Source organism: Haliotis rubra, unplaced genomic scaffold (genome assembly GCF_003918875.1).
Source record: "Haliotis rubra isolate DU_JTF1 unplaced genomic scaffold, ASM391887v1 Scf373, whole genome shotgun sequence".
NCBI lineage: Eukaryota > Metazoa > Mollusca > Gastropoda > Lepetellida > Haliotidae > Haliotis > Haliotis rubra.
The window spans coordinates 685,935-744,246 of NW_025767050.1; the positions used below are offsets into that span (position 1 = coordinate 685,935).

Below are 58,312 nucleotides of genomic sequence, written 5' to 3' on the forward strand. Positions count from 1 at the left end.
GTATTGTATGCGTTGGGTTTAGGGATGGTGATAAAGAGAAATGGTGGTGCGTTCATAAGATATATGTCTTTGAAAAGCTTGTTATGCTTATACTTCCTATCCAAATGGAATGTTCCGGATCCAGTACTTCTTTTTAATGAGTATATCTACAAATATATACACCATACCACCGATATTCCACCAGAACAGAGACAATATGTTCCAGCAGTCCCATTGAGGATCTTCCCAACATTGGTGTGAAGAGTTGAACCAATTTCTGGTGTCCCCCACATTGATATTGCAAGAATACTGCTAAAACCGCTGGAAAAACCTTATGCCCACATCAACCCGTACATCCGATCTGTTTCAGTTGTAAACATAATAAGATTATGAATATATTTAGATCCCGTTTAGTCTTTTTTTTACATAGTGCTGAGCTTGAGTGAGTTCAGTTTTACGCTGCACTCAGTAATATTCTAATTATGTGGCGGCGCTAAGCTTGAAAAAATTAGGATATGAACATATGTGAACACCTTGTGGTTTCAGTGTGTGAGTGTCAATTTAATGTGAAATGTTTGTTTTGTCCAACTCGAAATTTGTTTGAAGAACTATTTGTAAAAACTGCATGTGAACGACATCATAAATGGGCTTCACATATTATCCCTTTGTGTGAAGAATCAAACTAGGGCCTGCGATGTGACGATCGAATGCATTTATTACCTCTACACTAACCTATTGTACTTGAATCAGTACAAGCAAAATCTAATAACGGAACATGAACCCGCCGATGATGGTCATCGCTGACTTGTGTCAACAGGGAGTACACAAGGCTTGTTACTGCCAACAGTTTTATTGACGTTTGTACATGACTGGTGGATGTGGTTTCGACTCATGGACACTTGATGTCCTCGGGTTTCAGCGCATCTACCTCGGCACACTGGACGCGGTCAACGGGGTTCTCCCTGTTCTTCGGGTCAGAGCAGTACTGGTCTTTGAAACGCTGCAGACAGGAGGAGAGTGTGTGAGTGAAAAGAGGTACATTGACAATGGGTGTCCTGTAAATCATTTGAATCATCACGTGGAGTAAACACTTCAGCTGGGGGTATTGGTGAGTGAGTATTTGTTTACGCCGTTCTTAGCAATATTCCAGCAACTTCACGGTGGGGAATACCAGAAATGGACTTCACACATTGTACCATGTGGTCAATCGAACCCGGGTCTTCGGCGTGACGACCGAACGTGCTTTACCCAATAGCTACTACAGCCTCCTTTATGAGAAAGTATTCACAGTGACCATTTGTAGCATTCGCAACTGTTAAAGTGATGTATGTAGAACGTAATGAAGGGCGTAATGTGTGTAGGGACCCGTGAAGATCCGGGTTAGGAGTGATCTTCAGCAACCTTGTGACAGGCGACTAACGGGATCAGGTGGTCAGGCTCGCTGGCTTGGTTGACACATGTCATCGTATCCCAACTGCGTAGATCGATGCTCATGCTGCTGATCACTGGATTCTCTGGTTCAAACTCGATTATTTACAGACCGCCACCATATAGCTACAATATTGCTGAATGCGGCAAAGAAAACAAATTGTATGTAGGACTTCCAGTTGCAATATCGGTTTGTCACAACTGTCGCTATATTATATAGAAAGTGTTAAAATGAAAACGTAGACTTACATATATGGAAAGTGTCTGAAACGTACAGGTTTAAATTTCAAAGTATTAGATATAATTAAGTAGATTGAAAAAGGCCCCACTGACCCGGTTTCACTCTTAAATGTTTCATTAATTTTTTAAGTGAAATTGGCTCTGTGTATTTTTTTATCTATATTTGACAACATACAGACATCATAGACCCTTATACAAATAGGGGCGGTGGGGTAGCCAAGTGGTTAAAGCGTTCGCACGTCACGCCGGAGACCCAGGTTCGATTCCCCACTTGGATACACTGTGTGAAGCCCATCTCAGGTGTTCCCCGCCGTGATATTCAATGATATATATCATTACTTACAGTGTATTGCAGTGATAGGAAGCCGGCACCTGGGAAAGCTGAAAAACAGAAGATAAAATCGGCTCAATGTTGTTTCCAGTTATTCCATGGCGGTCCAAGAAAATAAACACTTATGTCATACACGGGATTTACATCTTTACATCTTATAAGCAAATGGATCTGTGAACAATGACTGCGACACACATCAATATAAAGTCTTTTGTTGACTTCCAGAAACATGCTTTTCAGTGTAATATGGCAGGTTGGACATCAGGCAGAAAATCATATTTTCAATAGATTATTTCGATCACGAAATCATTAGGTGAATGTGACCTTTTCAGTCAGCCTATCAGTTTAGTTTGTCATTCCGAGGCTGCCAAAGAGGGTATTGTGAACAGATCTACTCCCCTTATTCTCACAGATACATTATTTCGTGATAAATATTAAATTACAACATGTCAATATATGCTGGGCACACATCTTACCAATTGGAAAATTAAAGTCTGCATTGCTCATCACGCCATCTTTGTTGATGTCAAATTGGCCGAACAGGAAGCGGGCGTACTGCTCAGAGTAGCCATACCTGCACGTCAGTCTTCTCACGACCTCCCATTCCTGGCTGTTGCAGAGGTCATCTGTAAGAAACAAATACTGATTTACCATTGTGTGCGTACATTTTTATCTGCGCTTACCTCCTTGTAATACAAACCAATAATAGCAATTTGAATCTATGATCGTTTGCTAAACAACTTTTATCCTAAGTTGAATAAAATTCTGAGATTTAAATGTTCATTTGGCAAGGTAAAATTATGAGGATTCACAATCTTAATTTCACTGAATTTGATTTACTTTTTTGTTTAAAGTGAAATTCATCGGTACGTTTTCACTGCAAACAGACTATAAGATATCGTTCTTAAATCCAAGTGTTACAATAAGGGTTTGTTCAAGTGGCGTAGGGCAAATATATGTCGATTGTTAAGTTGCATGTAGAGGCCTAAGAACGGTTGTTACTAAGATTGTTCAGTGCAAGGACTACAACGAACTTCGTAATTTAAGATTGTTCCGGACCAGCTGGAAGTTGTTACCGCAGCTGACAGTGATCTTAATCTAAATCACATTTTGCAAGGAAATGGCGATTGTATCAATGTTATGATAACTGTAGCGCTGACAATGTGTTATGCAAGTGGACCGCTATTACACACTTGCCCTCAAGGTCAGCATAACTTAAGATAAAATAGAGCTATTTTGGTACCAAACACAGTACATAGAAATAAGGCTGAATGTGTCAAACACTGACTTTAGATGTTCCCAGGAAACGTCATTTTTCTTTCTTTACGCACACGCATGGCTTTGAGTCCAAAGGATGTTTTCAGGAGAGTAAGGAAAGACGGTACAGCGAAATGATATAACATCATCAATGAAACATTTCAGCCTCAGAACATGGAATTTCGCGTGCATGTTTTGTCATTATTTTCTGTATTTCATCACGTCCAGTAGCCAGGGACAGAAAGCATCAGAACGTATCCCTTCATTCCAAATTGCCGCTCACCAGAGGCTCAGATATGCTCTCATCTATCCTAAGCTATTATGTTCGTGATTGTCACAATCATGTTTCTGAACAAAAAATATTCTAAAACCAGATCTAGTCCTTGCCTCTCTCGCCAACGAAGGTTGTCGAATGGTCGGCCCCTAATCAGAACTTACTGTCGTAATTGTAAAACATAATGTCGAAGCCGATGTCTTTGTTGGTGACGTTCCCGCTACCATCGAAATCGTTGTCCAGCGCAGCAGCACAGAATTTCCCAACCATCTTCTGAGGAGGGTTGCAGTGGTTATTCGGGTTAAACGAGTGCCTGAAAACACAGGAACGAAATAATTTGGTCACTTATTTCTAGATTTTTAGTGATGTATTCTAATAAAGTGTGTTTTATTATCATGTCAAACTACATCACGAAAAGTATTATACGAGGCAACTAGCGTATTTGACAAAGTGGGGTATTACCTGGAGAAACCACAGGTGCCACAGAAGAAGAGGGCAAACACGGTGAGTTGTAGAGCGAGCATCCTGAAAATACACCAGATGGAATGAGGTGATGACTTTCAACTTGACATCAGTTTTTCCATGTATTGATTTGGATTTGCGAAGTTTTTCAGCCAATGTGCTAGCATCGAAATAACACGAGCCTCAATCTAAGCGTTGTGCACATGTTACTTCAAACTAATTTTACTGTGTGTAAAAACAATAGTTCAAATAGAAGTTGCTATTTACCTTTGTAGATAATAAACATATAAAGAAACGGTATCAGCTATTACGGCATAAAGCGATTACATAAATAATTACGGTGAGTGAGTGAGTTAAAGTTTATAGTGACTATAGATAAATGATACACAAATTAAAAAAACCTGTCGACGAAGGACAGTAAAACCAGCTAGTATATCACAACGTCAGGAATAAAAACTAGCATCTATCTCTAAAATAGGCTTTCAAGTTAGGAAATACAATATAAAAACTAGCATCTATCTCTAAAATAGGATTTCAAGTTAGGAAATACAATATAAAAACTAGCATCTATCTCTAAAATAGGATTTCAAGTTAGGAAATACAATATAAAAACTAGCATCTATCGCTAAAATAGGATTTCAAGTTAGGAAATACAATATAAAAACTAGCATCTATCTCTAAAATAGGATTTCAAGTTAGGAAATACAATATAAAAACTAGCTGAGTGTCGCCAGCAACTAAAGGTAGATCACCACACAAGGGATATGGGGACTTATGGTGAAGACAAACCGTATTTCTAGATAAAGGTAGATCACCACACAAGGGATGTGGGGACTTATGGTGAAGACAAACCGTATTTCTAGATAAAGGTAGATCACCACACAAGGGATGTGGAAGACAAACCGTATTTCTAGATAAAGGTAGATCACCACACAAGGGATGTGGAAGACAAACCGTATTTCTAGATAAAGGTAGATCACCACACAAGGGATGTGGAAGACAAACCGTATTTCTAGATAAAGGTAGATCACCACACACAAGGGATGTGGAAGACAAACCGTATTTCTAGATAAAGGTAGATCACCACACAAGGGATGTGAAAGACAACCCGTATTTCTAGATAAAGGTAGATCACCACACAAGGGATGTGGAAGACAAACCGTATTTCTAGATAAAGGTAAATCACCACACAAGGGATGTGGAAGACAAACCGTATTTCTAGATAAAGGTAGATCACCACACAAGGGATGTGGAAGACAAACCGTATTTCTAGATAAAGGTAGATCACCACACAAGGGATGTGGAAGACAAACCGTATTTCTAGATAAAGGTAGATCACCACACAAGGGATGTGGGGACTTATGGTGAAGACAAACCGTATTTCTAGATAAAGGTAGATCACCACACAAGGGATGTGGAAGACAAACCGTATTTCTAGATAAAGGTAGATCACCACACAAGGGATGTGGAAGACAAACCGTATTTCTAGATAAAGGTAGATCACCACACAAGGGATGTGGAAGACAAACCGTATTTCTAGATAAAGGTAGATCACCACACAAGGGATGTGGAAGACAAACCGTATTTCTAGATAAAGGTAGATCACCACACAAGGGATGTGGAAGACAAACCGTATTTCTGGATGAAGTATAAACTGACTACGTCAATAGTTACAGTATACCGTAACTGAATCCACAGAAGCAGTATAAAGTAACTTTATCAATAGATACAGTATAAACCAACTGTATGAATATAACTGTATAGTATAAACTGACCGTTTTAAAGCAACATTGAACTAAATGTATCCACAATCACAGTAAATTAACTGTATTCCTCATTTGAATAAACAAAACAGCAAAGTACAAAAAGCTACTGGTCTGATACGTCTTGAATTATATCTATTGATGTAGTTTGATCAGACTGCTGTTGACATGATAACAGTTAATGGGTAGTAAAACAGACAGTATTACAGTGAGTTGAGAAACAGACACTCAGCAGACAGCGTAGTACTAATGAAGAGAAATAGAATAATTTAGTAAAAATGGAAAATGTACAGACCTGTCTGAACGCAGTTGATAACGACTCTGACTTTGGCAATATTCAGTTCATGTCTTTTTAGCCTGTGTTATAGCTCCGCCCTTGGTCGAAACAGGTTTCTTGGATTGGTTGGTGAGGGTGCAGAGGAGGGATATTCCCACCCTGCAAACTGCTATTTAGAATCGTTTCTGTTTTGTCGGACTTGATATTGCTTGTTGGATGTCTGGACAAAGGTGGGGTAAATCTAATGAGAACTTTCTGTAATATGCTGGACTTCCAACACCAAGAAAACGCGCAGTAAAAGATAACTGACAAGATATTGATGTTATATAAGAAATACCTGTGTTTGCGTGCGCGTTCGTGTGTGTTTGTGTCTGTGTGTGTGTGTCCTGTATCAAATAGATGTCATTGCATCGCATTGCTTAGATCGATGCTCATGCTGTTGATCACTGGATTGACAGGTCCCAACTCGATTATTTACAGACCACCGCCAAAAGCTGGACCATTGCTGAGTTTGTCGTTAAAACAACATACAAAGAACCTGAACCAGTTATAACAAATAACTACATCCTTCTGCTAATAACGCTTAACGACCCGTTGCCTCGACATCCACACCTTTAAAATGCCTAGGATACATTATTAAAAATACTTTCAAGACATTTACTTGGCCCACTTCAGTTTGCTTACAGAGCCAGGAGAGTGAGTGAGTGAATGAATATGGTTTTGCGCCTTTTTGTTTAGCAATTAGCAATATTCTATCAATATCACGATGGGGCATACCAAAAATGGGCTTCACACATTGCACCTATGCATGGGGAATCGAAACTGGGTCTTCGATGTGACGAGCCAACGCTTTAACCACTAGGCTACCCCACCGCCTCCAGAGCCGGGAGGGGAGTAGAGGGCACTTTTGAACAATATCTACAGACATTTTGCGAATGTTGTTTGTTGACTTCTCCTCTACTTTTACCATAATACTCTCCCATCTTCTTATGTAGAGGGGCGGTGGGGTAGCCTAGTGGTTAAAGCGTTGGCTCGTCACGCCGAAGACCCGGGTTCGAATCCCCACATGGGTACAATGTGTGAAGCCCATTTCTGGTGTCCCCCGCCGTGATGTTGCTGGAATATTGCTAAAAGCGGCGTAAAACCAAACTCAGTCAGTCAGTCTTATGTAGCTGATATATAAAATATCAGTTAATTCAACTCTTAATACAGATTCTCTTCTTGTAAACAAATCAATTCAAATCAAATCATTTCTTTCTTTAACAGCTGTGTTTAATTCCCCAAGGCAACGAGTTTTCTCCTGTTCTATTCATATATTATATAAATGATAGTATCAGACTGAATAGTTTTAACACGTGTTCGGCTAGCTGTTTGATAGGCAATCTAGAAGCTGGTGAGTAGATAATGAAACATTCGATTTGATGGCTAAGAGCTTAATGCAAGGTTTGGTAGATAGATCCTGACATCATCATGGAGCTAACAGTGAAGGACACACTGTGGTATAGGTATGATATATACATTACTTTTAAACACTATTCATGTCGTCACAATGATGGAGTATTATTTTCCAATATTTTATCTGCGTGTTTTTAAACAGTATCTTATGTTGCTGTGTTTAGTGCTAAGCAACTGTGCAATATGATTTTTTCTTGAGACAATGACATCTACAGTGATGTAGAAGTATTCGATCCCGACAGCATCCAGCAATGCTAACAATTTCTATGCACAACTGAGCATCTTTGGCGACAATGCCAGGCCGGTGCAGTTGGTGATGATTTTTTACGTCATGAATCTGTAGCAACTTACTTTGGTCCACCAAACGCCCAGATCTCAGTCTCATGGAGCATGTTTGGGACATTATGGGTCGCTATATACGCCAGGGAGATCCCCCAGGACAAACTCATGATGTACTGGAATAAGTCCTTCATTAAGAATGGTACGCAATACCTCAACGTCAAATTCATGTGATACAGTCAGTGAGGAGAAGGGTAAAGGATGTTATTTCAGCTGGCGGATTACATCAGATATTGACACTGCGTTCGGTTAATAGTGATTGTTTGAGGATCGTATGCCAGAAACTTGACTGCACTTGTTAAAGTCATACGACCATCATTTTCAGCACTACAAAATGAATCACCAGTTTTCTTGAACGGTTGCTTCTCTAAATAAACTACAGAATTTTGTTCCTGTTGCGCTAGAATTTGCAATTTAACTATTCCCTGTGGCTAAGTGGATCAAAGAAACGTTCTTATGCTATGGGTTATCGCATGCTTGTCTTTTGTTACATGGGTGTTCTGAACTATTTTACTACATGTTGTTCTGTTACAAGGGTGTTTTGTACTATATATAAATATTACTGCATGGTTGCCTGTTACAAGGGTGTTTTGTACTATATATAAATATTACTGCATGGTTGCCTGTTACAAGGGTGTTTTGTACTATATATTACTGCATGGTTGCCTGTTACAAGGGTGTTTTGTACTACATTGCTGCATGGTTGCCTGTTAAAGGGTGTTTTGTACTATATATTACTGCATGGTTGCCTGTTACAAGGGTGTTTTGTACTATATTACTGCATGGTTGCCTGTTAAAGGGTGTTTTGTACTATATATTACTGCATGGTTGCCTGTTACAAGGGTGTTTTGTACTATATTACTGCATGGTTGCCTGTTAAAGGGTGTTTTGTACTATATATTACTGCATGGTTGCCTGTTACAAGTGTGTTTTGTACTATATATTACTGTATGGTTGCCTGTTAAAGGGTGTTTTGTACTATATATTACTGCATGGTTGTCTGTTACAAGGGTCTTTTGTACTATATATTACTGCATGGTTGCCTGTTACAAGGGTGTTTTTTTCTATATATTACTGTATGGTTGCCTGTTAAAGGGTGTTTTGTACTATATATTACTGCATGGTTGTCTGTTACAAGGGTCTTTTGTACTATATATTACTGCATGGTTGCCTGTTACAAGGGTATTACTGCATGGTTGTCTGTTACAAGGGTCTTTTGTACTATATTTTTCTTTATATATATTACTGTATGGTTGCCTGTTACAAGGGTGTTTTGTACTATATATTACTGCATGGTTGCCTGTTACAAGGGTGTTTTGTACTACATATTACTGTATGGTTGCCTGTTACAAGGGTGTTTTGTACTATATTACTGCATGGTTGCCTGTTACAAGGGTCTTTTGTACTATATATTACTGTATGGTTGTCTAGGGTTCTGCATGCTTTTCTGTATTTGAATTGAAGGGGCTTTTCTCTCTCGGATGGTATTGGTGAGGGTGATATAGAGTAGATATGGTTGCTGAGGTGTGTATCGTCATGGTGTGTATCGTCATTCTCCAGACACCCAAAACGTTAATAAGGTAAAAAGCGTTGTATAGTTGGGTACAATGTGTACCCTCACACCAAACATCACCATCTTACAACCTTTTCTACATTTTGGATCCATTTGTGTCTATTCTTCATGTATGTTCAAATGTAGCATTTACCCGTTCAGTCCCTTAATGTATTCGTGAAGAAATAGGAAAGATATACACACAGGGTATCACACTCATACATTTGCACGTTTTAAGGGTTAAAGTGACAAGGCAATATTTTGGAAAAGTTTCTTCACGCATCGTTCCTAAGAATAGGATGTACTGTCACGCAGGGTGGAACTTTCTTTGTTAAGCAGGTCGTTAGGATCACGATGATGTGCCCAGATCAACACTGGAGCACGTATTCAGTCAATTTCTTTCACACAAATGTCTTGTTTGATGGTGTAAAGAAGCACAACATTTCATGGTTTCCATCATGGTAGTTATCTGGTATGTATCATATATCTGAAGTAGTTTTAACAGAAATACCTCTCTCATTGACTGTCTCACGAACTCACTTGGATTCTAAACGAATGTCAACTGAGTGTAACTGTACAAGATATTCCTTGATTCAGGTTTCAAATTCATCAAATGCTCCATATTGCAAACAAATCGGGAACTGTGTCCGGTGTAGAGCCTCACTTTGATTGACAGTTTGAGCTCGCTGACGAACGTTTAAGTGAACGGGTTTGCTGCAAGAAACTTCATCAACAACTGACCTAGCTTTGCAGTTGCACGGTTGAAGAACGAAGGTAAGCTGGCAAGCTTCGATGTGAAGCTGTACTAAATGATAATTAGCATACAGACAGTCCAATGTTACTGATGTTTGTTGTGTGGTAAATGTTATTCGATAAGTGCATAAGATGGAGTTAATACATGGTTTAACATGTTCCTGTTTGGGAGAAGTGTGTGCTAATGTACGTATATGTAGTACTCATTGTCATTCGTTACACAGGGGCTTGTAACGCTGAAAACTGCCATCAAGGTATATACTGTCACTGACGGGGTCTTAGTACTACATAAACGTCAGTGACAGTATATAACTTGATTTGCAGTTTTATTATGGTCTTCTCTGTACACAGATGATGTACAGAACATTGTTGTGTCTCGCCCTGTTCGTGGGCTCTGTGTCGGCCTGGGGAAGCTGGTTCGGCAAGAACAGGGAGACAGAATGCGGTTCCTTCCGAAACAAAAGGAAGGGCAGGTGGGTATAACACTGTTTCAATCTTTAAAATCTCGACCTCATTTTAAGTAGGTAAACATTCATATTTCCGATAGATATTGAGCACTACACATTTGTAATTTTGCGTGAAGTTAAAGGTCACATGCAACGTAAAACACAACTTTGCAGATTCTGATACCTTTCGGCATGGACTTACCGAAACAAATCGTCAAAAATGCAAATTCAACATATAAAGTTAAAAAATAACGCGATGAAAAAAAACGCGCGAAATCGGAGTTCAAGCGTTTCACTAATTTTCCCCCGACTTTTCTGGGGAAAACGGGTTTCAACAGCTGGGCTGCGCTCATAGCACGTGCGCAGTGAAATAGGTTCGCGCAACTTGGAAGCGGGTTGTCGGGTGAATACTCGGTGAAGGCTTTGGTGTGAGCTATTTTTCTAATGTTTTGTTGATATCTGACAGGCGCGAGCTTTTTATATGTTATGACAGTAAATTAACTGTTTATATAATTTCATTTGTCTATTTCACCACACGTTCTTCTTACCGAGTCACTTTCTCAGTTAGATACTTAAAAGCAATGTCATTATTTAGCGTTGTACAGAATTTCTAACTGTGATATAGATATGTCGTTGTCACAGACAAAACTCAATGTCTTGTTTTATTGACACCTGTGTGTCTGCCTGCCTGTCTGACAATATTCAATACACAGCTGCTATCACTGACCACATGCAATTTGAACTTAACACCAATCAGGCTATACACCATAAACAAAATGCATTGATTTATGGCCCGAGTTCGGTCTCTGTCATATTATGTAATTACACAGACAGGCAGGTGTGATACTTGAACACATGACATGTTACGATGTCTGTTGATTGCAAAATGTTATACACAAAAAATGAGCCTGTATTTACAAAACCCAACATCTCTATATATACACACACAATGAACCGTGAAGGCATCTGCAAATGAACCAGCCGTTACACTTGAGTGCACACCCACCCGCTCTGACTGGGTTCGGTATCCCGGCTGCTTCGTTTCTTGGGAAGTAAACCGAAGTACACTATTTTGCACTTTTGATTTGCGATTGTACGCTTATAATTTTGTTTATATGTTTTTTTTCATTACCAGCAATGTATATTATATGTCATGAATAAGTGATAATTGTGTTTTAATTATGTTTGATTTTTGGGTTGCATGTGACCTTTAACATTATTTGATGTGACCCTGATTCCCTGTTTCTGTATTTTCGCAGGTACTACACTGATGTTGACAGGCATCAAGTTCTGGATGACCTCAAAGCTTTCGACACCAACAAAGATGGCTACCTCACTTTCGCCGAAAAGAACAACCTAGAAGTTGCATCCACCTTCGACAGTTCCCTGAATCGTAAGTAATTGTCTTCATTTTTGATAAATAATGTTCCTTCCCAAACAAAATACACCCGTGTTCAACAACGATTCCCTGCTACGTTGGCTTGAGATAGGACTGAGAACATAGTGGAAATACATTATAGTGTTTGGTTTTACTCAAGAAGCATTGTAGGAAATCCTTCCAATCCCTGAATAATATAAAGTCTTGTGGTGCCAACTGCCAATTTCCGACGTGCAGAATTGCCCCCCTTTGCTTTTCAAGGATATGCGATCATATGTTTACATTCGACAATCAATTTGACGAGGATCCATGACATAATCTACAATTGAATACGAGTGGCAAATGTGTAACTTATCCATCACATAAATGCTAAACGCAGTAACATACACAAGTGGTGACGTCAGTTTCCCCCTTTTTTTATGAACAATATATCCCAATTCCTGTACACGTTAACAGATGGACGCGCGTTAAATAATTAAATATCAGTGAGGACTTGATATGCTGTTAGAAGATAACAACATATGCTTCCAATTCACTGTACATGTTTTCCCATGTTGCTCCTATTTACTGTACATGCTTTGATTTGTCTTCCTGTCACTGAGTGGCTTCCAATCAATGTATATCCAATCACGTATATCCTTTTCGTTGTATAAACGCTCTACACACACCAATCTATAGTATCTCTATACCAATCTATTGCATAAACATATCACTTAATCTCTTTGAACTCTGTACATCTCAGTCAAAACATATCACTTAATCTCCTTGATCTCTATACATCTCAGCCATTAATTCCATCATCACTGGCCTCCTGTACGTACTATATATGTTGCTTGTGGTCATATTCTGCCATTCACCTGATGAAGGAGTAAGAAGTAGCCCAGAAACGTTGTGTTGTAAGAAGAACTCAGAAGTTGTAAATCCATACCATACGTTGTTATGTTACCTTCCAACTTCTAAATGTCCATCAAGCATCTGAACTGTTAATAGATGTCAGTGAATCATGAATAATATAAACTTTCTACAAGTTGATCTATGTTGCAACTAGAAAAAATTAAAACTATCGAAAATTTACATGATACCATTACATGCGATTATATGCACCTTCATAGCGGTCTTTCCGTGTGCAGCTAATGTTAGAGTCATTCGTTGCCCCTTAGTTCTTATCTTGGGCAATTAACGAGGGAGTCGGTCGTTGCAGCTTCATATCGTAATTATTATCTCGTATGGTTAACACTGTGGTCGGTCGTGTGCTGTGCCTTATGTCTTTGTGTGTGTTCATATGCATATATCTTTTGCAGTGAATACTGGAATCGATCGTTGCACCTTCGTGATGTTTGAGATGAAGCGGTATGGCATCAGCATGGGGGTCGCAGGACGCCTCTTCGACTTAGAAGACGTCAACAATGACCTCATCATCAGCACTGCGGACCAGGATGTGGCTACCTTCAACCTGCTTGATAAGGATGGTAGGTAGTGAATCAAGGACATATGATAGTTTACCATAGATTTGGTTGTAGGACTCCGTACTTTTCGTTGTATTGTTCGAGGACAACAACGATGCCTAATATAAGTGTCATAGTTCTCTACGTAGACGTGAATGCTAAAGGCGTGTAATAAATCAATGATTATGTGTTTTAACCCCAGCACCATATCCCTGCTCTTTTAATTCGTGAAACAGATAAGTGACAGATACCCTCATCACTTCAGTATTTTCTCTTATATCAAGATGAAGCTCTGTTGTAGAACTGGAAAACTGATAAATGTGTTTACCAAACGCATCCACGTGATGTTTTTGTTGGTAATTTTCAAGTCCCCGTTTTGCAAATATTTAGAAGTGTTTTCATAAAAAAACCTTTTCTGGCAGTAATTGTTTCTAATTATAACAAGCCTCATCAGTGGAAATTGTAATGAAACACAAAAAATCACGAGTTTGTTCCAAACTCACCCAAACAAATATTATTCGTTTGTTAAACATTTCATTTGTTTGCGTCCTTGTTTTTTTTTGCTTGCTGAATAAAAAACCCAGAACGCCTTCAGTTCCACCAGTTAGACCTAGTCCCCAAGCAAATAAAATGATGTTTTGAAAACAAGATTAGTGGCATCACCAGGTAAGGAATAATCATTAGTTATTGTCTTCAGGTGATGGTCGAGTTCCTGTGTGTGACGTTTTCAAGGCCTTCATGGCCAGGCTGGCAGATTTGGAACACAAGGTCAAAGCTGAAGAGGTAATTCATGATGGAAATATATAACTCAGATGGGGAGTTGTAACTATGAACTGACTGCTTGACGATAACACATTCACTGGTTGCGAACACACAGCTAGGATTCGCGTCTTTATGCGGGTCTACTACAGTCCAATCTCCATCAAAGTGAGACTTCAGGAATGTCATATTTATAAACGTTAATGATGGCTTGTTCAGACTGGAATACTGAAGTTATGAATCCGTAACAATGAAGATTTAATCTGTTCCGCCCCGGCCGTTCCGTATGAATATAGTAAACTTAAACTCGACTTAACCGTGTTCATTACCCCATTTTGTAACAGTGACTTTCTGTTTTCGCAGGAGAAGTACAGGGATCTCGTCTTCAAGTTCAGGAAACCCTCTAGCTGGTGGTCCGGCTGGTGGTCCTCCTAAGCGATGGCAACGGTGGTTTCCTGACCACAAGATCGACGAACGTGAAGCTTTCTGAATAAAATGCTACTTGCTCATCTGGTGTGTTGTTTGGCCAAGTCATAAAGTTAAATAATGGCGACAGCGTTATTAAACAACAACAACAACTGAACAAAACAGACAACATGAATAGCCAACAAGCTGCGTGTTATCTTGAGTCGAATTCTGCCTACGCGTGGTCCTATATGATACAAACAGATACATTGTTAGTGAGCACTGACACGGTTAAACATGCATTAGGAGTATTTTAGATACTCAGCATTTATACAGTTAGCGTGCACGTGAAGAGTGTTCCATCTTTTGGGGAAGGTATTCGGTCCGATCCAGATAATATATACCTAGAGAGCATGATTTGACTGTGTGTATTTATCAACACCAAGTTAAAGCCCATGCACAACATATAAAACATACAATCCCTTATGTGCTTTTTGATGTGAAAGGGAGTTAACTCGTGTGAGTTTCGTCACACAGAGACTGTTCATGCGCGTAGATGGATTGGAACACTGATCCGTTGTGATAAGAGAGGTTTATTATTTACGGGTAAATGGGAAATGACAAAAAAACATGAGTGTAATCTGTCTCACAGAACCTAAATCATGGTGTTTGCCGTTTTGACTAGCCCCATCTGTAATTCTAAATCCCTAAATGAAGCAGGGTAAAATTGTCCTCCCATCTCCAATCTCACTTTCAATTCAAACAGAGTTCATTGTATGTTTCAAAATTGAAGTGTTTGGTGTAATAGTGGACTAACCATCAAACTCATGTTTTGGAGAAAATCGACATACTGAGTTTGCATTTGATTCAACATCAGAAGCGACTGATGTTAACATGTAAAGACGTTATTCTACTGATCTTATTAAACGGTTTCATTCCGTTCCAGACAAGACTGATTCTGATTCTGTATGGCGCTAGCAATGGCGTTCCTACTGGATACTCCACTGTAGCAGACGGGTTATCTATCATCTCTGTCGTCGCTGGAAGAAATCATACGAGTTATGATTATATAATGATTATGTTCTTTCAGACAAATATTACTTCAAGTCAACAATAACTTTCTGGATATGTTACAATATATTTATGACCTTTGGCAACACACACATAAAAAGGTCATTCTGAAATACTGTTACCAATACGTATCTTTGACATATGGTATTCCCAGAAATTATTGAGAAAGTTGTTTCGGCAAATAATTATATTATAATCCATGTATATAAACTATAGAAGTTTTGCATATGAGTATGTTGAGATATGATTCTCTGACAGTCCAAGTGTCTTTCAGTACTTTGTGAGACCTCCTTGCCCTACACTACACGACTGATTTCCTACAAGCGTTAGATCAAACCAATGTGTCATTAGGTGCCAACAGTAAAGAAACACGACCTTTAGATGAAGGAGATGTTTAGGTTGATCTCCAATCAAAATAAGAAGAATAATCTTAAAGATCAGGAGACCTTTCCAGGATGTACAGGTTTAGGTTGTGTGGAACGATTCCTCTGATTTCGGGTCAAACTGTATCCTCGAATACCTACTGGGCAGACTCACCCAGGGTTCATCTGGCATAGTAAACGCTTGGTAAAATGCAACATGCCTTGTTTCTTTATAAACTCCACATCCTCGTCATTGATTATGTTTGGCCTGTTGTGATGTCTGTCCCAACTATCTATGCCAGGTACCCTGTCAGAGTTGCATTTACTCAATGCTCTTCCTACTCTACCTTTACCGACAGCATGAATTGAAAGAAAAGCCTTTTCGCATGTTTGAATGGTTTGTCCTCCAAGAATAACGTGATATATTTCTGTCGCCTGCTTTTACTGGCATCCTCTACATATCTGCGTTTGGGTTTATGTGTCGGAACCTGTCAGGTATGATTTCTGCATATAAAAGTCTTTCGATCCATAAAATGCATTGAAAAATTGCTCTCGACTGACCCCTGTCACTCGCTCAAAACACTTGAGCGGCCATTTACAGTCTCCTCCAACAGTTTTGGCTAGTATGTTTCTTCCCCGAGCTATAGTGTAAGGTTAACCAGAGTTCCGGCGAGATTTTCTTTCATTCCAACCCGTCTTACCAGAGTTTACAGCTCTCCCTGTAAATAAAATTATTTACTTCCTGTGACATGCTGGCTATGACTCAAATACCATGCAGGGATTAACCTAAACATTACCTGAGGATATGTCGTATACCATGTAGGGATTAACCCAAACATCACCTGAGGATAAGTCGAATACCATGTAGGGATGAGCGAAACATCACTTGAGGATATGTCGAATACCATGTAGGGATGAGCCAAACATCACCTGAGGATGAGTCCGATACCATGTAGGGATGAGCCAAACATCACATAAGGATAAGTCGAATACCATGTAGGGATGAGACAAACATCGCCTGAAGATATGTCGAATATCCAGTAGAGAAGAACCAATCGTCACCGGAGGATAAGTCGAACACCATGTTGGTATGGTCCAAACATCACTTGAGGATAAGTCGAATACCATATAGGGGTTAACCAAGCATCACCTGAGGATGAGTCGAATACCATGCTTGGATAAAACAGCAATCACTTGGGATGTTGAACCATGTCTGTAATTCAGCATGAATGTACCTTAATCTAGTCTAAAAGTTCAAATTAGCACACGTACCTTGTCCAGTGATAAGGAAACATTTAGTTATCTGGGCATATTCCATTTTTGTGTCTAACATTTGTACCATTTTACATTGTACATTCTTAACGATCGAGATAGCCTTAATTCACCCTTGTTACATAATACGTAATTTAGAGGTGGTTACTAGTTAGACGTCAATATCCTCAACATGGTTAGAAGTGTGTAGAAATAATCAGCATATCTCGATATTTATCAAAACAACAACAACTCACATCATCTTCAACAGCGACGGCTTCCAAAGTAAACCGATTTACATAAGTCTACAAGCCATTGCTAAAAGATCCAGCTGCGTTTTTGAAATCAAAATGTAATTCAGCTGATCATCTGACGTGCTATCGCATAACGGTCCACAATTGTGTGATTGCATTGTTCTGTGATTTCCTGAAGGCTCTTTGAGTTACTGGTCACAACCGCGTTAATTCCAGTAAACTCCTGTCTTTGAAAGGTGAAAACCTAATCACTTTACACAATTGTAAATGCATAGTTATACGTCATACACATTAGGTATTCCTCCAGCTTTTAATATGATAACATGTGTCAAGAGACAATCTGTTCCAACATTCCAACTGAGGGGCTTTCCAGCGTTGATGTGAAGAGTTGAACCCATTTCTGGTGTCCACTACCTTGATATTGCAAGAAAACTGCACATCAGCGCACATCAACTCGTACATTCCATCTTTTTCGTGGACATGTTTCTGTTGTGAACACAGTAAGATTATGAATATATTTAGATCCCGTTTAGTGTTAAGCATGGACAAAATAGGATAAATATGTGAACACCTTGTGGTTTCAGTGTATGGATGTCAATTTAATGTGAAATGTTTGTTTTGTCCAACTCGAAATTTGTTTGAAAAACTATTTGTAAAAACTGCATGTGAACGACATCATAAATGATACGTGTTGGGAAATCTGACATTCAGTTTTCAGACAAAGTCAAGAACCTCGGTGTCCTATTTGACCAGGCACTCTCCTGGGAAGCTAATATCAGTCAGACGATTAGGTCCTGTCACTATCAGCTACGAAGCATCGGGGCTATCAGACACCTTCTTCCCACAAATGCTGCCCATGCTCTGGTGCGCTCTTTGGTGTTATCACGGCTGGATTACCGCAACAGTCTCTTGGCCAACGTATCAAACGAGCAACTCCAAAGGTTGCAACGTGTTGACAACACAGCAGCCAGGATTGTGATGAGGTGCAAGAAATCGTCCCACATAACTGAACTCTGATCCAGCTTCACTGGCTTCCTGTTCATGCAAGAATTGAGTACAAGATACTGTCCTAAGCTTATCAATGCTATCACCATTCTGCTCCTGCCATTCTGTCAGAACTCACAAAACACTATGAACCATCACGACAACTACGATCTTCAGACCTTTGTCTCCTCTGTGTGCCAAAGCCAAAGCTTACATGGTTTGGGAAGAGATCCTTTTCCTTCAACGCAGCAACATTGTGGAATAAACTGCCTTGTGACTTGAAAAATATTGAAAATCTCTGCACATTCAAAAGGGCTTTAAAGACCTACCTGGTTAAACAGTTTTACAACACAGCCTAATCTAACCCCAAATTACAAACTTTGTAAAATACCAGTGGACTTTGTTAGCGCTATAAGCATTCACCTAGTGAATGGAGGTTAGCGCATTTTAAATGCACTTATTATTACAAGCAAAATCTAATAACGGAACATGAATCCGCCGATGATGGCCATCACTGACTGTGTCAGCAGGGAGTACACAAGGCTTGTTACTGACAACAGTTTTATTGACGTTTGTACATGACTGGTGGATGTGGTTTCGACTCATGGACACTTGATGTCCTCGGGTTTCAGCGCATCTACCTCGGCACACTGGACGCGGTCAACGGGGTTCTCCCTGTTCTTCGGGTCAGAGCAGTACTGGTCTTTGAAACGCTGCAGACAGGAGGAGAGTGTGTGAGTGAAAAGAGGTACATTGACAATGGGTGTCCTGTAAATCATTTGAATCATCATGAGGAGTATACACTTAAGCTGGGGGGTATTGGTGAGTGAGTATTTGTTTACACCGTTCTTAGCAATATTCCAGCAACATCACGGTGGGGAACACCAGAAATGGACTTAAAACATTGTACTCATGTGGACAATCAAACCCGGGCCTTCGGCGTGACGACCGAACGCTTTACCCAATTACTACTACAGCCTCCTTTATGAGAAAGTATTCACAGTGACCATTTGTAGTATTCGAAACTGTGAAGGTGGTGCATGTAGAACGTAACGATGGGTGTAATGTGTGTAGGGACCCGTGAATATCCGGGTTCGAACTGGTCTTCAGCAACCCTGTGAGAGGAGACTAACGGGACCGGGTGGTCAGGCTAGCTGACGTTGTTGACAAAGGCTTGTCATAACTATCGCTGTATTATAGAGAAAGTGTTAAAATGACAACGTAGACGTATATACATGTATATGAAGAGTTTATGAAACGTACACATGTTTTAAAGTTTTAAAGTATAAGATATAATTAAGTAGATTGAAAAGAGCCCCACAGACCCAAATTCACACCTAAATGCTTCATTAATTTTTAAAGTGTAATCTGTGTTTGTTGTCAATCTATATTTGACAACATACAGACAACATAGACCCTTATACAAATAGGGGCGGTTGGGGAAGCCAAGTGGTTAAAGCGTTCGCATGTCACACCGGATACCCAGGTTCGATTCCCCACATAGGTACACTGTGTGAAGCCCATTTCAGGTGTCCCCCGCCGTGATATTCAATGATATATGTTATTACTTACAGTGTATTGCATTGATAGGAAGCCGGCTCCTGGGAAAGCTGAAACACAGAAGATAAAATCGGCTCAATGTTGTTTCCAGTTGTTCAGTTATTCCATGGCGGTCCAAGAAAATAAACACGTATGTCATACACGGGATTAACATCTTGACATTTTATAAGCAAATGGATCTGTGAACAATGACTGCGACACACATCAATATTAAGTCTTTTGTTGACTTCCAGAAACATGCTTTTCAGTGTAATGTTGAAGCTTAGACATCAGGCAGAAAATCATATTTTCAATAGATTATTTCGATCACGAAATCATTAGGTGAATATGACCCTTTCAGTCAGTCTGTCAGTTGAGTTTATCGTTCCGAGGCTGCCAAACACGGTATTGTGAACAGATCTACTCCCCCTATTTTCACAAATACATTAATCCGTAATAACTATTGCATTACAAAATGCCAGTGTACACTTTGAACTGTTCACCCAACTGGGCACACATCTTACCAATTGGAAAATTAAAGTCTGCATTGCTCATCACGCCATCTTTGTTGTTGTCAAATTGGCCGAACAGGAAGCGGGCGTACTGCTCAGAGTAGCCATACCTGCACGTCAGTCTTTGCACGACCTCCCATTCCTGGCTGTTGCAGAGGTCATCTGCAAGAAACAAAAACCGATTCACCATTTTGTGCATACATTTCTATTTACAAGTCCCGAAACGGTTTTCCAAAACGAAATCTGAGCAAGGCGCGGTGGAGAGGCACGTGTTGTGTGCCATGATCATTTTTACTTTCGTGCGCATTTGCAGACACCTGTGGACAGGAGTCGAGTTTAAGAGATCGAATTTCTACTACTGAAGATTTTGCTAAGATATTGTTCTTAAATCCAAGTCGTGTTACAATAACGGTTTGTTCAAGTGGGGTAGGGCAAATGTATGGCGATTGTTAAGTTGCATGTAGAGGCCTAAGAACGATTGTAAGTAAGATTGTTCAGTGAAAGGACTTCAACGAACTTAGTAATTTAAGATTGTTCCGGACCAATTGTAAGTTGTAACCGCAAGATGGCGATTGTGGCCATTTTATAACAACTGTAGCGCTAAGAATGTGTTATGCAAGTGGACCCCTATGACACGTTTGTCCTCAAGGTCAGCAAAACTTTAGATAGAAATAGAGCAATTTTGCTACCAAACACAGTATATAGAAATAAGGCTGAAATGTGTCAAAGACTGACTTTAAATGTTCCCAGGAAAACGTTATTTTTATTTTTACACACACGCTTGGCTTTGACTAGAGAGAGTAAGGAAAGACGGTACAGCGAAATGATAAAACATCATCAATGTAACAATTCAGCCTCAGAACATGGAATTTCGCGTCCATGTTTTGTCATTATTTTCTGTATTTCATCGAGTCCAATAGTCAGGGACAGAAAGCATCAGAACGTCTCTCTTCATTCCAAATTGCCACTGACCAGAGGCTCAGATATGCTCTCATCTATCCTAAGCTATTATGTTCGTGATTGTCACAAACATGTTTCTGAACAAAAGTTATTTTAAAACCAGATCTAATCCTACTTACTGTCGTAATTGTAATGCATAATGTCGAAGCCGATGTCTCTGTTGGTGACGTTCCCGCTACCATCGAAATCGTTGTCCAGCATGGCAACACAGAACTTGCCCACCATCTTCTGAGGAGGATTGCAGCGGTTGAACAGGTTAAACCAGTACCTGAAATATAAACGCTTAGTGAGCTGGGATTATATCTCCTTCTCGGCAACTTTCACATATGTCAACGCCTTTCGAACAAATGGCCTGCAATACAACCAACAATGCCTGTGTGCAATATAAGTTTCAAGGCTATTTGTTTGGTGTTTACGTCGCTATCAGCAGTATTCGAATTCAGTGTTTGACAAAATTATTGGGTGACATGGTAATTACATTTCGAGATCACAAAGATCATTCATAGCAACTGGGACCCCTGAAGATCCGTTTTAGAGTTGATCTTCAGTAAGCCATGCTTGTCGTAAGAGGCGACTGATGTTAGCGGGTGGTCAGGCTCGCTGACTGGGTTGACACATGTCATCGTATTCCAAATGCGTAGATCGATGCTCATGCTGTTGTTAAATGGATTGTCTGGTCCAGCTTCGATTATTTACAGACCGCCGCCATATAACTGGAATATTGCAGAGTGCGGCGTAAAACTAAACTTACTCACTCACTCAGCAATCGGGTGCAGATGACAATCAAATACCTCTTGACCTGCAGGTCTATGGTATAGGCATCAAGACCTTAAGACCCAACCCAGAGGATACATGTACTGGACCCCCTGCAGTCGAACAATACCTTGGTTACATGTCAGGTCGCTCACCATCAGACTCGAGGACATTAAATATATGTCAAGTAACTGAAACTCGCTATTTCCGAACACATCAGCAAGAACAATAATATCGCGTGTGTAACAACCTATGTTTAACCCAGTTATTGATATTGTCAGTGGAGATGAACGAATGTGAGGAATGGTGGCACTCAGTGGGATGGTGACTGATATTGCGAGCAACTCATTAAAGGGATGGTGACTGATATGCGAGCAACTCATATATTGGATGATGACATATATTGCGAGCAACTCATATAAGGGATGGCGACTGATATTGCGAGCAACTCATATAAGGGTGATGGATATTGACTGATATTGCGAGCAGCAACTCATATAAGGGATGGTGACTGATATTGCGAGCAACTCATATAAGGATGGTGACTGATATTGCGAGCAACTCATATAAGGGATGGTGACTGATATTGCGAGCAACTCATATAAGGGATGGTGACTGATATTGCGAGCAACTCATATAAGGGATGGTGACTGATATTGCGAGCAACTCATATAAGGGATGGTGACTGATATTGCGAGCAACTCATATAAGGGATGGTGACTGATATTGATATTGCGAGCAACTCATATAAGGGATGGTGACTGATATTGCGAGCAACTCATATAAGGGATGGTGGATGGTGACTGATATTGCGAGCAACTCATATAAGGGATGGTGACTGATATTGCGAGCAACTCATATAAAGGATGGTGACTGATATTGCGAGCAACTCATATAAGGGATGGTGACTGATATTGCGAGCAACTCATATAAGGGATGGTGACTGATATTGCGAGCAACTCATATAAGGGATGGTGACTGATATTGCAACTCATAAAGGGATGGTGACTGATATTGCGAGCAACTCATATAAGGGATGGTGACTGATATTGCGATACTCATTGCGAGCAACTCATATAAGGGATGGTGACTGATATTGCGAGCAACTCATATAAGGGTTGGTGAGCAAACATATAAGGGATGGTGACTGATATTGCGAGCAACTCATAAGGGATGGTGACTGATATTGCGAGCAACTCATATAAGGGATGGTGACTGATATTGCGAGCAACTCATATAAAGGATGGTGACTGATATTGCGAGCAACTCATATAAGGGATGGTGACTGATATTGCGAGCAACTCATATAAGGGATGGTGACTGATATTGCGAGCAACTCATATAAGGGATGGTGACTGATATTGCGAGCAACTCATATAAGGGATGGTGACTGATATTGCGAGCAACTCATATAAGGGATGGTGACTGATATTGCGAGCAACTCATATAAAGGATGGTGACTGATACTTGCGAGCAACTGATGACTGATATTGCAGCAACTCATATAAGGGATGGTGACTGATATTGCGAGCAACTCATATAAGGGATGGTGACTGATATTGCGAGCAACTCATATAAGGGATGGTGACTGATATTGCGAGCAACTCATATAAGGATGGTGACTGATATTGCGAGCAACTCATATAAGGGATGGTGACTGATATGGTGACTGATATTGCGAGCAACTCATATAAGGGATGGTGACTGATATTGCGAGCAACTCATATAAGGGATGGTGACTGATATTGCGAGCAACTCATATAAGGGATGGTGACTGATATGCCAGCAACTCATATAAGGGATGGTGACTGATATTGCGAGCAACTCATATAAGGGACGGTGACACCCAAGGAACCATGGTACTCGGGCAACTCGCTCAATCCAGTCATACGTTCCTGGGCATGTAATGCCATCACGGAATGTTTCTTTTCACCCAGGGGCGGATACAGCTTTTTGAGGAAGGGGGGTGCACACTATTGAGAAAAGGGAGGGTGCACACTTCATTTTCACCAGAGTTTCAATGGTCATTTAATAAACAGGACAAAAGGGATGGGGTGGGGTGCGCATCCCTGCAACACCCCCCCCCACCCCATGGATCCGCCTATGTAACCAGATTGAAAGTATCAATAGTGGAAGTAGGATAAGAGCTCATTAATATATTTTGCAAAATAAGATTTTTACTGTTTCGATGAAAATCGTGATATACCTGGAGAAACCACAGGTCCCACAGAAGAGGAGGGCGAACACGGTGAGACGGAGGGCGAGCATCCTGAAAACAAACCAGAAGGATCCAGGTAAATATACATGTATACTGCCAGAATACCCGGTCCTGACTAACCCAAGGAACAGATTCCATTTGACGTAAAGTTAAAAATAGATGTAAATAGAAGCGACAAAACTCTTTCCACTGACAGAGGCCCAGATAAGCTGCGCATCCGGGTAAAATACGCATAGAAAATTTCCAATTACGCATTGAAAAAATAATTGTTGCGTACCAATTACGCATTTAAAATGTTAGATACGCCATAAGTTTAAAACAAATGCGTACGGAATATATTTATAAAACTCGCTTACGTAATGAAAAGACATCGATTGCTATCAAGTTGTACTGTAAGTATAGGACAAGTGTTGTACTGTCAGTATAGGATGAGTGATTTTTTATGAAATCATTTCCATTATATTAAATTTGGTTTTGATTAGGTATGACAAAAGGCAGAACATACCTGCTTAGTAAACTTACTCAATGACATAATACTTAGGTAAGTAAAATGACTGAAATACGCACATATTTGAAAGCAGTGGGTAACGGAAAATGAAATACCCACTCAACATTCATAATACCCAGTCCAAAAAACTACAGTGGGTACAGTACCCACATGAACGAAAGCTTATCTGGAGCTCTGGACTTTCCACATTCATAAGTAATCTCTGCCAAAAGCAGAGTCGATTGTACAGCTGTGACTATATCATGAGCAGATATTTGTTTCAGCTGTATTACAGATGTATGATGTTGTTTGTAAACAAATCTGATCTGAACTAGACAATCCAGTGACTGTCAGCATGCGATACGATGACAGAGCATGTGTTTATGAATCACTATAAAAATCAGTCACGACATCAATTCAATCTATTTTATTTCAGTATAAAGGCAACAGGCCCACATAGAGCTGATACAGTTGAGGTATTTTGAAAAGGAGCACTACAGCAAAAAATTACAGTCATGACGATCGGCGATTCATGACACATTTAACGTAATTTACTAAGTGTTAAATCCCTTGGATTAGCAAAGGTAGGGTCAGTGAAAATGGGAAATATGTATACGAATATTTACATGTGCTTGGAATATTAATACAAAATGAATTTAGTTCTCAATTACTGTTAAGTTACATAATGGACAAAATCGCTGTATCTTATCCACATCCAATTTCCACCTCACCAATAATAATATGGCCATCGGACGTCTGTTTTCTTTTGATAGCGTACTTAACAAGAAGGGTTCTAGCGAACTATAAAACTATAGTTCTATAGTTCTAGGTTTGAGCACCTCGACACCTCAGTATGTCATGTTTGTGTATAACAAGCTTTATCTTCATAAAGCCTCAGTATGTCATGTTTGTGTATAACAAGCTTTATCTTAATAAAGCCTCAGTATGTCATGTTTGTGTATAACAAGCTTTATCTTAATAAAGCCTCAGTATGTCATGTTTGTGTATAACAAGCTTTATCTTAATAAAGAATCATAATCAGAGGAAAATGATAACAATTATATTCATGATGCTTTTCTTCCGACAACATCTGATTGAACTGATATAGCGTAACACTGTCTGGGATGTCTGTGGCATACTAAGGAATATAAGCCCTTATTTCCTACATCTAGTGAGATATCAATATGAATACCAAAGCGACAACATTCCCCTGACGCTGCAACGTTTGTAGCCTTGAGGTGGCAAGGGTAAACATACTTTGCCGCGCTAGTTGCGCCCAACATGCGCCCAATTTGCATAAACATGTCATTATTGACATTTGACGCGACAGTATTTTCATATAATGCAGGAGTACAGATCCTGCTAATGGCATCACGTATGCGTTGGGCAGTAAAGTAGCAGTCGAGAAACAGCACTATAAATGACATAATAATAACATAAATAATCATTGTGCACGCACGCACATACACATACATACATACATACAGTGTACATACATACATACATACATACATACATACATACAGTGTTTATACAGTGTTCATACATGTGCATACATACATACATACATACATACAGTGTACATACATACATACATACATACAGTGTACATACATACATACATACATACATACATACAGTGTATATACAGTGTACATACATACATAAATACATACATACATACATACATACATACAGTGTATATACAGTGTACATACATACATACATACAGTGTACATACATACATACATACATACATACATACATACATACACAGTGTACATACATACATACATACATACATACATACATACATACAGTGTACATACATACATACATACATACATACATACATACATACATACATACATACAGTGTACATACATACATACATACATACATACAGCGTACATACATAGAGTGTACATACATACATACCTACATACATGCATACATACATACAGAACGGCCACGTGTGACGTCCCATGCCGAGGACGTCATTTGTGTAATTGTTTTCCAAGCAGTAAAACACTGTTTTGAGGTGGTGTTACTGCCCAGACCACTAGAGACCGTTTGCGGGACCGTCCTTATGTTGGGCAGATTCTGACACAGGTAAACTGTAAAGAACGTCTAGTCTGGGCAGAAATGCACCTGCGCTGGAACCAGAGACAATGGAATAAGGTTGCATTTAGCGACGAATCACGTATAACGCTGCAATTTGCCGACGTCACGCCAACTGCTGCGTACAGGAAGTTTGGGGAGTTTTCTGCAGGAACGTGCGCTCACGTCTTGTCGTAAGTCGTCTTAACCTCAAACCAGTGGGATATCGTGACCAGGGCCTTGTTCCGGAGCTGGTGCCGTTCATGGCTGCTCATAGTCCAGGCCTCCAATTACAACATGACAATGTGACACAACACAGGTGTTTTAGCACGAAATGTCCTGCAGAACTGTATCCTGTATTGACGTCAAGGAGTGGCAATCGAGATCACGTGACCTCAATCCCATGAAACGTCATCCCAGAATGTTCAAGAGCTGGGCGCCATGTAGGTACATCAATGGCGGGGGTTGCCTGATGCTGTGTTCAATGATGTTAGGCAGCCAATGAGACAACGTTACCTTGCTCTTGTGACTGCGAGAAGGGGACATACTGAACAAGCTTCAAAACAGATGGCTTTTCCCTGTGAAGTCGAAAAGTGACCCTATCGTGCTGCTGTTGACGGCGGAATGTGCACCAAGCGAACCTTAATGCCTAATCATGTTGTCCTGTACGCTCCGTATGTTCATAAACCAGATTTATTCACTAATAAATTAATATGATCATGTTTTGGACATAAAGTAACACATATAAAGTTTCTTTTTTGGTTTATTATTATACATGCCGTGATTTCAAACAGTTTGCCCATTGGTGTTTCGATTCATACAGTCCTTGCAATAATTATGGTCTAATTGGACATTGAAACCACCAAAATACACGCACGCAGACACAGGCACGCACACAGGCACGCACGCACGCACGCACACACACACACACACACACACACACACAGAGAGAGAGAGAGAGAGAGAGAGAGAGAGAGAGAGAGAGAGACGACACACACACACGCACACGCACACGCACGCACACACACACGCATGCACGCACGCACACACACATTCACAAAATAATGTAACATCACTCATTTTCCGCCTTTGCGTTTCAGCGTTACTGTTACAGATCATATCATGTGTGAGTGAGTGAGTCAAGTTTTACGCCGCCTTTTGCAATATTACAGCAATATGCGGGGGACACCCAAAATGGGCTTCCCACACTTTACCCATGTTGGGAATCGAACCCGGGTCATCATTGCGACTAGAGGACGCTTGAACCATTAGGCTACCCCACCGCCTCTCATATTATGAAGCAACTTTACCATGTCGTCACAATGTAATACACAAATACTGTGACATGGCGAGCCATGACGTCACATTAGAGACTTAAAATGACAATGGTGACATTCACAATTGTAATACAACAATCAAGTACACTGCTTTAGAAAAACAGGAAATTTATCTTGAATTATATTTCGATCCCTGCTGTCGATGTAAAGATGCATGTCTTGTGGTCCTTTACCTGTTATTCATGGACGCGGATTCGAGTCCTTAAACGGTCCGTGTGTCCAGTGTATTACTCAAGAGAGCATATTATTAAATAAGTACTATTAAAGCATACTTATGTAGCAGGGCCCTTCTCTACTTGTAGTATGACTTGCATATTATAACAGGATCAGGCCAGGTTGGAACATAATGAAATAATTCTATAATTTTATACATGAATCTTCACAAGTTGGACAGATACTGTTATCATTACTAGTAAATGTACAGTTGAACGTTCAGTAATACATGACAGTGAAAGGGCATTTGTACATAGCATACCTTTGTAAATTACAGCTGTTAATCTGTACAAATGAAAACGAGAAAGGAAAATAGTTAGCAAAATACGAAAATATACGAACCTGTCTGAATGCAGTGGATAACGACTGAAACTTTGGCCTGATCACTGCCCAACTGTTCAGCCGGTACGATAGCTCCACCCACAGGTCAAGACAGGTACGGTGAGGGTGCAGAGGAGGGGTACCCATATGTCGTTAAGTTGTTTTTAGAATCTTGTCTGTTTATGAACAGCAGTGATATTGCTTGATTCTGGTTCGGGCATCTGATTGATTTGAACGTTTTATGTGAATGCGTGTTACGAGGTTTCAACTTGCTTATATTACTCACTTAGTTTCATGTCGCACACAACAATATATCAGCTATTTGGCAGCTGTCTGTAAATAGACTGTAAACCAGACAGTCCAGTGATCAACAGAATGAACATCGATCTACGCAATTGGGATACAATGACATGTGCTAACCAGGTCAGCGAACCTGACCATCTGCCTCTTACGACAAGCATGGGTTACTGAAGATCAATTCTAACCCGGATCTTCACGGGGCCACTCACTCATATCACTCAATAGTATTACTCTTTTCATGTCATTTCGGAACGGGTATGTGAGCAGTACTGGCACGGGTGTGTCACAAGTAAAATTAATGTTCGTTGAGTGAGATACTCCCCGTACTGGGTACTGGGTTATTCTAGTTATAAGTTATACACAGAAGAATTAGAAGACAATTGAGGACATATTCACCACAGAAAGAAATAATAATTTTGAAAGCTTGTAAACCAAATGGTTTCCTCGCATCCCTGTATTTAATCCTGAATAACTACGTAATCAAAACATATTACTGTTGATATTGATATTTAATGTATATATATCTGTTGATCCCACAAGCTGTTACGTACAGATATTTTTCTGCATGCTTGTATTCAGCTTATTGGGAACAATAAAACAAAATCCGAACTAACACATTTTAGTAAGACTTCGTAAGGCATGTAAGGCTGACAGTAGGGCTGACATATGTCAGTTGAGACCATACTCGTCATGTTTCTTTCCATGAGGGTGACAAGGAAGATCGTATCCTCAGATTCCTGAACCATTCCTGCTGAGCAGCGTATTTCCATGCTGAGCAGTTGCTCGCATCTTGCAGTCTTAACCATCGAAGGCCTTTCATAATACACCCAGACATATAGTTTTTGTATGATATTAAGCCGTCTGGGACAACTTAAGAATGGTCAGCAAGTTCTAACTTGACACACAGAAGGAGGCACGCAACAAGGACATTTATATCACTGAAAAGATCTCGAGGAAAAAATAATGTACCAGTGTGTTCACGTGCTCATAAGCTCACACATTGGCTCTGAAAAAACATTACTGCATAAATTTCCTACAGTATTTGTTTTCTGCAGAATTGTTTTTCAGATTCTTTTAACTGCAGATTTTTTTCTGCAACAGTCTGAACTGGGTGAAAAAACGAAATCCTTATAAGATTCGTTATGGTGTACAGCAAAAACAGTTCCAGATGAAGTAGGGCATCACTTGGAAACTTTGAAACAGAGTCAACCTCTGCGGCAAATTCATCTAGTAAATATTTAGAGAGGTGATATTTATTCGAATCTGGACAAGCAGGTTTAGTCAAAAGGGCATCCCAACCATTTTTGTTTGTTTTAGTGTTTGCAGTGATCATTTGTGTCATAGTGATTTATTCTCTCATTGTTTGGACACTAGAGATCCTTTGTGGAAACGTCATACCGGAAAAGCACAGTTTGCTGTATATTACTAATTTTATCGTAAAGGGGACTATTTTGACGCAATGATATATACATATTTTGTATTTACATTAACATGACGACATTGAATAGAATATTTTCAATTACAAATTTCGTTTCAAAAAGGAGTTTGAAAATTACATAAATCTTTATTCATATAGTTTCAGTAAAATTTAGCAATTTTCAGTTGAACGATGGCCCTCGGTGTACGAATTGTTTGACGACGGCAGCCGACGTTCAAGATCACAGCGTTGGAAAAGAACGAACTGGTGATGTGCGCATTTAGTCTCGATCCTCGTAAAGAAATACGCTTTAATGTTTCTGCATATATTTGCAAACTAAACAAATCATTTCATCATGCTTAAAAGTTTAGGGTCCAATGACACCCCAGTTTAAAAGACGACGGGGCAATAACCAACCCTGACACCGTTTCCTCTAGTTCGGTATTTCGGTAACAAGAAAAAAGAATGATGCTTGAAAATTTAAAACCTTAATCCTTTTCCTAGCAAATGCAAATGAGGTCGTGCTGAAATGTTCGTCTCCTCAGTAAACATACCTTGGGACGCCTGTACTTGATATACTTGAGTTAATGTATTTGCGAGAAGTGATGAGTGAATAGCTTCAGGTACAGGGGGTCATATACATTGATACAATGCTCGTCTCTTACAAACGTACTTCACACACCTTGAGCAAGTAGTCACGTCCCTTGCAACAAAACTGAGTACTTTCCCTGCATGAGCAGAGCCAAACACTCAAAATGTCATGTCTTCTGTGTCGTGGACGGAAGACTCACATGGCAGTGTGCTGCACTTCAACGCCACACACAATCTGAGATTCCATTGTACTGTAAAAGGAGATCAGTCCGGTGGCTCCTTTCACGAAGCAACCTTTACTAAGGTTAACCTTATCTCCCATTCTTTAACATAGCACTACGGTTACCTCAGTGACTTACGATCACCTTAGTGCTTTGTGAAAGGAGGCCCTGATCAACAGCCACTGCAAGTGTAATGAATGTACTGTGAGTGAGTTGAGTGAGTGAGTGTGTGAGTGAGTGAGTGCGTGTGTGGGGGAGTGAGGGAGGGAGTGATGGAGGGAGTGATGGAGGGAGCGAGCCTCTTTACAATATTCTAGCAATATCACGGCGTGGGACACGATAAATGGGCTTTACACATGAACGCTCTTACTACTAGGCTACCCTACCGCCCCGCGACATAGAAGAAGAAGAAGAAGAAGAAGAAGAAGAAGAAGAAGGAGTGAGTGAGTTAATATTTAACGTCACATCGGCAATATTTCAGCCATATCGTGACAGAAGAAGAAGGAGGAGGAGGAGGAGGAGAAGAGGAACCAAAATGGTTTATTAAGATGAGACCTAGAAGACAACAAAATCGAGCATAAGTATTAACAAATTTTGAATAAAACCGTTCCTTGAATAATTGTTACAGTTTCCATACATGAAAGGGGAAATGCTGGTGTAAGAATATTGTTCATATCGACGGCAAAACATTAGTGAAACCCTTGCTTCTGGGGGCTTAAACAACCTCGCATTCCTCATCAGTTTCTTCCGCGACAGTTGCAAAGCTTATTATATCTTGTATCCTGGTATCTGTACGACTAAACCTGCTAAGCTTGACTTCTGAGGACAGAGTACCATAGAGATGTTTGTTAAATACTGTAACCTGTTCCATATTGTACATTTGGTTTTCATTACACAGAGTGAGTGAGTGAGTGAGTGAGTGAGTTTAGTTTTACGCCGCTTTTAGCAATATTGCAGCAATATCACGGCGGGGGACACCAGAAATGGGCTTGACGCATTGTCTTAGGAGCTTAGCTGAATAATTGACATGTAACCTATTGATATCTTCAATCAAATCATTGATAGAAACTGAGAAGAGTGTTGGTGACAGAACGCACCCCTGGACCACTCCTGACCTAACAGGGAGCAAACGGTTGTTACAGTTATTAACACGAACGCATGACCCGGTATTCTGTTTAGAATTATAACGTACTCAAGGCTGGTAACTCACATATTGTGTCGAAGGGGCTTTCCGACACGTTCTACATAATTGACTTTTTCTCTTCCGCCCAAAAACAAACAAGGCCTCTAGTGTTTATACAACTCCGTGGGAGGAGTATCTCGGGTAATGGCACTGTAAGTGTATCTCCTTGTACGGACTGGACCTTTCAGTGACTGCATGCCTATTGTTTAGATGGTTGTTGGGGGCTTGGATTATCGTTTGAGTGAGTGAGTGAGTGAGTTCAGTTTAACACTGCTTTTATCAATATTTCTGCAATATCATGGGACAGAAATAGACTTCACACATTGTACCCATGTGGGGAATCGAACCCGACGAGCGAACGCTTTAACCACTAGGCTACCCCACCGCCCCGATTATTTTTGAAACAGAACAGGATTTAATAGATTTAGCTCACAAAAGAGAGGCCGGGGCAGTGGGGTAGCCTAGTGGTTAAAGCGTTGGCTCGTCACACCGAAGGCCCGGGTTCGATTCCCTACATGGGTACAATGTGTGAAGCCCATTTCTGGTGTCCCCCGCCGTGATATTGCTGGAATATTGCTAAAAGCGGCGTAAAACCATTCTCACTACTCACTAAAAGAGAGGCCAAACAAAAAATTTCAGTTGGTTTATAGCTCATTGTCTAGCATGTCAAGTGGACGACTTAAGTTTTGAACAAAAACTGAAAGTAGCAATGCAAATAAGATGACATTTACAGGACACAAATAGTTCTGTAAAGATGGGAATTGTGTGTTTCTATATATTGACAAAGGGATATCATTGGTATGAAACTTTATATGATAGTTCTGTATTGGCTAGTCCTTACGCCCTACCATGGTGGCGAGTAACATCTGAAATTTGCCCTTGAGTAGTACATTGTCTCAGTAGGATGCCATACTCTCCTTGCAATGATATTGACAGGTATATTGATGAGGTCTCTGGTACTTTTCCTCACGTGTTACACTGGATTTCGCTTAATTTTACGATATTGCAATCAATTAGAGCTCATCTTACTATTGTTCACTCGTAAGAGGCGACTAACAGGATCAGGTGGTTGGCACATGTCATTGTATCCCAGTTTCGTAGATCGATGCTCATGCTGTTGATCACTGGATTGTCTGGTCCAGATTATTTGCAGACCGCCGCCATATAGCTGGAATATTGCTGGATGCCGCTTTAATCAACAACAACCAACCATCTAATATTGTTCACACTGTTAACAAGCAATATATTGACAAGAAAATATATACTAATGTTACAAATACAGATTATTAACATGGGGAATATGAAGGCGAATACTTATAAAACTGAACATTCTCTCAATAACATTTCTGACACACGTAAATCTTCATGCCAAACAATGTCTCAAGGCACAAAATGTGCTTAAAGTTTTAAACTAATCCCTAAAGCATTTATTGCGGTAAGAACACCCCAGTACACTTCCAAGTGAACAGTATGCAACCATTAAATCTGAACCAATCATCTAAATTGATAATCATTAACAATCAGGCAATTTGTAAGCATAATGCGGTTGGAACGAAAAGTATTTCATGCTTCAAAATAATTGAAACAGTAACATTGTTCTTACTTTCATATTTATCTTCAAGATATTGAATGCAATGTATACTGTGTGATAGAAAGGATACGAAAACATGATAAATTCAAAAATGATGCTTTAATGAAACATGTAATGATGGGAAATATATAATTACTACGTTAACTAACTCATGAACAGAACTTGGTACAGGTAGATATTTTATCAGTTAGACCCTAAAGTGATGAGGCTACTCAATCAGTTTATTTGTTATCACTTCAGACAGGAATTACTGCGTTCTCACGGAAGTATTTCACTGAGGCAGTAAGCGAAACACTTTCTCATGTGATTGTAAATCTTGAAGAACAACCATGATGTAGGGAAAGTGCCTGCGCATTTTAGACGGAAGACACGCTCTACATCGAAATATGGTCTTTACATAATACTCATAATGCTTTCTATTCAGGGCTGTTATATAAATTTATAAGCCTTTTTGACATTTATTCTCTGCATGCATATGGAAACACAACTTCAACCAAACGCGGTGGTTCAGGAGTATATCATCTAATGTCATCGACTTAAGAATACATCAAAATGGCAGTTTCAAGGTAAAGATTGAGCATTCCCTAGTATGTACAAATCTTGATGAGCTCCTTAAATCTGAGAAGTTTGATGTATTTTACATTAAAAAATAGATCTACATTTTCAAGAGATTGGTCATTAACAAACTGAAAAAATAAATATCCTCACTCAGACATCACTTCTTGCCTTTTATTATATGGAATAAACTGTATGGAGATACATAACCAATGACTAGGGACAATAACGTCTTGTTTATTGCGTAGAACGACGTTGTACCGCCTTAATTGTAAGGATTAAATCGTTATACAAGTTGATTGGCATTGATTAGGATTGAATAGTAGGTTGACCGAAGGAGTTGATTTCTACTATAAAGAAATTGTTCATCAACATATCTTATCCATATTTGATAAACTCCGTTTAGTCAGTGGGCCTTGTACAACGTTTATTTAATCCATGTGAGGTAGCCTTCCGTAAGTTGTATTTACATGAAAAATGACTGGACAAAATGAACAGAGAGCTTTGGAGATATCAACTTAAACATTCACTTAAAACGGAATTTTGCAAAATGCTGCCCACAATAATGGTTAACATAACATTGTTCTTAACAAGCAGGACGCATATATAACAAGTTTTATGGATAACAACTTCTTTATTTTCGTGAGTGCGACGTTTCGATACAGATTCTTGTACCGTTGTCAAGCAAGAGTGGTACATGAAGTGTAGGAGCTGCATATATATACTGTATATAACAATGAAACAACATAATAGACAAAGGAAACAACATAATTGCCATGATTGGCTAAGCAGTAAGCTGATGAAGCCAGTAAGTACATAAAGGATAGTGAGTGGAAGCCAGAGATGTAGTTACAATGAGATGTTTATACAATGGATGCGATGTTTATACAATAGACTGGGCTTGGTGGAGGAGTGGATCATAAGCAGATGGAATGAAGTATCCTTGGTCACGGTTGATGGTAGGCTTGTGGCGTTTGATGTGAATGGCTTCTGTGAGCTTGCGTTTAGTGAAGTCCGTTTGGTTGTTGGCGAGAATGGTGATGTCGGACCACTCTATTTGATGATTGGGGTTGGCTTTGATGTGGTCAGAGATAGCTGATTTGGTGTCGGAATTAGCAACAGAGGTGCGATGTTCTTTGACTCGGGTGTTGATGGGTCGGGATGTTTCACCTATGTAGCATTGTCCACAATCACAGTCTATTTTGTAAATAACACATTTCGGGTTGTTGTTGTTGACGGTGGGTTGTTTTCTTCCGTTGGCATGGAGGAGGTTGTTGAGGCTGGAGGACGCTGAGAAGGTAGTGTCTATTCCTGCCTGTTGTTTCAGGAGTCAGCTGATTTGGTGTGATGGTTTACCAATGTAGGGAATGGATATCTTGATGGGGGCTGATTCTGGTTTAGACCTTTGGCAGGAGGTGAAAGCGTTGCTTCGATGGTTCTGTTGACTATTTCAGGTGGGTAGTGGTTGCGTTCCACAAAGACTTTCCTCAGGTGTTCAATTTCTTCCTGTAGGTTTGTTGAGCAGATGTTTTGGCTCTTCTGGTCAATGTAGAGATGACGCCGGTCTTGACTTTAGGTGGGTGGTTGGAGTTGTAGTGGATGTATTGATCCGTATGAGTTGGTTTTCTGTACACGGAGGTCTGGAGTTGGTTGCAGGAGGTGCGGGACACAAGGACATCAAGGAAAGGTAGTTGGTTGTTCTGCTCTGTTTCAATGGTGAATTTGATGCGGGATGTTGGCTGTTGAGATGAGCGAGGAGCTGCTTTGGATCTTGCTGAGGTTGGAGGACGACGAAGGTGTCATCCACTTTGCGGTACCAGCAGGACGGTTTGAAGGGTGCAGTTTCTAGGGCCTTCTCTTCCAGGTCGGCCATGTAAATTTCTGTTAGGATGGGGATAGTGGGGAGCCCATGGGAAGTCCGTGGATTTGCTCATAGATGGCATCGCCCCAGGTGAAGCAGGTGGAGTTGATGCAGGCGGAGGTGAGGCTGATGATAGAGTCGGTAGAGAGGCTGGTGTTGAGGGGTTGTTGGAGGTTGTCAATTCTGTGACGTAGTGCTTGAAGGGCTTCATCCCGTGGTACATTGGTGAATAGGTCCACAACGTCGTAGCTGATGATTGGACCTGGGTTGGTGATGTCACGGATCTTGGAGCAGAAGTCAGTTGAATCATTGATGAAGGAGTTGGCAGATTTACCTAATGGGGAGAGTACTTGGGTAAGGTGCTGGGCAGTACTGTAGAATACAGTGTCGCGGGAACAGACTAGTAGACGAGTTTTAACGGGGTTCTTGTGGATTTTGACTGTTGCTCTGGCATAAGGTGGCTGGGGTGAGATACTGTGAGTTTACGATACAGGTCTGTTGAGAGTTCATATTTATCATGCAGCGTTTTAGCGTGGCCTTATGCTGACGGTTGAGCTTTGTAGTCGGATCCTCTTCATCATTTGGTAGGTTGAGGTGTCATCTAGGAGGTTATCCACCATGGAGTGGAAGTGGTCCTTGTCTAAGACAACAGTGGCTCTGCCCTTGTCGGCTGGGGCGATGACAATATCAGGATGTTGTTTAAGTTGTCTGATGGCTTGTTTCTCAGCTGGTGTGATGTTTGGTTTCTGAGGCTGGGCTTTGTGGAGAATACTGGTGATCTGGTGTCGGAGGAAGTCAACCTTTCCACCGGGTGCAAGTTGTTGGAGACCCTTTTCAATGTTGGCGATAAACATGTCCGAGTTGATTTTGGGTGATGCAGGGGCAAATTTGAGACCTTTGGCAAGGGTACTGACCTGTTGGTTGGTGAGTTGTATCTTGCTAAGGTTGACGACTGTGTTGTTGATAGTTGGTGCTGTGGTTGGTGCTGTGGTTTTCTTGCGTTTGGTTCCTGAGGCAGTGAGTTCTTGTAGTTTCTTGATGTGTCCGGTTTTAGTTGAGGTGTCTAGTTTGTTGTTGGCGGTAGTCTGGGCAGTTCGTAAGGAAGAGAAGAGTTGTGGGTCAAGGGTGGAACTGAGGGAGGTGTGGAGATCATTGATGGCGGACGTGGAGGTGGCCTTGATTTTGCGATGATGTCGGAAACATTGAAAAGGGTCTCCAACAACTTGCACCCGGTGGAAAGGTTGACTTCCTCCGACACCAGATCACCAGTATTCTCCACAAAGCCCAGCCTCAGAAACCAAACATCACACCAGCTGAGAAACAAGCCATCAGACAACTTAAACAACATCCTGATATTGTCATCGCCCCAGCCGACAAGGGCAGAGCCACTGTTGTCTTAGACAAGGACCACTTCCACTCCATGGTGGATAACCTCCTAGATGACACCTCAACCTACCAAATGATGAAGAGGGATCCGACTACAAAGCTCAACCGTCAGCATAAGGCCACGCTAAAAACGCTGCATGATAAATATGAACTCTCAACAGACCTGTATCGTAAACTCACAGTATCTCACCCCAGCCACCTTATGCCAGAGCAACAGTCAAAATCCACAAGAACCCCGTTAAAACTCGTCTACTAGTCTGTTCCCGCGACACTGTATTCTACAGTACTGCCCAGCACCTTACCCAAGTACTCTCCCCATTAGGTAAATCTGCCAACTCCTTCATCAATGATTCAACTGACTTCTGCTCCAAGATCCGTGACATCACCAACCCAGGTCCAATCATCAGCTACGACGTTGTGGACCTATTCACCAATGTACCACGGGATGAAGCCCTTCAAGCACTACGTCACAGAATTGACAACCTCCAACAACCCCTCAACACCAGCCTCTCTACCGACTCTATCATCAGCCTCACCTCCGCCTGCATCAACTCCACCTACTTCACCTGGGGCGATGCCATCTATGAGCAAATCCACGGACTTCCCATGGGCTCCCCACTATCCCCCATCCTAACAGAAATTTACATGGCCGACCTGGAAGAGAAGGCCCTAGAAACTGCACCCTTCAAACCGTCCTGCTGGTACCGCAAAGTGGATGACACCTTCGTCGTCCTCCAACCTCAGCAAGATCCAAAGCAGCTCCTCGCTCATCTCAACAGCCAACATCCCCGCATCAAATTCACCATTGAAACAGAGCAGAACAACCAACTACCTTTCCTTGATGTCCTTGTGTCCCGCACCTCCTCCAACCAACTCCAGACCTCCGTGTACAGAAACCAACTCATACGGATCAATACATCCACTACAACTCCAACCACCCACCTAAAGTCAAGACCGGCGTCATCTCTACATTGACCAGAAGAGCCAAAACATCTGCTCAACAAACCTACAGGAAGAAATTGAACACCTGAGGAAAGTCTTTGTGGAACGCAACCACTACCCACCTGAAATAGTCAACAGAACCATCGAAGCAACGCTTTCACCTCCTGCCAAAAGGTCTAAACCAGAATCAGCCCCCATCAAGATATCCATTCCCTACATTGGTAAACCATCACACCAAATCAGCTGACTCCTGAAACAACAGGCAGGAATAGACACTACCTTCTCAGCGTCCTCCAGCCTCAACAACCTCCTCCATGCCAACGGAAGAAAACAACCCACCGTCAACAACAACAACCCGAAATGTGTTATTTACAAAATAGACTGTGATTGTGGACAATGCTACATAGGTGAAACATCCCGACCCATCAACACCCGAGTCAAAGAACATCGCACCTCTGTTGCTAATTCCGACACCAAATCAGCTATCTCTGACCACATCAAAGCCAACCCCAATCATCAAATAGAGTGGTCCGACATCACCATTCTCGCCAACAACCAAACGGACTTCACTAAACGCAAGCTCACAGAAGCCATTCACATCAAACGCCACAAGCCTACCATCAACCGTGACCAAGGATACTTCATTCCATCTGCTTATGATCCACTCCTCCACCAAGCCCAGTCTATTGTATAAACATCGCATCCATTGTATAAACATCTCATTGTAACTACATCTCTGGCTTCCACTCACTATCCTTTATGTACTTACTGGCTTCATCAGCTTACTGCTTAGCCAATCATGGCAATTATGTTGTTTCCTTTGTCTATTATGTTGTTTCATTGTTATATACAGTATATATATGCAGCTCCTACACTTCATGTACCACTCTTGCTTGACAACGGTACAAGAATCTGTATCGAAACGTCGCACTCACGAAAATAAAGAAGTTGTTATCCATAAAACTTGTTATATATTGTACGTCTCAACTTCTAAAATGCCACTCAAACAAGTTGTAAAAATTAAAATCATTCTAAATTGCAAAAATATACAAGCTTTGTGTAGGTAGATTAATGTATATATGCTTGTAAATCTGCGATATTTTGCTTGTGTAACGAGTTGTACTTGTACGAGTATCTGAGTCCATGACACTGGAACTATCTATCTGTGCACCACACTGTGCGTCATGTACATAATTGCAGTGGCTCACGGCAGTGTTGTTGATTGACGTCGCCATCGTCCGAGTCGTCACACTGAAGACTCAAGGTGCATTGAATAACATTGACACAAGCCGAGAAACAAAAGGTCACCAGGTGAAATTTCAACCCCCTGCGATTCTCTAAATGAATGTAAATATTGAGTGTAGCTGTTAAAGACATTGCCTGCTTTTGGTGGGAATTGAGCCCAGCACTAAATATTTCCAGTATGCACGGAAATGCGTCCCGTTGAGAGCCCCATTTTGATTGACACGTTGAGTTTGCTGAGTAACGGTTCGTCACGCCGAGAACGAGACTGCCCCAAGAAACCTACCCGGCCTAACTCTGTAGTTTCTTGGTTGAACAGTCGAGAACGAAGGTAAGTTGTTTTATTCACGATAGTCTATATGCAGGTGGCTATGACTAAAACTAAAATCTGTTTTGAAACTTTAAAAAGTACAATTGGACATACAAATTATTTTCAGTGTGAGTTTTATAGAATATTCAGTGTTAAGTAAATATTAGGTTCTCATGTATTTGATTTTAGTTCTGCGTAATAACAATATGATGGATTTAGAAAAGGTCCTTTCTGGACTTGTTCGAGAAGGCTGCTGTCAGTGTGCATGCTACTCATCCATCTTAAGTTCATTTATGAATACCGTAAGGGTTATCTTGTATAATGTTTGCTTGTAAAATACATATGATAAAAAGTATACTACTCACTTTGCTAAGGATCACAAAAATATCCAACTTTACTTAAACATAGATTTATAATTTAAAATTGTATCCATTTTAATTTCGATAAATAATGATATGGTAACCCCTCTTTAGACTAACAGCCACATTAATCTAACCTTATGCACTTGATACATGAGTAACCATAAAAATGGTTTTCATGGCACCAATCAACCATTTTGCAAATCATGGAACACGTCATTGACAAGTACACAACACCTGTCAATAGCGGGTATGGGATCCACAAGATGCAGTGACATACTGAAACCTAGGATCCATGCTTACAATATGCTTAGAGATTTAAACCAAATTAGACCCCACATTATAGTTTTCTGATGAATCAATGATTTGATCCGTAGCAAAGTGTGAATAGTATATTTAATAAATATATTTTGGTTGAACTAATGTAAGCATACGTTTGTGGTTTCTTCACTGCTTTCACGTCCGACTAAATATCTCAACTTTTGTGATATTATGCACTTCTCTGTACACAGATGATGTACAGAACATTGTTGTGTCTGGCCCTGTTCATGGGCTCTGTGTCGGCCTGGGGAAGCTTTTTCGGCAAGAACAGGGAGACAGAATGCGGTTCCTTCCGAAAGCAAAGGAGAGGCTGGTGGTAATGACAAATATTATATTTCAGTCTGTAAATCACTCCCCGCTTTGAAATAGATGAGTTGAACTAATACAGTCTGTAAGTAACACACCACTTAGGTGTATTTCGGGGTTGGAGACAGATGTGAAAGAGACGAATTGATGGCCAGAATTGATCATAAGATAGAACTGGGATTCAGTCAGAGTCTCTAATGAGACGGGAACGGTTTTGGCTCCTGAGCCAGGATACGCTGGTTGTGATCCAATTATGATCCTTGGTTTGAACCAGATCCATGTTCGGTGCATGCAGTAAAGTTGTTTCGCCGTTCCTCTTCCGGTCATCTGAGTCCATGACTAAAGATATTTACAAGATCTTTTATGTTCTCATGGATGTTTTTGGGTCACAAATTGACCCAAATGTGTTGATGACCTGTGTCCAGTAGGGAAGGATACGCCGACCTCTTGACGAACACCTAGAGTCGTGATCGGAATCGTTGACTCTGCTTACAGTAGATCTAGATGTTTCAGGATCCCGATGTTGGCGGCAGTTCCATAGTTCCGTATTTTTGGGGCAGAATGGCAGAAATCAGGAACGCTGAGATAACACGCGTTTTAGCAGAGAAAAAATGGTTTGTCTGCCTTCAGAGTCGGCTGAATTAAGTCGTTTGTCTTAATATTTGTTGTAGGTTTGATTTTTGTGTGGCTGCAGCTGTGTACTTAACAAACATTCTTTGATGTGACCCCTGACTTCATGTTTCTGTATTATCGCAGGTTCTCTTCCAACTCCATGACTGATGTTAACACGCGTCAAGTTCTGGATGACCTCAAGGCTTTCGACATCAACAAAGACGGCTACCTCACTTTCGCCGAAGCTAACAACCAAGCAGTTGCATCCACCTTCGACAGTTCCCTGAACCGTAATTATCTGCTATATTCATAGAAACACTAATCAGAACCTTTAAAGACACCTTTACGGGGGGTCCCGTGAAGATCCGGTTAGAATTGATCTTCAGTAACCCATGCTTGTCGTAAGAGGCGATTGACGGAATCGGGTGGTCAGGCCCGCTGACTTAGTTGACATATGTCAGCGTATCCCAATTGCATAGATCGGTGCTCATGTTGTTGATCACTGGATTGTCTGGTCCAGACACGATTGTTTAAAGACCACCGCCATATAGCTCTAATATTGCTGAGTGCGGCGTAAAACTAGACTCACTCATTCACTCCTTTACAGAATCTCTTATTTACAATACAACTGTTTGTTTATGCCACGAGTGGTTAGCACTTTGGTTGACCTTTGCACATGCGGGATGTATATTCATGTCCTGTGTGGTTAACACGTTGGTAGAACTTCGTTTCAAGTGCTTTTATATTTTGTTGTTAGCGCTGGAATGAATCTTTGCACCAACATTTCGAATGTTCTTGTTTCTACGGTTTATCACGTCACAATTTGATGGTGGAAACAGATTTGTCCAAAAACTCTCCGCACTGGCCAGTTTCTAACAATTTGAAGGATTTGACAAAATTCCACATGCTATTGTCATCATATGGGCAGTTAAACAAGTATCTATACTCGTTTGAAACATAAAGAAGACTATATCGATATACTATATACGATAACGCTAAAAATGTTGAAATGTGTGGTGATTCTTGTTCTTGCACCTTTTTTACATTTTAACATAACCACAAAGTGAACTTCGAGGAAAGGACAATTTTGTTAGCCCATTTTATTTGCACTTCGGCCAGAATATTTGGATACTTGAACGAGGTATTAATGCTATAACTTAGTTGAATAAAGTTAAAATGAGTTGAATTGCCATGATACCTGCAAATGTTCTGTATGCATTTGCAATATATAGAAACATTAGCTTTGAGCAAGTGAAAATATTATCGCCCATGGGCCAATAAAATCAGCTGTGAAATCAGCCACTATTCAACAGAAGTTACAACGAGTTGAATGTTTAATCATGACACTTATAGTCACACTTTTATACATTTGCGTTTTGAGCAAGAGTAAATATTCTCGTATATGGACGATAATTGTTAGTTAGCAGAGCATGAGTAAATATACTCGCCGATGGGTGAGGTAGTTTAAGTTTATTTTTATTTTTTTGTTCATCCCCATAACAATGCATATCAAAGTTTGGCAAATACTTTTCCAGGAACTGGACACAGTGCGGAAAGTTTCTGGACAAATAGATTCCCATTCCCAGTTAATTGTATACCCTTTAGTCGAACAGTACGTTAGTTACATGTGTTTTCTTGAATACTTCGAGCGTTCTAAATCATCAATATTTCGAATGAATTTGTTTCGATAACGCTTTGGTCGGTCGCTTCACCTACTTGTTTTTATTGCAGTGAACGCTGGAATCGATCGTTGCACCTACGTGATGTTTGAGAAGAAACGGTACGGCATCAGTACCGGGGTCGCAGGCCGCCTGTTCGACTTGGTCGACGTCAACAATGACCTCATGATCAGCACTGCGGACCAGGATGTGGCTTCCTTCAACTCGCTTGACAAAGATGGTGGGTAGTGAATCAAGGAAGATGAATAGTTTGCCATAGACTATTTGATTGCTCACGGGTACCAATTTACGTTTCTGAAGTTTGGATTTATTTTAATACCATAACCACGCTCCTGGATTTCACTAAAGTGGGAAACTCGTCTAAAGCCTTCAGTTCTTTGTGATGTTAACTGCAATTGTGCTCAATGCCATGGTCAACCTAATTCGCACACACTCTCATATCATTTATGATTTTAAGCCGTCCGCTTTAAATTACTTTGCACAGAAGGTCCTTTTTTTTTTAAATAGTTGCTCATGAGCAACACGCCAACCTGTGTTTTTTCCAAATTGGAATGTACCGTAACAATTGTTACTTCTTAAGATGTCCTCAAAAACAGAAAGGCATTTAAGGGCAAGCTGGAAACCTAACCACAAAACAGAACGAAACGAAACGAAACAAAACAAAACAATAAAGCCTAGAACAAAGCCAGTTGCTCAAGTTCGGCACAAGCGTTCAGGACACAAATTAGACTGGAGTGGCACGCGAGATAGGTAACAACTAATAAACTGTTGTTTGTCTGCAGTTGATGGCCGGATTTCTGTGTGTGAAGTTTTCAAGGGCTTCATGTCCAGGCTGGCAGACGTGGAGCACAAGGCCTACGTTGCAGAGGTATTGCACGACTCATGAGCAATATTTAACCTAGTTGTGAAATCATAGCCATGTAAGGTCCGCTTTACTCGTCCACGTCCACTGTTAGCTAATACAGCTCGGGCACATGACTTTGTATTAAGTTGTATTAAAGTTCAGTGGTGATGTCTGCCATAGATTAAGTTCTGGAATGTCGCAGAGTGAATGAGTGAGAGAGTTAGTGAATGAGTGAATGGGTGACTGGATGGGTGGGTGAGTGGATTTTGAGTGAGTGAGTGAGTGAGTGAGTGAGTGAGTGAGTGAGTGAATGGTTCAGCCGCTCTGTTCAACACCCACCCCCCAGAAAAAATAAACTCGACCCGTTAGTGTTTACAGGTTCATAAATCTTATAATTACAGAGTTGCCAGGAAAATGTCCCAAAAAGACTAATAGTTTGGGGAACAAAGGGGTACACACACGTCACAGGTTTAGGTAGTTTGTACCTGTTGACAGAACTTGTGACTCTCAGTCCCAAAACAATTATGAAGACGTGAATCACAGCTGGTTGTTAGCGATCAATCGATGTCGTGCAATATGAGCGGATCAGCTGCGATTAGCAATTCAACTTTGGTGCAAATATGTTTTTATTTCCAAAGAAATCTGGATCGGTTAAAAAGGAAAACTTGCTTATGTAAATACCTCTCCAGGTAATGCGTTGATACGGTTGGAAATACCTTTTACAAGGTAGAGCCAAATAAACTGTGTAATTTCACACACGGAATATACAAAGTCAGTATTCTGGTGTCTGTGGAAAAGTACGATAATGCACTTATCTTTTCTACATGAATTTAAACTTGCTCAAATCTTTTACTTGTAACGATAAAGTCGTGAAACTAATTGAAGGAGGCCCATGTTTGTGGAACTGCTGACTGAACTATGGCCATAAAGTACTGATGTCAGGTCATACTGATGTATGTAAAAGTACATAGTGTTTTTTGATATTATCGCAGGTGGCAGGTAAAAAGATGAGTTGTAGGATACAATTTAACTTTAACCATGAACCTTGTTTTCCTTCAAAAACTAAAACCAAATAACAACCCCAAAACATTTGACAAATGAAGCCGTGGCTCTGCATTGTCAGTGTGGTTATATAACTTCAGGGGAAGGTTAGCTTTTACGCTCCGACAAGAAGTCATCTGACGGATAAAGATGATATTAGGTACAACAAGTAAACATTGCGTGCTTTGAATGCATGTGTCGGCACAGGGCAGTCATCGACTACACTACAATTTCGCTTACAACGTCCAATGGGATCCGGGGCGGTGGGGTAGCCTAGTGGTTAAAGCGTTCGCTCGTGATATTGCTGGAATATTGCTAAAAGCGGCGTAAAACTAAACTCACTCACCCACTCCAATGGAATCTGCATAGTAGTCGAGACTGGTTATTCTCTGGCTGTGACGTCTGTATGTTTTTAAAATAGAACAATAGTGTTCTCAAGTAACAGCTATTCATTCAGGGAATATGGCACAAGAGTTATACACATTGTATGTAATAGTATGATTAACAAGTGCATATTTATAACGATAATAAGATTTTCTGCCCATTGTATGTGTCCGATATGCCGGGGCGGTGGGGTAGCCTAGTGGTTAAAACGTTCGCTCATCACGCTGAAGACCCGGGCTCGATTCCCCACATGGGTACAATGTGTGAAGCCGATTTCTGGTGTCCCCCGCCGTGATATTACTGGAATATTACTGAAAGCGCCGTAAACACAACTCACTCACTCACTCTCTGATATGTCCGGATATTTCCATAGTGAGTGTAATACTGAATAACGGTTAGTGAATCAGTTGATTTTGTAAAACTGTTGACTAATCTTTTGTTTTTCTGTTTGTTCAGCTGAAGTATTCGAACCTCGTCTACCAGTTCAGAAAACCCTCTCCTTGGTTTTCCTGGTAGTGAGCCTCCTAAACCGCCATGTTTGTCATGGCAACAGAGAGGGGAGACGGTTGCCTGACAACAAGGACGATAATCGTGATGCTTTGTTAATAAAGCGATACATACTTTAATTATCATGTTTGTTGTTTGATCGTCATATTTCCTTGGTGGATATTTGAAGGGTGACTCAGTTGTCAAAGAGTTGCAGTTCACGCTCCAGCATTTGTCACCCGTGAAGATCCGAGTTAGAATTGATCTTCAGTAACCCATGTTTGTCGTAAGAGGCGACTAACGGGATCGGGTGGGCAGGTTTGCTGACTTGGTTGACACATGTCATCGTATCCCAATGCCCATGCTGTTGATCACAGGAGTGTCTGGTCCAGACTCGATTATTTACAGACCGCCGCCATAAAGCTGGAATATTGCTGAGTGCGGCGTAAAACTAAACTCACTCTCTCACTCCAGGATTTGCCGGCGCCGTTAAATATGTGTAATGTTTTGCATAGACATTATATTCTATAAACAATTGTTGAAAGTCTTTCTCAAGAATTAGTAAAATTGAAGATCTCCGATACGGTTATGTTTTATAGTGTACCAAAGAAGCTCGCAACTTGGGCGTGACATTTGACAGCAGCCCCAGTCTTGAGTCTCATGTTAATACCATCTGCAGGCGAGCCTATTTCCACATCTGAAATATTGGGCTAATAAGGCGGTACCTCGACCAGCATTCAACCATCTCACTTGTCCAGGCTCACGTAACATCCCGCCTGGACTACTGCAACTCCCTCCTCTTCGGGCTTCCCAACCACCTGATCAAGAATCTGCAACAAGTGCAGAACACCGCAGCAAGAGTTGTCTGCAGGAAGAGGAAATTCGACCACATACAACCAGTCCTGCAGGATCTACACTGGCTGCCAGTGCGCTACCGGATACAGTACAAGATACTTGTACTGGTGTTCCTGTCCCTCCATAACAAAGCACCAGATTACCTCAGATGTCTGCTGACCAGATACCACCCACCTAGGACACTGCGCTCATGTGACAAGTCTCTCCTAACTGTACCCTCCTCCCGTACAAAAACGTTTGGCGACCGCTCTTTTGAACGTGCAGGACCCCTTCTCTGGAACAGTCTCCCACTTGACATAAGAACCGATCAAACATTGTCCACGTTCAAATCTAAGGTCAAAACTTTCTTCTTCAATATGGCATTTCAGTGACCCTTTTTCAATTATCTCAGACACTAGCGCTTTTGAGCAGCTTACGCTGGATACTAGCGCTTTACAAATGTTTGTATGTATGTATGTATGTATGTATGTAAACACATTTTATTCAAAACAAATTGAATGAGCCGTAATGGCTTATTTGAATACCTCTCTGTTACATTAATGCGGGAATGCAACAAATATTAAATAATATACAGGACGATATTTTAGGTTATGTTTTAGAAAGGTAACTATTTTACGAAGCTGTAGCTTATGAAATAAGCATACAAAGTTGTTTTCGCCCGAGTATGTTAATCGGGCTTTAGATGACATCACTAATTTGATGCACTCTGTCAAATTACCTTACTAACCTTTCAAAGTACTCCTAAACACATTAACTTGTAAAAGGAAGTGGGCAATGGGCAGTTGATGGGTTTGAGGCCGTAGTGAAAGGCACTTAGAATAATGTTATGTAAAACCTGTATATTCAGCATTGCATTATTTGTAGATTTTTCAAAAGCTTTGGCTTCTATTTAATACCCACGGTCTCAGTGGTAAAATGAGTAAACTTTTATGCAATATGTATGCAAATGTTAAGGCTTGTATTCAGAAACATTCGACTTGCAACTTGGTGTGAGACAAGGCTGTATACAAAGCCCATTTCTATTTTCTTTTTGTATAAATGAGTTAGCACGACAAATCGAAACTAATTGTGTACACGGGATTCAACTCCACCCTGATATAGTTCATATTTTCCCATTGCTATTTGCAGATGACATTGTTTTGTTCTCAAGCACGATTAATGGCTTACAGAATCAAATTAATGAACTTGAAAGTTACTGCGATAAATGGAAATTAACTGTAAATAGAGAAAAAACGAAAAAATTTTGTATTCAAAAATGGAGGCAAATTGTCAAAAAAAGAAAAACTGGTTATATAAAGGTATGAAGCTGGAGTGTATTGGCTTTTATAAATATTTGGGACTATATTTCACCAGTGGCCTTTCATGGACGAGGCATGTAAAATATGCAGCGTTACAGGGACAAAAAGCATTAATTGGAATAATGAAACAGTTGAGTGTACTTGGTAATATTAACTACTCTTCACTCTGTAAAATATTTGATGCCAAAGTCAAATGGGGCCGAAATTTGGGGAATAACAAAATTTGACGAAATTGAAAAAATCCATTTATACGCATGCAAAAATTTCCTCGGAGTTAAAATTAACACTATTAACGCAGTGATTTATGGTGAATGCGGTAGGTACCCAATGCACATTCTTACAAGCATTAAAGTTATTAAGTACTGGCTAAAACTGTTGATTATGCCTTCAAATCGCTTACCCAAGAAGTGTTATAATATGATGTTGGACAAAAAAACTGGGCAACCAATGTAAACAACTTTTTATATTCTATTGGTTTTGGAATTACATGGAATACACAATATGTCGAATCACCTACGTTATTCAAACAATCCTTAACGACAAGACTAAACGATATGTATATTCAAACATGGTGTGAAAGGATATCCTTATCAAATAAATGTATGTATTATTCATTGTTTACAAATGCCATAGTTCTTGAGTCATATCTATCCTGTGTTAATGTTAAAAAGTTTAAAATAGCACTGGCACGATTCAGATGCTTTTCTCATGATTTGTTGATTGAAAGAGGCAGATATATGAATGTAAAAAGAGAAAATAGAATATGTACACTTTGTAATTTTAACGAAATAGAAGATGAATTACATTTTCTCCTAATATGTCCATTTTTTGACCGGTTGCGAACAAAATATATTAAAAGATATAACTATGTCCATCCGAATTTGAAAAAATTCTCCTCACTGTTAAGTAGTAAAAATCCAGTTCTTCTACAAAATATTTCAATGTTCATTTACTATGCTATGATAACCCGATCTAAATTCCTCTCAAATGTAACATAACTTTATGTACTATAGGCCTGTGGCCTTCTCAGTGCAAATAAAGATTATTATTATATTATTATAAGCATTGCCTCGTTTTCTGTCTTCAGTAAGGCCGTTCGTATGTGAGTGGTATCTCTCGATAAGGTCAGCATTATTTTGAGTTTGACTTCACTTAACTAACAAGTTTCCAGAATCTTCAGTAATTGGTTGATATGTCAAGTCATCTTGAGTACTGGTCAATATATCAAGTCATCTCAAGTACTGGTCAATATATCAAGTCATCTTTAGTACTGGTCAATCCATTAAGTCATCCACGAAGTTATGCATCTGAACCGAACCGAATTAGAAAACCCATGCACGCAGTCATGAGTCGTCGCTTGTTCAAGTGTCACAGCCTAGATATGTACTCAGGAACATTGACACCACTCTGCAGTCGTGACTGACCTATATCTTGACACCGCACCCCACATGAAAAGACTTGATGGGTATATGTTTGCTTCCACCCTGAGAACATTTGTTGAGAGGGCGTCATGGCCTTGAGAAGAGTTTGCCCACAACAAACAACAAACTACATTCATAAGCCTGAATATATCGGCAGCGTCCTGTCTGGGACATTGCGCAAGTAGTCGTGGTGTTGGTTTAGATTTGTACACAGCAACAATGACAAGGCGGCTTTTCTGTTTCGTGTGTGTTTAGTCTATTTAATTTTCTTAATAGTTGGAAACAACGCATTCCATCTGAAATCAGCTGCAACTGATGTTGACAGAATTGAACGTATATGTGCTGAACACACCTGCCTACTCCCCATTGATAAGTGAATGGGTGCAGTTAAGTGCGGTATGTTAGTATTAAGTACAATCTTAACCACGTGGTTCAGGCAGTTAGTCCGCGTTCGATTCCACACATGTGTGCATTGTGTTAAATCCATTAATGGTGTCTCCTGCTCTGCTTTTTCTGGGGTGTTTCTAAAACCCTCAATCACATAGGGTTTAGTATATACTCACCGTGGACCGCCTCCGTGGTGTAGTGGTTAGAGCGTCCGCCTGGACAGCGGAAGGTCGCGGGTCCGATCCCCGACCGCGTCATACCAAAAGACGTTAAAATATGGTACTTGTTGGTCCCTGCCTGGCGCTCGGCATTAATTTCTTACAACAAGGACTGGTCGGCTCGGAGTCAGTATAATGTGTCTGAATGGGGTATTCATGCTTCACTGCGGCATGGTATCTCAGTGGTCTAGCACTATAAAACCAGCTTAAGTCTGGGCTAGTACAAGCAGCCGCATATACACATACACACGCATGCACGTCGTCATATGAGCGAAATATTCTCAAGCACGACGTTAAACCCAATTTCACCTCACCTCACCTATACTCACTGTGACGTTTCAACTATCGATCTGTAAAATATCAAGAACTGAAACCACTACCACTACCAATTTATAGACGAACAGATGTTTAAAGGATACGTTCGTTTGGTCGCCTATTTGAATACATGGTCGTCTGTATGACTATACACCTGCCTGTGTTACTGCAAAGAGGTCTGTATGACTATACAGTTGCCTGTGTTATTGCATAGAGGTCTGTATGACTATACAGTTGCCCGTGTTATTGCATAGAGGTCTGTATGACTATACAGTTGCCTGTGATGCTGCATAGACGTCTGTATGACTATACAGTTGTCCGTGTTATTGCATAGAGGTCTGTGTTACTGCATAGAGGTCTGTATGACTATACAGTTGCCCGTGTTATTGCATAGAGGTCTGTATGACTATACAGTTGCCTGTGATGCTGCATAGAGGTCTGTATGACTGTACAGTTGCCCGTGTTATTGCATACTGAGTTGCCCTGTAGAGGTCTGTATGACTATACAGTTGCCTGTGTTACTGCATAGAGGTCTGTATGACTATACAGTTGCCTGTGTTACTGCATAGAGGTCTGTATGACTATACAGTTGCCCGTGTTATTGCATAGAGGTCTGTATGACTATACAGTTGCCTGTGTTACTGCATAGAGGTCTGTATGACTATACAGTTGCCCGTGTTACTGCATAGAGGTCTGTATGACTATACAGTTGCCTGTGTTATTGCATAGAGGCCTGTATGACTATACAGTTGCCTGTGTTACTGCATATAGGCCTGTATGACTATACAGTTGCCTGTGTTATTGCATAGAGGCCTGTATGACTATACAGTTGCCCGTGTTATTGCATAGAGGTCTGTATGACTATACAGTTGCCTGTGTTACTGCATATAGGCCTGTATGACTATACAGTTGCCCGTGTTATTGCATAGAGGCCTGTCGATCTGTATGACTATACAGTTGCCTGTGTTATTGCATAGAGGTCTGTATGAGGCCTGTGTATACAGTTGCCTGTGTTACTGCATAGAGGTCTGTATGACTATACAGTTGCCCGTGTTACTGCATAGAGGTCTGTATGACTATACAGTTGCCTGTGTTACTGCATATAGGTATGTATGACTATACAGTTGCCTGTGTTACTGCATATAGGCCTGTATCAGTATACAGTTGCCTGTGTTATTGCATAGAGGCCTGTATCAGTATACAGTTGCCCGTGTTATTGCATAGAGGTCTGTATGACTATACAGTTGCCTGTGTTACTGCATATAGGCCTGTATCAGTATACAGTTGCCTGTGTTATTGCATAGAGGCCTGTATCAGTATACAGTTGCCTGTGTTATTGCATAGAGGCCTGTATCAGTATACAGTTGCCCGTGTTATTGCATAGAGGCCTGTATGACTATACAGTTGCCTGTGTTACTGCAAAGAGGTCTGTATGACTATACAGTTGCCCGTGTTATTGCATAGAGGTCTGTATGACTATACAGTTGCCTGTGTTGCTGCATAGACGTCTGTATGACTGTACAGTTGCCCGTGTTATTGCATAGAGGTCTGTATGACTATACAGTTGCCTGTGTTACTGCATAGAGGTCTGTATGACTATACAGTTGCCCGTGTTACTGCATAGAGGTCTGTATGACTATACAGTTGCCTGTGTTACTGCATAGAGGTCTGTATGACTATACAGTTGCCCGTGTTACTGCATAGAGGTCTGTATGACTATACAGTTGCCTGTGTTACTGCATAGAGGTCTGTATGACTATACAGTTGCCTGTGTTACTGCATAGAGGCCTGTATGACTATACAGTTGCCTGTGTTATTGCATAGAGGTCTGTATGAGTATACAGTTGCCCGTGTTATTGCATAGAGGTCTGTATGACTATACAGTTGCCTGTGTTACTGCATATCACTATACAGGCCTGTATGACTATACAGTTGCCTGTGTTATTGCATAGAGGCCTGTATGAGTATACAGTTGCCTGTGTTATTGCATAGAGGCCTGTATCAGTATACAGTTGCCCGTGTTATTGCATAGAGGTCTGTATGACTATACAGTTGCCCGTGTTACTGCATAGAGGTCTGTATGACTATACAGTTGCCTGTGTTATTGCATAGAGGTCTGTATGACTATACAGTTGCCTGTGTTACTGCATAGAGGTCTGTATGAGTATACAGTTGCCCGTGTTATTGCATAGAGGTCTGTATGACTATACAGTTGCCCGTGTTATTGCATAGAGGTCTGTATGACTATACAGTTGCCCGTGTTATTGCATAGAGGTCTGTATGACTATACAGTTGCCTGTGTTACTGCATAGAGGTCTGTATGACTATACAGTTGCCTGTGTTACTGCATAGAGGTCTGTATGACTATACAGTTGCCCGTGTTATTGCATAGAGGTCTGTATGACTATACAGTTGCCTGTGTTACTGCATAGAGGTCTGTATGACTATACAGTTGCCCGTGTTACTGCATAGAGGTCTGTATGACTATACAGTTGCCTGTGTTACTGCATATAGGTATGTATGACTATACAGTTGCCTGTGTTACTGCATAGAGGCCTGTATCAGTATACAGTTGCCTGTGTTATTGCATAGAGGCCTGTATCAGTATACAGTTGCCCGTGTTATTGCATAGAGGTCTGTATGACTATACAGTTGCCTGTGTTACTGCATATAGGTTGTATGACTATACAGTTGCCCATGTTATTGCATAGAGGCCTGTATCAGTATACAGTTGCCTGTGTTATTGCATAGAGGCCTGTATCAGTTATTGCATAGAGGCCTATCCATACAGTTGCCCGTGTTATTGCATAGAGGTCTGTATGACTATACAGTTGCCTGTGTTACTGCATAGAGGCCTGTATCACTATACAGTTGCCTGTGTTATTGCATAGAGGCCTGTATCAGTATACAGTTGCCTGTGTTATTGCATAGAGGTCTGTATGAGTATACAGTTGCCTGTGTTACTGCATAGAGGCCTGTATCAGTATACAGTTGCCTGTGTTATTGCATAGAGGCCTGTATGACTATACAGTTGCCTGTGTTACTGCATAGAGGCCTGTATCAGTATACAGTTGCCCGTGTTATTGCATAGAGGTCTGTATGACTATACAGTTGCCTGTGTTACTGCATAGAGGTCTGTATGACTATACAGTTGCCTGTGTTATTGCATAGAGGTCTGTATGACTATACAGTTGCCTGTGTTACTGCATAGAGGTCTGTATGACTATACAGTTGCCTGTGTTATTGCATAGAGGTCTGTATGACTATACAGTTGCCTGTGTTACTGCATAGAGGTCTGTATGACTATACAGTTGCCTGTGTTACTGCATAGAGGTCTGTATGACTATACAGTTGCCCGTGTTACTGCATAGAGGTCTGTATGACTATACAGTTGCCCGTGTTATTGCATAGAGGTCTGTATGACTATACAGTTGCCTGTGTTACTGCATAGAGGTCTGTATGACTATACAGTTGCCCGTGTGTTTGCATAGAGGTCTGCATAGAGGTCTGTGTTGACTGTACATACAGTCTGTATGCCAGTGCCCGTGTTATTGCATAGAGGTCTGTATGACTATACAGTTGCCTGTGTTATTGCATAGAGGTCTGTATGACTATACAGTTGCCTGTGTTACTGCATAGAGGTCTGTATGACTATACAGTTGCCCGTGTTACTGCATAGGGTCTGTATGACTATACAGTTGCCTCATGTGTTATTGCATAGAGGTCTGTATGACTATACAGTTGCCTGTGTTACTGCATAGAGGTCTGTATGACTATACAGTTGCCCTGTGTTATTGCATAGAGGTCTGTATGACTATACAGTTGCCCTGTGTTATTGCATAGAGGTCTGTATGACTATACAGTTGCCTGTGTTATTGCATAGAGGTCTGTATGACTATACAGTTGCCCGTGTTATTGCATAGAGGCCTGTATCTGTATGACTATACAGTTGCCTGTGTTACTGCATAGAGGTCTGTATGACTATACAGTTGCCTGTGTTACTGCATAGAGGTCTGTATGAGTATACAGTTGCCGTGTTACTGCATATAGGTCTGTATGACTATACAGTTGCCCGTGTTATTGCATAGAGGTCTGTATGAGCATACAGTTGCCTGTGTTACTGCATATGACCATACAGTTGCCTGTGTTATAGAGGCCTGTATGACTATACAGTTGCCTGTGTTACTGCATAGAGGTCTGTATGACCATACAGTTGCCTGTGTTACTGCATAGAGGTCTGTATGACTATACAGTTGCCCGTGTTACTGCATAGAGGTCTGTATGACTATGACTGCATACCGTATGCATACAGTTGCCTGTGTTACTGCATAGAGGTCTGTATGACTATACAGTTGCCTGTGTTACTGCATAGAGGCCTGTATGACTATACAGTTGCCTGTGTTACTGCATAGAGGTCTGTATGACTATACAGTTGCCTGTGTTACTGCATAGAGGTCTGTATGATCAGTATACAGTTGCCTGTGTTATTGCATAGAGGTCTGTATGAGTATACAGTTGCCCGTGTTATTGCATAGAGGTCTGCTGCCCGCGTTATTGCATAGAGGCCTGTATGATCTATACAGTTGCCCGTGTTATTTGCATAGAGGTGCCTCACGTATGACTCATACAGTTGCCCGTGTTATTGCATAGAGGTCTGTATGACTATACAGTTGCCTGTGTTACTGCATAGAGGTCTGTATGTATACAGGTCTGTATGACCATACAGTTGCCTGTGTTACTGCATAGAGGTCTGTATGACTATACAGCCTGTGTTACCTGTGTTACAGCTGCCCGTGCATAGTAGTTGCCCGTGTTACTGCATAGAGGCCTGTATGACTATACAGTTGCCTGTGTTACTGCATAGAGGTCTGTATGACTATACAGTTGCCTGTGTTATTGCATAGAGGTCTGTATGACTGTATGCTACAGTTGCCTGTGTTATTATGGCATACGGTTGCCTGGTAGGCCTGCATATAGAGGCCTGTAGGTCTGTATACAGTTGCCGTGTTACTGCATAGAGGTCTGTATGACTATACAGTTGCCTGTGTTATTGCATAGAGGTCTGTATGACTATACAGTTGCCCGTGTTATTGCATAGAGGTCTGTATGACTATACAGTTGTCTGTGTTACTGCATAGAGGCCTGTATCGACTATACAGTTGCCTGTGTTATTGCATAGAGGTCTGTATGACTATACAGTTGCCTGTGTTACTGCATAGAGGCCTGCCCGTGTTATTGCATAGAGGTCTGTATGACCATACAGTTGCCCTGTGTTACTGCATAGAGGTCTGTATGACTATACAGTTGCCTGTGTTACTGCATAGAGGTCTGTATGACTATACAGTTGCCTGTGTTACTGCATAGAGGTCTGTATGACTATACAGTTGCCTGTGTTGTGCATTAGGTCTGCATGACTATACAGTTGCCCGTGTTATTGCATAGAGGTCTGTATGACTATACAGTTGCCTGGATATGTGTTACTATACATATAGGTCTGTATGACTATACAGTTGCCTGTGTTATTGCATATATAGGTCTGTATGACTATACAGTTGCCTGTGTTATTGCATAGAGGTCTGTATGACTATACAGTTGCCTGTGTTACTGCATAGAGGTCTGTATGACCATACAGTTGCCTGTGTTACTGCTGTATGACTTACAGTTGCCTGTGTTACTGCATAGAGGTCTGTATGACTATACAGTTGCCTGTGTTACTGCATATAGGTCTGTATGACTATACAGTTGCCTGTGTTACAGTTGCCCGTGTTACTGCATAGGTCTGTATGACTATACCGTGTTGCCTGTGTTGTGTTACTGCATAGAGGTCTGTATGACTATACAGTTGCCTGTGTTATTGCATAGAGGTCTGTATGACTATACAGTTGCCTGTGTTACTGCATAGAGGTCTGTATGACTATACAGTTTGCCCGTGTTATGACTATATAGAGGCCTGTATGACTATACACTATTGCCTGTGTTACTGCACAGAGGTCTGTATGACTATACAGTTGCCCGTGTTATTGCATAGAGGTCTGTATGACTATACAGTTGCCTGTGTTATTGCATAGAGGTCTGTATGACTATACAGTTGCCTGTGTTATTGCATAGAGGTCTGTATGACTATACAGTTGCCTGTGTTACTGCATAGAGGTCTGTATGACTATACAGTTGCCTGTGTTACTGCATAGAGGTCTGTATGACTATACAGTTGCCTGTGTTATTGCATAGAGGTCTGTATGACTATACAGTTGCCTGTGTTACTGCATATAGGTCTGTATGACTATACAGTTGCCTGTGTTACTGCATAGAGGCCTGTATGACTATGTCGGTGACTATACAGTTATACAGTTGCCTTGTGTTAATGCATATAAGTCTGTATGACTATACAGTTGCCTGTGTTACTGCATATAGGTCTGTATGACTATACAGTTGCCCGTGTTATTGCATAGAGGTCTGTATGACTATACAGTTGCCTGTGTTACTGCATAGAGGTCTGTATGACTATACAGTTGCCTGTGTTACTGCATAGAGGTCTGTATGACTATACAGTTGCCCGTGTTATTGCATAGAGGTCTGTATGACTATACAGTTGCCTGTGTTACTGCATAGAGCTCTGTATGACTATACAGTTGCCCGTGTTATTGCATAGAGGCCTGTATGACTATACAGTTGCCTGTGTTACTGGATAGAGGTCTGTATGACTGTACAGTTGCCCGTGTTATTGCATAGAGGTCTGTATGACTATACAGTTGCCTGTGTTATTGCATAGAGGTCTGTATGACTATACAGTTGCCCGTGTTATTGCATAGAGGTCTGTATGACTATACAGTTGCCTGTGTTACTGCATAGAGGTCTGTATGACTATACAGTTGCCTGTGTTACTGCATAGAGGTCTGTATGACTATACAGTTGCCCGTGTTATTGCATAGAGGTCTGTATGACTGTACAGTTGCCCGTGTTATTGCATAGAGGTCTGTATGACTATACAGTTGCCCGTGTTATTGCATAGAGGTCTGTATGAATATACAGTTGTCTGTGTTATTGCATAGAGGTGTGTATGACTATACAGTTGCCTGTGTTACTGCATGGATGGTTGTCTGCATGACTATACAATTGTCTGTGTTACTGTATGGATGGTTGTCTGCATGACTATACAATTGTCTGTGTTACTGTATGGATGGTTGTCTGCATGACTATACAATTGTCTGTTTTACTGTATGGATGGTTGTCTGCATGACTATTCAATTGTCTGTGTTACTGTATGGATGGTTGTCTGCATGAC

General features: G+C 40.7%; 5 protein-coding genes across 5 annotated transcripts; 2 read left to right on the forward strand and 3 right to left on the reverse strand.

Moving 5' to 3' along the window:
* Window positions 1-813: 813 nt before the first annotated feature.
* Window positions 814-6,048, reverse strand: LOC124286056. The gene is made up of 6 exons (XM_046722375.1): window positions 6,030-6,048; window positions 3,972-4,034; window positions 3,674-3,822; window positions 2,455-2,604; window positions 1,991-2,028; window positions 814-979 (listed from the first exon to the last, which is right to left on the reverse strand). The coding sequence occupies exons 2-6, from the start codon at window positions 4,031-4,033 to the stop codon at window positions 869-871; spliced, it is 510 nt and encodes a 169-aa protein (XP_046578331.1). The 5' UTR covers window position 4,034; window positions 6,030-6,048; the 3' UTR covers window positions 814-868.
* Window positions 6,049-10,093: 4,045 nt separating this feature from the next.
* LOC124286055 lies at window positions 10,094-14,647 on the forward strand. Its single transcript, XM_046722374.1, has 6 exons — window positions 10,094-10,131; window positions 10,462-10,583; window positions 11,816-11,949; window positions 13,236-13,403; window positions 14,077-14,162; window positions 14,502-14,647. The coding sequence occupies exons 2-6, from the start codon at window positions 10,462-10,464 to the stop codon at window positions 14,571-14,573; spliced, it is 582 nt and encodes a 193-aa protein (XP_046578330.1). The 5' UTR covers window positions 10,094-10,131; the 3' UTR covers window positions 14,574-14,647.
* A 4,365-nt stretch (window positions 14,648-19,012) lies between these two features.
* Window positions 19,013-29,003, reverse strand: LOC124286052. Its single transcript, XM_046722370.1, has 6 exons — window positions 28,927-29,003; window positions 24,436-24,498; window positions 21,596-21,744; window positions 20,529-20,678; window positions 20,038-20,075; window positions 19,013-19,178 (listed from the first exon to the last, which is right to left on the reverse strand). The coding sequence occupies exons 2-6, from the start codon at window positions 24,495-24,497 to the stop codon at window positions 19,068-19,070; spliced, it is 510 nt and encodes a 169-aa protein (XP_046578326.1). The 5' UTR covers window position 24,498; window positions 28,927-29,003; the 3' UTR covers window positions 19,013-19,067.
* An 8,148-nt stretch (window positions 29,004-37,151) lies between these two features.
* On the reverse strand, window positions 37,152-38,354 carry LOC124286034. Its single transcript, XM_046722350.1, has 2 exons — window positions 38,313-38,354; window positions 37,152-37,799 (listed from the first exon to the last, which is right to left on the reverse strand). Exons 1-2 carry the CDS (start codon window positions 38,352-38,354, stop codon window positions 37,152-37,154), a joined length of 690 nt encoding a protein of 229 aa, XP_046578306.1.
* A 2,092-nt stretch (window positions 38,355-40,446) lies between these two features.
* Window positions 40,447-46,676, forward strand: LOC124286048. Its single transcript, XM_046722367.1, has 6 exons — window positions 40,447-40,525; window positions 41,376-41,500; window positions 42,247-42,392; window positions 43,834-44,001; window positions 44,564-44,649; window positions 46,507-46,676. Exons 2-6 carry the CDS (start codon window positions 41,376-41,378, stop codon window positions 46,564-46,566), a joined length of 585 nt encoding a protein of 194 aa, XP_046578323.1. The 5' UTR covers window positions 40,447-40,525; the 3' UTR covers window positions 46,567-46,676.
* The last annotated feature ends 11,636 nt before the right edge of the window (window positions 46,677-58,312 follow it).

Excerpts from the sequence above, each read along its gene's own strand:
- LOC124286034 (XM_046722350.1), bottom strand. The coding sequence starts at position 38,354 with ATGAAGGAGTTGGCAGATTTACCTAATGGGGAGAGTACTTGG. Across the intron at positions 37,800-38,312 it reads CTAATGGGGAGAGTACTTGG|GCCACCTCCACGTCCGCCAT; the intron begins GTAAGGTGCTGG and ends CGCAAAATCAAG.
- LOC124286056 (XM_046722375.1), bottom strand. The coding sequence starts at position 4,033 with ATGCTCGCTCTACAACTCACCGTGTTTGCCCTCTTCTTCTGTGGCACC. Across the intron at positions 2,605-3,673 it reads TATGTTTTACAATTACGACA|ATGACCTCTGCAACAGCCAG; the intron begins GTAAGTTCTGAT and ends TGTTTCTTACAG. Across the intron at positions 2,029-2,454 it reads AGACTTTAATTTTCCAATTG|CTTTCCCAGGTGCCGGCTTC; the intron begins GTAAGATGTGTG and ends TCTGTTTTTCAG.
- LOC124286055 (XM_046722374.1), top strand. The coding sequence starts at position 10,462 with ATGATGTACAGAACATTGTTGTGTCTCGCCCTGTTCGTGGGCTCTGTG. Across the intron at positions 11,950-13,235 it reads CTTCGACAGTTCCCTGAATC|TGAATACTGGAATCGATCGT; the intron begins GTAAGTAATTGT and ends TATCTTTTGCAG. Across the intron at positions 13,404-14,076 it reads CAACCTGCTTGATAAGGATG|GTGATGGTCGAGTTCCTGTG; the intron begins GTAGGTAGTGAA and ends TATTGTCTTCAG.
- LOC124286048 (XM_046722367.1), top strand. The coding sequence starts at position 41,376 with ATGATGTACAGAACATTGTTGTGTCTGGCCCTGTTCATGGGCTCTGTG. Across the intron at positions 44,002-44,563 it reads CAACTCGCTTGACAAAGATG|TTGATGGCCGGATTTCTGTG; the intron begins GTGGGTAGTGAA and ends GTTTGTCTGCAG. Across the intron at positions 44,650-46,506 it reads ACAAGGCCTACGTTGCAGAG|CTGAAGTATTCGAACCTCGT; the intron begins GTATTGCACGAC and ends CTGTTTGTTCAG.
- LOC124286052 (XM_046722370.1), bottom strand. The coding sequence starts at position 24,497 with ATGCTCGCCCTCCGTCTCACCGTGTTCGCCCTCCTCTTCTGTGGGACC. Across the intron at positions 20,076-20,528 it reads AGACTTTAATTTTCCAATTG|CTTTCCCAGGAGCCGGCTTC; the intron begins GTAAGATGTGTG and ends TCTGTGTTTCAG. Across the intron at positions 19,179-20,037 it reads TCCTATCAATGCAATACACT|CGTTTCAAAGACCAGTACTG; the intron begins GTAAGTAATAAC and ends TCCTGTCTGCAG.